The following is a 69,110-nucleotide window of genomic DNA, read 5'->3' on the forward strand; positions in this document are numbered from 1 at the left end:
GCGGGAGGGACACAGGCAGGACCATGTTTATCTGCAAGAACAAAGCTTGGATCCTTCAGAGGTTCATTCAGCTAATTGGCTAGGAAGGATGCTCCATCGCAAATTACGACAAACGTGTTTTGTTTCGTGCACTCCGTGGACTGCATCCAGCTTTGCAGGTCATCCTTCACACAGTGGAAGGGCGCTCATTTTTTAATTGAAATTCTGCAGATGAGGTTGACAGAAAACAAAAGGACTATGCTGCACTTCAAAATAATTAACACAGAATAAAGCTTCTTCCCACCACAACGAAGCATGTAAAGTTGAGCAGCTTTATGCGGCAAAAATGGTTTAATATACCAAGTAATTCGGAGTACGAGGAACTGCCTACAAGAAACATGGTAAACCTTTCGCCAGTTCGTACCTTTCGTGTCTTTCGTTACGTGTGTACTCTTCATGCAAGTACCAAGAATTTTATCACGGTAGTTGATAGGCACACTTAGCTGCCAATTGTTGCAGGGGTCCAAGCTGAACGGAGATGCATGCCTTCTGTGAACAAAAAGTTCGACATCCTTCTGAAGTGCAGCCGTACAGTAACAAAGGAAAACTGCACACCTTTGTGGGAAACTTGGAAGTAAGGAAATGAGAAAAATTTGTCCTTCGGAATTGTTGTCAAACATTTTCATCGCAGAAGCTTGCTCCGTCTTGGGTGTTACCCCGTTTGTCCTAGATGAGTTTTGTAGTAGAAATTGTACATTTTTGTCTAGTGGGTTTCACAAAGCAATCAGGGTGATAAGCAAAACCACATCAAGCACCTCAATAAGAAACGCTTCCCGTGGTCGTAATGGAACCAGCATCCCTTGCATTATGAAACCATTGTCCGTCAGACTGCGCCATTCTGACACGGTCGAAGCAGTTCAGATTTCGGACTTTGACTCAAGTTGCAAGAGTGAAAGCTTCGAGTTAAAGGAGGCACATCGGTCTTTGATCAAAAACATTATTTTTACAGGTATGACAATAAATTTTGGGGGACATGTAGTTTTTCATTCTGAATATAGCTATCAAATTTGTTTCTGTGTAATGCGATTATATTCAAATTTATTTGGATTTTTATGTTTGATTTTACGACAGCCTTTATAAAAAAAACTGCTGGAGGGACGCTGCTGAACAAAGTACCAGTGAACTGTGCACAAGTCAAGGAGTGCAATAATACTAACATTATCATTCTGTAGCAGGGGTTACAACCATTTGAAGTTTGGGCCTAGAAGGTGGGAACCAGAAAAACTGGTGTTGCCGTCCAGGCCCAAACTCCAAACAGCTGTTACTTCTGCTACAGACCATATATTATGATAATGTTAGTCTTAGGGCAGTCAGTCCTTGATTTGTGCACAGTTCACCGGTACATTGTTCAGCTGCATCCCTCCAGCAGTTTTTTTACACGCTCTCTCTTTACCTTCTCCTTTTTTTACTGCTTTTCATCTTTTTTCCCATTGTTCCCCTTCCCCACGTGTAGGAAAGCAAACTAGGCCACAGCCTGGTTGACATTCCTGCCTTTCCTTTACTTTTATTCCTTCCTTCCTTCCTTACAAAGGCTGTCAAAAAATCAAACATAAAAATCCAAATAAGTTCGAATATAGTTGTTTTACACAGAAAGAAATTTCATATCTACAGTTTCAATGAAAAATTACACCTATCCCCCGATTTTTATCGTCCTAACTTTAAAACCCATGTTTTTTTGGTTTAAGACCAGTGTGCCCCCTTAAAAAAAATAATTTGATTTTTGGTAGACAGCTCGGTAAAAGACCTCCTAAAAGCAAAGATTGAGGTGTGTTTCCACCATACTACTCTAGGGTGCTGGTGGCAACTGCCCGGGATGAACCTCTTTTAAACTTTATTTCAGAAAATGAGTGAAGGTCAATCCCCTTTTACGGTGGGGTGCTACATGAATGGTTCAGTGAGAAACTCTATGTTTTTAGCCACTAGATCCAAATGTCATGTCTTCATCTTCTCTTTAAGGGGTTTTGGCACCTCCCCTTAAGGGTGATTGACCTTGACTTGTGACAGCCACGCAGCACTTTTTCCATTTGTAACATCCTGCCGATTTGCAGCCCCACTTCCAGTTTGGTTCCTCCTACTGTGCACTGTGGAGTACAGACTACTGGGTGGTAGTAGTGTCGCCAGCAAGCAGTCCTCTAGCTCCCACGTTGCTGTTCATCTATTCCATCCAGCCACACGTCAAAGTACAGTGGCTACTAAGACTCCCAACCCTTAATTTCGTCCATTTGCCTTATTCTCCCTCCCTGTTCGGCTGTGTGGGAAGGTTCAGACGCAACTGCTGTGCTCCTCTACTGCTCCCTTTCCTGTCCAGACAGTGCCTCACCAGATTTCCTTCTCTGCAATAGGCATGTGCAAATCTGTGGCTGTTGTCAGTTTCATCATTGCTCCTTGCTCTCCGTTACTTGTTCTTTCATGTGTTCATTAATTGACATAATTACAAGTAAAAATACATGCACCCCTTTGTCTTACGACAACAATGGTTAACTCGGTTTTCTCGTGAGGGAATCCTTGCTTTATTGTCATCTGAGCTTAAACATTGACTCGTTGAGCTATCACTTTGACTTGCACGCAGTTTGGACTTTTGTTCGCAGTGGCTTTGAAACTTCGCCACTTGATTTTGCATGACGAAAGCTTCGCATTCAACTGCCGTCGTCGTTAGATTGCGAGGTGCACTATTTTTGTCTAATTTCAGGACCCTCACACCGCAGAAACGAATCAGGACCCTCACGAATCAGGACCCTCACACCGCGAGGGTCCTGATTCGTTTCTGACTACAAGAAGCGTTTTATTTTCTGCACTTCTTCACCCACGATCACTATCATTGTCAGAGAAAGTTGGCTTTTCTGCAATGCCTTTTTGGCATGGCATATTCCACTGGTGAGACATAAAAAGTTTTGCTTTAAAATCAGGGGTCTTCCAAGACTTTTGGTCCAGTGAGTAGCAATCTGCACCTATTTAGAGCCATACAATACTGAGCAAGCACCCTTTGGTCCTTCCTGTCTTGTGCTAGCAGTCTCGTCATCTAACACATAAAGGTGCTCTCGACTTTTGTCCACACTTTTCACTTATCCCACAAACTGACCCAAACTCTTTTGTTGATTTCCAGTTGTGCACGTCACATTTGCATTCAGGGTCACCTTGGGGCAAATAAGTGCCTGTTTGTATTTTTATCAAGTGGTATTAGCCACAAAGCATGCTTTGCACTCTTGCGTGAGCAGCGTTATGGGGCCTTGTTGCATGTCCAGCAAGTGATGTGATGCCATGTCAATAAACATTCTTCAGTGTTTGTGACGACTTTGGTGTTTTCTTGGCTTCACTTTCACATAGTAAGAGTTCCTATCCATCAAGAAGCATACACTTACAATTGCTAGGTATTCTTTTTTTTTTTCTTGGAAGTGACATTTACAGTTTCCTTGGCAACACAGCATAACATCAAAACAAACAAAACCAACTAAAATGGCAAATTTGGCGTATTTTTTAAAAATAATAAACAGTGCAAAAACAACAAAGCACGGGAGAGAGAGAGAGAGCACGAAAAGTGACAGCACTGCCTGGTTGTACTGTTTTGTTGTTTTCGTGCTAAAAATTTTCAAATAAATAAATATGCAAGTAATGCAGATAAAGAAGGGTAACTTTTTATTCGAGCTCGTTCCTTGGACATACAAGTACATTTCTTGAATCAATTGCTGGAATCCTGGATGCAATTTTCGATATTAGGCAAGCACTGGATTCTCGAAGGGACACAACAGTAAGTTGGTTCAATTCTTATTTGCAGTTGCATAGTGCAGTTTCACCCGTACAAAACATTTTGGCCAGTCCAAAGCATTGGTTTAGGTAGAACAAAAAAAATGCCTGTGTGCCAAGTTTTCGAAGCATGTCAAAAGATTCATAGGTGGCCTGACTTAACCTATAGCCCTCCACTGCAGTTACCCTTCATAGCTGGCCCAAGCTATGCCGAGCTTTGCCATGTGAAACCTAAAAAGTCGAATTTTGACGTTTCCAGCTATGCTGTGCAATGTATAAGCCAAGCATAATTTACTCTTCAGTATTTTGGCTCTATCCAGGTTTTCTGTTTATTACACCACAATCAAAGTGCGCAGTCAGTGTTGAATTGATGAGAGTCAACCCATTCAGGTTGAAAGCACGAAATGCTCTCCAACAGAAATGGCAGTCTTCACATGTGATCAAATACATAGTCCTTTAACACTAAACAAGGGCAATGCAGAATGCCAGGAGCGTAAAATATACTCGACGAGGTGCAGTTGGCCAGTGTGTAATTTAAGCAGCATTGTTTTAAGAGAAACGGGGATTGGTGAAACAGCCGCGAGCTTCTGACAGCAGCTATCATCGTGACTGGCCAATTCACCTGAGTGGGGATGTTATGGCTATGTGTTGCAGCTTGAGCGTGTGACCTAATGAATCGCCAAGAAATTTCAAACTCATAGTATCTCGGGTTGCTTGTACCTCTGGACGTTTTTTCAGTTTAAGGTCACAATGCGCTCCCTGGGTCCACCTTTAGTCAGCTAGAGCCACTGAGCTATAGTGGTGTCAAGGATGTAATGCTGGATTTGCACTAGGGACGTCCTGGGTTTGGTTCCCATGCGGTTTCAACTCTTCCCAAAGTTGTTTTGAACTCGATTCACTCTGCACTGCCGGCCAATTTAGGAGCTGTTGTGCTAGAACAGACAGTGGATAGTGGCTGCTTAGTCAATGGGCCACATATTGCTTTCGCGTTGATAAGGTAGCGTTTTCAAGATTATGTGTTATGGTCGGCTACAGTTGCTACATTTAGGGTGCTTAAATCCGACCATGTGCAAGTTGCAGGCCTGTGATAAATAGGTACAGGTGATTATCTAGATGCACAAAACTGCGCTTACTGTCAAGGCATGCCGTGAATTTGTTGGTGGAATGGACATTTACAAACGTGCATTGGCATGGTTTACACTGCAGCATAAAAATTGAGGCTCCCTATATGACGACACAAAAGGTGCATTGTACGATTGGACTACGGTAGCGTTGTCTATGGGTCAGCCACTAAAACATTCCTCAGAATGCTGGACCCTGTGCCTCATCTAGGGCTCCGTTTGGCGTGTGGTGCCTTCCGGACTAGTCCAGTTGAAAGCATGTATGTGGAGTGCAACAAATGGAACCTACAACGCCGGCGAGCATACACAGATCTCCTTTATGCTTTTAAAATTTCATCCATGCCTCGCCATCCTTTTAAATCAGTTTTTCATAACACATCGATGACTGAACTCCTTTAAAGTCAAACAACGTTCTCTGCGCCCTTCTCTTACAGAGTTAGAGAGGAAGCGTCAGAGCTTGCTGTCTCCTTTTTAGATACAATCCAAAGTTCTCTAACATATTTTATAGCACCATGGCATCTCCGCCCTGTATCATGCGACACATCTTTCACACACGTAGATAAAAACCGAGCTCCCACATGTGCAAATCTGCAGCACTTCTTGTATTTGCAGCAGAAGCATCAGTGTTCTGAATTTTATACGGATAACATGACAATTCCAACAGGGACAAGACCACTTTGTTTTGGGGAGCTTTACCCAAAAAGACCATGGCACTTGGCAACGAAAAGAGCCCCAGCAGAAAACAGAGCAAGGCCTCACGGCTTGTAGAGGATGCCCTCATGGTAGAATAAATGATCCAGCAGTAACTGCCTGACATCATGTGATTTCGATTGCTGAGGCGTCTTCGCCGCTGTGTTGGCATTGAAGGAAGGCGACAGGAAAGTGTCCACAAAGTCGTGCGCCAAGGCTACTATTCCTGTTGAAAATGTCCAGACAAAAGCCAAAATTACTACTAAACTAGTTTTCTGCACAACAAAGAGGTCACCACTTCTTGCTTTGCCAGAGTTAATAACTTGCCCTTAAATAATCCACGCACAACGTATCTTCATCACAGATGGGTTTGGGTGCATCAAATTATTTGTTATACAGAACCTTTTTTACTGCACTAAGCAGCGCGAACTCGCAGGAAGCAGTTTTATTTCGTGTAAAGTATTTCCAAGAGCAACGCAATCACTTTGTTCTCTGTCTACCTTACTCATACTATCAATTCTTAAATTTATACCAGCAAATAGATAACAAATAGAAGGAAGAACACAATTCTGCACACGAGATATCCCCAGCTGTTCATTGCTTTGATACTCGCAGAAAGAGTTGTAACGGTCAAGCTGGCATAGATCCGTAGATCGTTTGGTTTTGTTTTCACTGGCAGGCATTTCCAGTACACACGCTGCTGTCTTCATGGCTATCTACTGCCACGTTAGTGTAAACACTCGCTTTAAATGTACGCACAGCGTGAGAACGCAATGGTGGATCTAAAGTATACCATAAATTACAAGCCAGGCAAGTGCGGGAACCCGTTAGGTTGTGACAAGTGGCCTGCGAACATTAGTTCCCACTGGAATGGCAGGATGAGTGCTGCAGGCAGGCTAGGTGCACCGCGACTGCAGTCAAAAGATGCTGCAAGAGAAAGAAATGGAACATGAGGAATGAAACACCGTTGGTTACAACGCCCTCACGAACCACACGCACACACGAAAACCTTCCCAACAGCGTCCTGTCACGCTCCTACTGCAAGTTCATTTTCGTTACAACACGGTTAGCACAAGGCACATTGTCTAGAAAAAGCCTCGAGGCTAACAAGTGATTTTAATGACGCCACATTAAAGAAGAGACAAAGAAACGCCATGGGCGAGACGGGTTTGCATGCGAGCGAGTTTCCGCGCCGTGCAACAAACCGTCAACAGCTCGCGATCGCCGACAGAGGCGAACAGAGCAGCATAAACAGTGACAATGACGCAAGACGGTGAGAACGCGACGTTAAGAATTTCGTAAACGTCGCTAATATAACTGCAGCGAGCAGAAAGCAATTGAGCTTTTCAGTAGGTGATATGCGAACTGATTGCAAACCCGCCAAAAAGGAGCGCTCACCTGAGTCGGCCGATGGTGGACAGTTGAACGCCCACGGCTGATTGCACAGCCGTAGAGCCAGAAGACGCTGGAGCTGTTGAACGACGATTGACAGGGCGACAACCATTCACACTTGCGTTGACAGCGAAAGTCCAACGCGGCTACTTGAGTCTCTACGGCGCGCACGCCGTGTAGGCAGCACTCGGAAAAATGTAAACATACCGCGCGGGAGCGCTGGGCACAAACGTGACGTCACTTCCGCCTAGCGCTCATCCTCACCCGCCGAAACGGTCGGTTAATTCCTCCCCTGAAGGGCAGGTCACATGCGGTTGTTTGGACTGGCTTCGTAACAAACACTTGAATGGCTTGGCTTGACTTGTTCATAAAAGAGTACCTAGAAAATGTCTAGAAAAGCCCGAAGGAGGCGTAAATAAACTCTATGGTAAATACCAGGTAAATACAGCGTAAATGCATTTAAACAAGTGAATTGGTTTCTAAAACTACTGCGACGTCGTAAAAATACAAATAAAAGTATTTTCTTCAGAATAATCACTATCTAGACTAAATTTTGAGGAAACATTATGTCAAAACGCCTCCGTAACGACGTTCAAACATTGCTATTAGGTTGGGTAGAGTATTTCTTTGCGTTAGTTTTAAATTTTTTTTATTTTTAATTGCACGCTTTCTCATTAATTTTCTTGGCAAAACAAAAATTTCGCCTAAAGTGGAAACATTTTATATGGCTGTCAGCAACACTGTAAGCCGGCTTTGCGTTTGCTTGGTTTTTTAGGGGTAAACGCTTGCCCCCTCCAATAGTGCGCCTCGCAAAATATCACCCACAACCACCGTACACGTGAAGAACAACTCTTCAGTCACGATTCAAGTGCCAACATGTAAACCCTTCATGTGTTCCGCTTGGTTAAGACGCGCCGCGCCCGAGCGGGTGCTGACTGTTGTGACCTCGGACTCGCACCAAGTCGTATGTGAACTTACATAAACAGTCTTCTAGCTCGCCTTAAATCTGCCTGCCTTTCGCGTCTTATTGGAACACGTCAGGTGTAAATGTTTCGGGAGTCGGGAGGCAGGGAATATCTGCCGAACGGATGATTATAGCCCGGCATGGTCCGCGCTAACGGCAAGCGAGATGTCCGTATCCTGCTCGTCGGCGAAGGTGAGAGGTGACCGTTTATTCGTCCTTTTCGCAATCGCAGCTTTTAAAATGCCCCGTTTTAGCCGCACATTCGATGTAAAAAACTGTGCCACGAAACATGAATTCGTATGAACCGCTTCAACAAACCGTTATGACCGCTTTCGCGTTGTGCAGATAACGATCGAGCACGATGCCCTACGTCCGTGAGCCAGTTTTTTCCTACGTGAATGTAGCAACCCTTCCATGCGCTTTTATTATCTCCGCCTAATGACATCGCTGATTGTGAGTGTAAATTCGTTTGGGATAACGAGCATGTAACTGCTTGGGCTGAAGCGGTCCGTTTGCTTGGAGCGGTTTGGAAAATTACAAAAAGTAATTCAGTTTCTTAGATTTCTTTTCCACTAGGCTGACCCTCTTGAAAGCCCAATTCAAAATGCGATTCTGCTCAGTGCTGGTTTTGCCGGTGCATGATGGGCTATGCGAGCGGTCTGCGGCGAGTTGCGTAATATGTGCGGCAATAAAAGAAAATGTGGTTCCGTCCCGCGTCGGTATGCCATGGCGCACATGCGTCTACCTGGCCTGAGGCCAAATGGGCCTTGAGAGCCCATTAAAAAAAAAAAAAAAAGGCGGTGTCTGCGAGAGGTAACTTTGCCTTCGCTGTTTGTTTACGCAGCCAGCTTTGTTTGTTTGTTTGCTTTCTCTTTTGTTTTTGTTGTGCTTTTTTGCCTACTACTACAACGAGCTGCTTTGCTGGAACAGAACAAAAAAGGCGTTTGCTGCCTGTGTGTATTTGAAATGCTGGCGGACTATTAGCATTTCTGATAAGGCAAGGAATAGAGCTCTATCCAGGCGTAGCTATAACGGCCACTGCCCTTCAGTCTAGATGGAATGGAGTAGAAAGTTCTGAAGTTCTGTCCAGACAGCATCAAGTGAAGAACCACTGGCAACCCCTCCAGACAAATGTCCACATTGCACTGTTGGTTAAACACCCTCCGTCACAGCTTGTCTGTGAAGCTCGATTCTCCCCCTTCCATTTTTTTTTTCTCTCATTTTTGAAGCCTTCGTTATTTGGGAAAAGTTTTCAAGCTTTGTGCTTTTGTCGGCATATGGTTCATTCTTACTAATAACATTTAGTAACAGTGTCACACTATACAATGTTGGGTGAGTTGTGTTGGAAAATTTTATGGTGCAACAGTGCCAACCAACAGGTCAGAGAGGAAAAGGCGATGAATGCTGTCCGACAATTGTGTTTTCATTGAGGAGTGGAAAATGTAGTTACAATTTATTAACATACCCACATTTGCCAAACGACATCGTTGTAGGGGGTGCTATACATGAAATAAACACAAAGAATCACAAGCACAGCATAATGATAACAAGGAAAGAAAATGCAGCCTTTAGCGTGTTTTTGGGAGCATACGCAAATTACAGTATTAAGAAGCATGTGCGGACTAAACACTGGGCTTGCTTCAAATAAAAGGCATGCACTCAAAACTACATCACGCACTTTCTGTACAGCATTAAAGGAGTGCTGACACGAAATTTCAAAGCTCGGATAACTATGCAAAAAGCTTCCTTTGTACATGGAGATATCTCCCAGCAAGTTTCAACTGTAAGCGTTCAGTACAACATATTTTCAGCAGTGCAGTAGTGACCCCGGATCCCAACCATGAGGCAGAAATAACTAGATGGGTAAAAATGACGTTGAGTGCATTCGGCAGGCATGCTCAGAGAGTGAATGGCGGTCTACCATTGTCGCGGAATTGAGAGACGAGCTAGTTGGTGAACATCCATCACTGAAACTTAAGCGCAAACTGACACAGGGACGAGAAAGGGAAGAGGAAAGGGAAGAAGGTGTGTGACAGCTGCATCCTACTGGTACTCACATGTGGGGCAGAAACTTGGAGGCTGACTAAGAGGGTTCAACGTAAATTGAGGACGACTCAGCGAGCAGTGGAATGGACGGTGACAGGTGTAACATTAAGGGACAAGAAGAGAGCGGAGTTGGTCATGGCACAAACCCGTGTTATTAAGGACATAGTAGAAATTAAGAAGAAGAAATGGACGTGGGCAGGGCATGTAATGCGAAGCAAGATAACCGTTGGTCATTAAGGGTAACAGAGTGGATCCCTAGAGAAGGCAAGCATGGCAGGGGGTGACAGAGAGTTAGATGGGCAGATGAGATCAAGAAGTTTGCGGGGACAAATCGGTCGCAGTTAGTGCACGACCGGGATATTTTGAGATTAATGGGAGAGGCCTTTGCCCTGCAGTGGACGTAGACAGGCTGAGGATGATAACATATTTTAAATCCACTGTAATCTTTGGATGCCACAGAAAGCTCAGAACGGATACCCTTCTGAAACTGGTATCAGCATGACGCCATCTACCTCTCACCCCAAACTGCCGACGACAGGGCTCCTGTGACGTAACCAAAGCACTGGCTGCTGTTGGCGCATGCTGTTTCACCTTGTGCAGACATCACAGTTTTAGGAATTATGTCATGCTACCCGAGCGCTGCGGCCATGGCCGTCTGGGCGCACGCACACCGAGACCTGTTGTGGTGCGACAGGAACAGTGACGTCAAGTGCGCCCTCTTGTCATGGCAGCCCCCTCGGAGATTGTATCATCAATACTGAAACTTACACGATTATTTATGCTACGATCGGCCATGATTAGTGCGCTGGTTGGCACCCTCAGCAGCGAAAAAAATGTAACATGAAAATGATCTCAAACCTCTAGCAAACTTTTAACACTGAACGGAGGAGGAAAAGATGAAACACACGCCGTGGTTCGTATTTTTCTTCTTCATCCAGTGTTAAAGTTCACTGGAAGTTTGAGTTCATTAGTCTGTAACCAACTCATGCAGCCGTGCGCTTTAATAACACGAACATTTTGTCAGTACTCCTTTAACCATTTGCTGTCTGTTGTCGGACCCTGCCCGACATAGGAGATCAAGGTTAAATTTCGCGTTTTTTCTCACTGCGATGTGACCGCATTCTATGTATAGGTTTTCGCCATTTCTTGAGGGATAAGGGAACTTTGTTGAGATTAAAATTTTTTTTACAAGGATGCAGCACAATGTTCAGCGTGGGATTTCTAGATTCCAGAGCGTTTTCACGTGCATGCTGTTCACTGAGAAGCATGACTGCTTTCTTATCGCATGCCAGGGTTCGCACAGGTCCTTGAAAACCCTTGATTTTTCCGGAGAGAATGAATGGCCCTGTCTTTTCACAAGAATTTTAAGTGTTTGTCGTGGATTTTAGGCGCTAACAAATGTAAAGAAACATTTTAACAATTAAGTTTCAGTGTATTGCGTGAAATTACAAGTTTGGTGGATTTTCATTATTACACGGCAACATTGGGAGCTGGCACTTGTCAATCCAATCCATGTCGTGATACAATCCAGTGAAAGCCAGCTTCTGTTCTCTATCTTGCATCTTCCATCTAGGCTGTGAGCGCTCGCTCCTTGCATGTTTGCTGTGCCTCATACGCTCCATCGGCGTTTGCTTTTACGTGCAAATGGTGGACGTGTGCATTGTCCATCCTGCTTTGCAGCAATACTTGATTTAATTTCAGTTGATACTCTTGCTGATAAAGCAGGAGATGCAGGCAACATTAACGAAGTTTTGAAATCAAACAGCGTCACCTAACACAAAGGAAAAAGAAAAACCTCTAAATACCAGCCATGAAATAAAAAATAAATCTGGGGGAGCATTTACGAACCCGTTAGCACCTATCTAAATGTGTACTAATGTGCTTAGGTATTGTGCAATAAAAAGCTTTTGCATTGCGTAGGAAAAGTTATAAATAATCCCAGATAAAACATTAGATGGGGACCTTGAAAATGTGTTTACTGGTCCTTGAAAGTCCTTGAAAACCCTTGAATTTTTGCTTTTCAATCCTGTACGAACCCTGCATGCACTATACAAATAGTGCACTTAGCGAAAACGATGATGACTTCAGTGAGAAAGAGAACAACTGCGTGCCTTCATCAGTTGGTGATGACAGTGATTCGACAGAAGCGAGTGACTGAGACCACGATGGCGGTGGAGGCAGCACCGTGTGTATCATTACCTTGTGAGCAACGCATTTTGTTGAAAGACAATGAAATAGTGGGAAAACTTTTTTTTTTCCGGAATCTAGAGGTTTCCATTGTCAATAGTTTTATTTGGAGGCAGACGCAGCTGCTAAATCGTGCCGAGAAAGAGCAGGGAAACCTGCGGTACCACCTCAACCTCGTCCAACAGCTGGTGGGGAATCTGAGGGCTTGAGCCAGAAAGCGGGGCCCATATGCATGCATGGAGTGCGGGTAAAGGCCAGATGGGACAAGCCATTTCAGCTACGAGGTCCCAGGCTGAAACAACAAGGACTGTGATGTTTTTAGTGACAAAAAAAAAAAACAAAGGGAGGCAGGAGGGAAGCTGTGTTTTTCTGCAAAATCCTGACCTGCACCCAGGAGAATACATCAAGCAGTTTCACACGCTGCCCAAATATTGGTGAAGCAGTTGCAAGCAGAATCCAAAAGAAAAAACAAATATCCTGTAAGCTTTTTTTTTTTTTTTTTTGCACAGTTCACGTTTTTCTTCGCGGCACCAGAAACAGGCAAAGTATCTGTGGACCGGAATGGCTGGAAATTGGGTAAACATTCCGGACTGCAAAAGTTTATCATGATACCACAATGGGCACAGTTCAGCCCTGTGGGCTTGCCAGAGTTCTGTCGTAGCCAACTTCGGGAACTAGACGGGGAGCATCTTGTGAGGGAAATGGCAATTTTGAGTTTGCTTTTGCCTTCAAAAAAATGTGTGTGAAATGGGTAGTAAAGCTTTTAATTTGGCCTATGCACTCCAGGCTCTAGTGTGGCAAGGTTGTTCAGGAAATGCTTGCACCTTACAGTTTTTACACTTCACGTTTTCCAGTGCTCCTTGAAGTCACTTTTTATGTCTCAGTTGGCCAGACAGTTGTACAGGGAGATATTTTTATACTTTACAGAAACATTCGATACAATGAGCAGTTGTCGTTAAAGGTAATGTAAACTTAAAGGAGCACTGACACAAAAATTTTGTTAGACTTTTATTGCTTTTATCGACGCTTAATGGCCTGGCGAACCTGAAACAGCACTTCAAATACTTCAGCGCGCGATAGTTAATTACATTGAATGGCCTGAAAATCGTTTGTTTCAAATTCCCGCGCTTTCATCCCGAACAGCGCATATGACAGAATCCCTGTGACCTCACCGCTTTGTGCGGACGTCACCGGCGCCCGCTTGAGAGGGTGTTGTGCCGCTCACCGCTCGTGGGGCCACGCGCATGAAGTGACGTCACGAGTTTTTGGCGAGCGCTGCTGCGTCACTTCTTTTGGCTTTCACTGGATGATGTCAATCTGATGTCCATTTGCTGAGTGCCGCTCCGCACGCTGCTCCGTCAGCGCGATAAATGAGATCCAATCAAACTAGGTTCTTCGCGTCGCAGGCCGCTCATATTTCAGCCACAGTATTCTGTTGAGTGAAGGAAGCGAACTGTGCAATAATATTAACGCCGAAAATTGGTGTCAGTGCTCCTTTAAGGCCTGTAAATTAGCTTTGCACCACTCGGAAGGTGTGGCAGCTGTAACGGAATGCTGCAAGCCTTGTGTACGCACGTACAGATGCCAGCTGTGTGGAGTCTCCACACCTCTCCACATAATTTGCGGTTTGGAGTGCCCTTTGGAGTATGTCGGTTCTAGCTGTAGATTTTATGGACGACTTTGTGCTGACAGTGAAACTGGCATGCGTTTGTGTATGCCCGTTGTGCAGCAAAAATAGGATGGTGCTGAGCCACAAGTGGAACGTTCCTGATGTACTGTGCATACAGTCGGCTCGAAAAGTATGTGGAATGTGTGATCATCACTAGGGCTCAAAATTCAGCGGAGGGGGATTAAAGCTGTAACTGATGGGAGCCTGTCACTTGGCAGTGGTCCAGCTATAAGCAGGAACATGCCCGCTACACGGTGTGTACAGTTGGCTCGAAAAGTAAATGGAACGCATGGTTATCAACAATGCTTAAATTCAGTGGAGTGGGATTGAAGCTGTAACTGAAGGGAGCCTGTCATACGGCTAAGTTCCACCTATAAGCAGGAACTTTCCCGGCGCAAAGTGTGTACAGTTGGCTCGAAAAGTAAATGGAACGCATGGTTATCAACAATGCTTAAATTCAGCGGAGTGGGATTAAAGCTGTAACTGAAGGGAACCTGTCATACGGCTAAGTTCCACCTATAAGCAGGAACTTTCCCGGCGCAAAGTGTGTACAGTTGGCTCGAAAAGTGAATGGAACGCCTGGTTATCAACAATGCTTAAAATTCAGTGGAGTGGGATTGAAGCTGTAACTGAAGGGAGCTTGTCACACTGCATTGTTCCAGCTACAAGCAGGAACGTTCCTGGTGCACAGTGCGTACAGTCGGCTCGAAAATTAAATGGAACGGATGACTATCAAGAATGCTTAAATTCAGCGGAGCTTGCGGAAAACTGGCTACAAATACCTGGAACGTGTCACGTTGCTGTGTTAAATCTGTGACGACTGCTTCTACTGGAACTAATGTCTTCCCTCCCCCCTCTGCGCACTCCTGGGGTAAACAAAAAATTCCGACGCAGCTGGTGTGGGGAAGACGTCGCTCATCCTGTCGCTGGTGAGCGAGCAGTTCCCCGAGGATGTGCCCCCGAGGGCCGAGGAGATCACCATCCCGGCCGACGTCACGCCGGAGAAAGTGCCGACCCGTATCGTCGACTTCTCGAGTGAGTCTTTAGTGCTTGTGCAGTTTATAGTTTCTCTGCTTGGAAGCGTTGATGAAAAGGGAATTTCCACATCCTGTTGTGTTAATGCTTGCAGGGCTTTAGACTAAAATTGGGTGCCCTTTCCCTTTGAATGATTGTTCGTATTACTCGTTTCATTCCATGCACTAGTAAGAAAAAAAATAGGATGAAATGTTTGTGTATCCTTAAGAGTGACATCATGATCTTGAGGTATTATAGATTTGAGTTGATTTGGTGGTTATCTTCTTTAAAGGGACCCTGCAACACTCTTCGTGCAGTGCAAGTAAACCTGCGCGACGTTTAGATTACACTGCCAGGAACACCCGAGCCAAATATTGCACGTGCACGTGAAGCGGTAAGCGCACAAATTGCCGTGAAAGACGCAGAAAAACCAACCACGCTCTCTTCAATTCTCCTCATTATGCACCCCTGGCATGGCCTCTGCGACGTCAATCGGGCCATGGCTGTCCTGGCTGTCCTATTGGCTGTCGAGGTCAACTTTGCGGCTAAATTCTGGCATTTCCTGTGATGATCCGCCATCGTCGGCGCTGTGTATCAACCTCTTCTATGTCTGAACCTGTCCGCATGCTTTTGGTGTTTCTTTTGTTTTGAGTGTGCGCGGACTTTGAGTGACGAACTAAATATTCCACTTTCAACGAGCCCACTCGACAACAAACGTTTATTGCTTCAAAAACGCCCTACCAGCCTGAGCGCTTGCTTGCGAGCAGGCCGCCATGCCTGCTTTTTTGTGGCACCAGACCGGAAATAGACCCGTCCACGTTGCGGGGAAAAGGGCAAAACTCTCCGGCCTGTGACATATCGAAGGCCGCCGAACAGAACGCCGCGCGCCGCCCCCCTCTCCGGGAGAGGGCGCGCAGCTTTCATCGCGTTGTTCGCGGTTGAGTTGAGAGGGAACATTTATGCGTGATTTTTCATCGCACGTAGTTTCGTTGAAAGTGAACGGATTTTCATAATTCTTGCGGGAGGAGATTGCTGGGACAATAGACTTTACCTCAAAATGCATTCCGAGTAGTCGATGGTAAGTGTTGCAGGGTCCCTTTAACGGTTATTTTCACTTGGCAATGTTCGTGGTTCTTACAAAAGGGCAGGGCTTCAATGAAAAATAATCTCTGGGAATGTTGCCCTGTTGAAAGATATATATTGTATACCATGCCAGTGTATACCAAATCACCCGTATTGTTATTGAAAGTCCTTTGAAAGAGGTATTAAAGCTTCCTTTGTTGCCTCCAGCACAAGAACAGAGCCAGGAGAACCTAGCCGAGGAAATCGGAAAGGTGAGCTCTTCTCCCTTTGCTGGGTGGTGTTGTGTAGGGGAGTTGTTTTTTCTAGTTCAGTAAGGGCAACATAAAAGCTGACGCATATCAATACGCTGATTATGACTATTGCATAATTGCTTAAGCTTCAAGTTGAAAAACGTGTTTGGGATTCACAGACACTGTGCTCATTTGGGCTTTCGCTGTCCTTATCAATTTTTTGATGCCACGGCTTTCTGCGTGGGACTGTGAAAGAAAGCTTCCTTTTACTGCTTTCAGAAGTGTGAATTCGTCAGTATGGTCTTCTTTTATTTTTCTGCCACTTTTCTTGTTGAATTCTTGCTTGGTATTGTGATGTGTGGTGGTATTATAATCCTATGCTGTGTTCCGTGCAGGCCAACGTGGTTTGCGTCGTGTATGCCGTAGATGACGACGACACTATCGACAAGGTAAGTAGACGGACCAACTGCTAAAGTGGCTGCCTTGGCCAAAAGGTGCGGTAGCAGCATAATCATGTGGAGCTGAATATGGGGCTATTGTTCTTATTGATAGAATAGACTGGCCAGGCTACATCTAGAGCCACTAAATAAGCCCTTATTTAGTTACACTAGTTACATCTCTAGGGGTATTGCAGAAAAATGTAGGATCTGAACGAATTTTGGCTCAACAGCTGCAAAAATGCTTCCTAGTAATCATCTGTACAGGTTTTTCTGTATTGTTTCTTTTTGCTGAACATTGAATTTATGGTAGTACCTTGTTGGCAGTCATGACAGTTTACAGTCTTGATTGGCAACTAGGTACTAGATGCTAGGCACTAATCACCTAGTTACCTAGGTGGTACTAGGTAAGTTAGTACCAACTGAGTAACTATGTACTACAGGGTTCGTAGCGGTCCTTGAAACCCTTGAAAACCCTGGAATTTGAAAATAGCATTTTCAAGGCCTTGAAAACCCTTGAATTTTTTTAGGTCCTTAAATTTCCTTGAATTTTGTCAATTGGCTTCTGTTCAGCCAGTTTTCAGCGGATGCCTCTTGAGATGGATGATGATGAGAGATGGATGAGAGCCTGAAGGGGAAGCTTCTGGAACTTAAAGCCTGAAGGGAAGCTTCAGGAACTTAAAATCTTGAGTCCACTGTTTGAAAATAGACCCCTTTTGTGCGTGTGTGTGTGTGTGCAATACGTCTAGATTGCGAGGTGAATCAGCAAAAGGGATGTTGAAATCAGCCGAAAACAGTACAATGAAACCAGCATTAAATGAAAAATGTGCTTGCATTTTCTACCTTGCAGTAAAATATGTGCTTCCATGCTGTGAAAGATGGTGTTGTGTTTTTCTACGATCTCAAAAAAATGTTATCTTAAGTCCTTGAAAATCCGTAGTTGGGGCCTTGAAAGTCCTTAAAAACCCTTGAATTTTTTTCTTCATGGTCGCTATGAACCCTGGTACTAACTAGGTACTAACTAACCTAGTTGATTAGTTACCTAGTAACAACTAGGTAACTATGTAAGTAACTAGGTATTAATGTGGTAGTAACTAGTTAGTACCTAGTTGGTACTAAGTACCAACTAGGTACCAAGGTACTAGGTTACGAGCTTCTGAGAAATCATGAAACAGGTGGCTGAAAGATCTCAACACCAGTGGGAAAGGCGTAGCAAAGGTGTCACCATGATATATTCATAGTGTTCAGTGGGCTTTTTGCTGCATGTGCTCTTTCTGCCCTTCCCTTTTGCTTTTATCTAGTTCAGTTTTTACTGAGGAGCATTTGTTGCATCAGCAAAAAAAAAAAAAAAAACATTTCAATGACGGCATCCTTGGGAATAAGTCTTCCTTGTCAGGAATGTTTGTACTTCTGAAACAGGCAGGATCCCTGAGAAATGTCTGTGGCAGCATAGATTCCAACCGTCCTCAGCTTTTTATTATGATCCTTTGGGTCACGGAGAGTAGATTGATGGCTGAAAGAACCCGTTACCTACAGATGTACGTCATGGAAAGATCCGTAAGACATTATTTGTTCAAAAAGAAAAAGCGTTAAAAATGGACTTAACGGAGGAAAAAGGCACACAGGTCACATTGTGCACGAACTAGTCTGCCTTACTTTTCCCACTCACTACGTCACTGCACCATATTCAGAGCGAGCAGTGGAACGGAAGGTGATAGGTGTAACATTAAAGGGGTCCTGAAAGGCATTTTGAGCATACTAAATGAACTAGCGCAATCGTTAGATTGGGTCGTCAACGTCAGTTGTGCCAAGTATTACTCTTTTACGCGCAGCGGAAAGCTCACACTTTTGTTGCAAAGTTTGTCGTTTTTTTTTCACCCTTCCCTTCGTGTTTTTGAACGCCGCCATCTTCACATGTCTACATCATCGATTCCCATATGTTCGTCATGATCTAGACATCCTGCTATTGGGCGGCTTTTTACACACTTCCGGCAAAGAGATGAGTCGTCTGCTCAGCGTCGGCTCGCCGGCTGATCTGCCTGCGGAGTGGAGTGCTTGGACATTTTACGACAAACGAAACAAGTGTAAACAAACGCTTAACCGTTCGTATTGAATGCAACACGGCCATAACACGACATGGATATTTCTCTTACCTGAGTACGTTCCATAATGAAAGCGTTGAAGCCCCGTGGCACTTCTTTCGTGCAATCGCAGAGAACGCCCTGAGCCGAATGCCCGGGTTTGACGGATACATTTTATTCAACTTCAAAACAAACCAGAGATGCGTTTCGAATGAACACAACGTCACAACATGCGTTGCAAGTCTGAACCGCGATTGACAGACGATCGGTTGCTTCCTCCTGCCCGTCGTAAATTCGGCACTCACCTCGCGCCTTATTTGCGGGGACGAACAGCAAGTCACTGAACTCTGGCACGCAAGCGAGAAGGCTTTTAGCCAGGCACACTACACATACCCCATGCGAGGTTGAGTCGTTCGTCGTTCGAGAAAGATAATCCAGACCATGGGAAGCACTATCCACCCGCAGAAGTACAACGTCGCATTTCATCGCGAAACGAACGCTACACACAGGAGGCGATGCACACACACACACAGCTTCGGTCGCTGCATTGGCTTAGCTGCAAGCTTCGTTCGGACAGTCAGCGATGCTACGACGATACAGAGCTGCGTGAGGGCGACGTGCTAACCACTTCACGTATTTAAAAACACAGGGGCAAAGAACTTGGTTCATCGGAAGCAAAAGATCTTTCCTCCATTATTGTGCCTGAAATATACTGGCTAGTGTTGCTAGTGTGCCGAGGGCGGGCCCCAGGCGGGCGCCGGGAGCGATGTACGCGGCCGGCTGCCGCTTGGGGCGCTGCCGTGCGGGAGTGTGCGCGTTCGTCCGGCCCGAGCAGATCGCGCGGTTGCCTCTGCGCTGCGTAGCAGACGGCAGGGGAAGAACTTTCCAATCCCGCTTGCGACGAAAGCGAGCGAAAGCGACGGGAATTCTGCCGCGCGACGAAAATTTATCCCGACAATTCGACAAACACGATCGTCGCGCGACAAAGCGACGAAATTCCCATCGCTTTCGCTCGCTTTCGTCGCAAGTGCGAACGGGCCTTTATGCGCAATCTTCGTCCAACATAAAATAAGCTCTTGCTTGTCGCCTGAGCATACGGTTGATATGTGACTACGTTACACTGTGCTTGCGAGTGTATTTAAACGATGTCACTAGGTTTGAAACGTAAGCGCTCGGCGTGCAGCTTTGTAAACGCAAGCAGCCTCACGTACGCATGCTATTTTGCTGCTAATAGAGAGTTTTAGTACAGCGTTTGTGCCTTTGCATACGCTAAACGCTAAATTTTTGCGTCCCGCTACGTAAACATCGCGAGGGGAGTTTTAGTAGAACGTCTCATCAGTTTTGCGTTGCGACATGCTAATGCATACGGCGCCATCTGTTAAATGTTTTCCGAAATGACTCGGCGGCTGATCTGCTAGCGGAGTGCCGGAGTGCCTGAACATTTTACGACTATCAAAACAAGTTCAAACAACGCTTTCCCATCAGTATTGAATGCAACACACGGGTGCAGCTTGGCAGAACACGGATGCTCGCTTCTCGAGTGCGGCGTTGATTTGCTCTGCGCCTTCCCGTTCATCGCCACTGATAAAGCAATCCGATCCGGCGCGTTTTGTGCACGGGTTCTGTGTCGGTTTAAAATGTATTTTTTTCACATGCCGCCGGTAGTAGGAATTACAACCGCCGCAAAATAAGACCCCGCACCAGCGGGTCCACATCTGAGACCGCGCTTTTTGGATAAACAGTGCGCGGTGCACCAAAGGGAACGAGTGCACGATTCTCCCTGCGCGGCTGCGAGTTCGCCGCCTATACCAACTGCAGCTACGTACACCGCGAAAGGGCAAGGCCAGGCCGCACACATGCGGCCAGGTCTTTCGATCGCTTTTCCAGCATTTAGAGGAGTGTCCATGGTGTCAACAAAGATGAAAACGCCGAAAGAGCTGGCCCGTAGCAGACGGCAGTCTGTGGGAGCGCAATAGCGGAAGTACGTCACCGCTGAGGAGCGAAGCATCATGGGAGGGGAGGCCAACAGAGAAGAAACAGTTGAAAGGAGGAGGAAATACGGCGCGACGATATTGCGCGGTTTTCGATTTACGATTTCTCAGCTAATACTCATCGCTTTAACAAAATTCTTGCAGGAGGAGATTGCTAATACATTGCTTTATTTGGTTACATGTACATCCATGCATCGCCGGAAGGCATTTCAGGACCCCTTTAAGGGACAAGAAGAGAGCGGAGTGGGTCAGGGAGCAAACTGGTGTTAAAGACATATTAGTAGAAATTAAGAAGAAGAAATGGACGTGGGCAGGGCATGTAATGCGAAGGCAAGATAACCGTTGGTCATTAAGGGTAACCGAGTGGATCCCTAGAGAAGGCAAGCGTGGCAGGGGGCGGCAGAAAGTTAGATGGGCAGATGAGATCAAGAAGTTTGCGGGGACAAATTGGTTGCAGTTAGCACAGGACCGGGATAATTGGAGATCCATGGGAGAGGCCTTTGCCCTGAAGTGGGTGTAGATAGGCTGGTGATGAGGATGATCATTCAGAGGTCAACACGGGCATCCTCCCCCTGCGGTCTTCCAGATCACCGACTACTGGCTGCCCCTCATCCGGGAGCAGCTGGGGGACGAGCACGGCACGCCCGTCGTCCTCGTGGGCAACAAGGCGGATCTGGTGGAGTACAGCTCGCTCGAGGTGCGTGATGACCAGTCACTGCTTCGCTCGGTGGAAACCACCTTGCCCCCTGCACTTGGTGTTTTTTAGGGGAGTTTATTTAAGGGAGGACTCTGGTCTTGAAGGAGGACTCTGGTCTTGAAGACATTTTTGTTATTTTTTAACCTACCGTAAGGTTCCAAAAAATTGATTTGATTGATTATAGGGTTTAACGCGCTGGCACAAAGCAGGCGATAAGGCGCGCCGTAGTGGAGGGTTCTGGATAAATTTTGACCACCTGGGGATCTTTAACGTGCACCGAAATCTCGTGCACATGGGGGTTTTCGCTTTTCGCCTCCATCAGAAAGCAGCTGCTGCGGCTGGGAATCGAACCCGCGTCCTTGTGCTCAGCAGCACAACGTCTTAGCCACTGAGCCACCGCGGCGGGTAAAGTTCCGAAAGGACAGCCATCCAAAGTACAGAGATATCAAGTTAAAAATATGGTATGGGCGATCTTTCGGGTCAGGTGCGAAAAACTAGTAAAACGTGGCCGCACCGCCAACAAAAACTGCGGAGATATCAAGAAAATATACCAGATGGGGGAAATTTTGGCTAAAGTGCGGAACGGATGAATAAGTGACCGCATCAATGCAGGAAAAGATGGCTCGCGTTTATTTTGTGCACTCGTATAGTGGGGTATCAGTGGGGCGGGGTATAGTTAGGGTCTTTTAGTAAATTGAATAACTCACCCCTAAGGGGGGTGGGCGTTCGCTTGGAACTTTCGGCAGTCAGTTTTCATATGTGTGGTCTAAGCTCAGAGTTGTGCGACATGTTATGCTGTTTCGCTTCGGGCAATTTTTTCATTATCTACCTATGAAATACCGACATAATTTTTATATTCTTTTCTGCTCTAGAAGGACCAGGGAGCGCAACTATGTCACTGCAGTAATTTTAGCATTGTTTCTGAAAGCGCCGTGATCTTATTAAATGTCAGGTCACCAATTACCAATGTTTTTATAGAACTAACTGCATAACATTTTGCGCTAGCAAAAGGAAATTCCATATTTTTGTGGTTTTATTGCACTGTTCGGTTCATAAGCTTTCAAATGCAGCAAAAATGATACAAATCTAGCCAGTACATCCCAAGATACTGTACCCGACTGTTGACCTAGGAAAAAATTTGTTCTGAGAAAACGGGGCACCAAGTTTGGAAACGTAGGCAAAAATGGTCATTTAGGCAACTTCAAAGGGTGTCAGTGTTCTACATTCTTATCGTAAAGCTAAAATATTTTGCAGGTACATTCTTTTGAATTTGTAGGCGGCAAATAAAATTAATACAGAAATTGATTTTTTGGCAAATTTTTGGTCCTCAAGACCAGTGTTCCCTCTTAACAAAAGGTGGCTGCTGTATTGATGTGGTTTCATGGCTGCTGTTCATTTTGTTTCGTAGGGAGCAGCCAGTTTGGTAGAGTAGAGTCAGAGTTGTGTTGCTGCTGCTCGCAGTGTGTAGAGTTGTCCCTACCCTGCCTTCTTCCTGTCTCCTCCTCCTTCCCGCACACACTTGCAGATGGTGGTGCCAATCATGAGTCAGTACCAGGAGGTGGAGACCTGCGTCGAGGCAAGTAGTTGTTCGACTCTGCTGTCGGCATCTCCCAGCAGACGCATTCTCTACGATTTCCATTGTTTTTCTCTTGGCACAGTGCTCGGCCAAGACGTTCAAGAACATCTCGGAGCTGTTCTACTACGCACAGAAGGCGGTGCTGCACCCGACGGGCCCCCTCTACGTGCCGCAGGAGCGAGATGTGAGTGGGTTGCGGCACACGGTAGTTGTAGGGATGACGAAGATGAAATACAAGTTCGGTATTTTAAAAACACTGCCTTGTCCCGATAGCAGCGTTGCAAATTTTACCACGAGCTTCAGACAAGTAATGGAGATGTTAAGGAAAGTGTATGAAGCAGTGGCGACTCCCCAGCCCATTTCGGGAGGCAGCTCTATGATGTCACGTAGTCTTGTTTGTGCGACTGATGGCTGCTGACCTATGCCACCACCAAGAAACAAGAATAGGAAACTGTAGAATGGGCCTCTGGTTCTGTTTCATGGTATCACTTGAATGCTAACATGCTCTAACGCACTGATGACTATGTTGTTAGGGTTTCCCTCTATATTGCATCGCTGCCGCCCATGTTATTTCACTGTGGGAAATTTCAATGCTTCTGGAGTTTTCTTTTTTTTGGTTAAAAAAAAAACGTCTTTTGTTGCTTGAATGCAGCAGCTGAGTGTGAGCCACCAAAGTCCAGTTCTTTCAAAGTAAACACAGTTGTAACTTCTCTTCGTGGCCCCTGTCACGATTTAGCCCCGCGTTCGTGAACCTGGGAGCATAGGTCGGCAAAACAGAAAGAACTCACTCAAACTCAATCACAATTTTTTTCATTCACGCTGTACTCAATCAAACTCAGACTCAAAAAGTTCGTCTGTTCACAAAATCACTTGTACTCACTCATCAAATACTCATGTGTAATCGTACTCACTTGTACTCAAACTCATTTGTCCTCACGAGTATTCATACTCAATCTGTACTCATGAGTACTGAATCTGTACTCATGAGTACTCAATCTGTACTCATGAGTACTACTCATTTTTCACTCATGAGTACTACTCATTCTGCACTCATGAGTACTACTCATTCTGCACTCATGAGTACTCAATCTGTACTCATGAGTACTCAATTTGTATTACTCACTAATAATCAACTTATCTGCACTATTAGCTAGGTCGTAGCTCGAATGAAAGACTAAGTAGAAAAAATAAATTGTTTAAGTGATTAGAAAAACACAGGTTACATATAAATCAGGACAGAGGAAGAAAACGTCTGACGCGGTGCACTGTTGTTGGGCGACTTACTGCAAGGCAAGTACATGTGACAAAGCAAAACGGAACGTAAGCACTCGCGTTGCGTCTGGTGTCTCCTCTTGTTCTCAGGCCGGGCCGGGCTCAGGGGAGCTCGGGGGTTGTCGGTGCAGCCGTGGCCGTAGACTGCGTTTTTCTGCGTGTCTTCGGGTGGCAGCTTTTGTCGTCTGTTTTCTTGTTTGCACTACTGTTTGCACTACTGTACTCAGGAGTGCATATACTCAAGAGTGCAAGCACTCGCAAAAACAGTATTCATGAGTATTGTACTCATGAGTGATGTGTACTCATGAGTGATGTGTACTCATGAGTGCTGTGTACTCATTGAGTGCTGTGTACTCATGAGTACTCACTCATTAGTGCTCAAACTCATGAGTACTCATACTCATGAATACTGTACTCATGAGTACTCATACTCATGAGTAGTGTACTCATGAGTACTGTACTCACGAGTAGTGGACTTACCCCTATACTCACTCGTCATCGTACTCACTATTTTTTTCTGGGTGTGTGATCACTCATCATCGTACTCACTCGTGAGTTTGAGTACAAATGAGTGTACTCACGAGTGAGTACGCCGACCTATGCCTGGGAGGGTAGGGGTACCCTCCAGCCGAGAGACGACATGCAGCGTGCTGGTGGTGGTGACGGTGACTGACCCAGAGCTGCTGTGCTCGTCGGTGTTTATTCCCCGGCCACCCACAATGTTGCCCACCGAGCCTGGTGGGGCCACTGAACTTAGCGGTCAACGAATATCAGGTTTTGGGAGCGCCACACACTTGTCATAGCATGCCTGCAGCTACAAGATGCAGTGCAAGCATTAACACCAGTGCACGTATTTCTATAAGGACGCTGTTCGGACACTACAGTTGCATGACACTTCTGAGACCATGGAATTCCAAGCTACCGCATTTATTTGATTATAAGGCGGTCACGATTATAAGGCGACAGTGCTGTTTCGACAGTCAAAAAAGAAAGAGAAGAAAAAGAGTATAGTATTTCTCAGCTTCGAATATATGGCGGGGTGTGACATTGAGACTATGGATTTTAGAAGAAAAAAAAAACTCGCCTTATATTCAAATGAATACGGTACTTATTTTACAATAGTTCCAAGTTAGAAATTGAAGTTTTTCCCTTCGGTGCAGCTAATTTAGTAAGCTCGTTCACCCCGAGTTTTTGCGATGCTCTCAGGATGGAAGCGTTTCTGCCGCATTGTGTGTCTTTATCGTAACCGTGGCAGCCCTGATATTCCCATTCTATGTTTTGAGTTCTGCAATGTATTATCTCAAAGAAAAAAAGAACGTTGAAGTTTGTGTGCTCACATGTCCGCTGTGGCTACCTTCCGCAGCTGACGGAACGCTGCAAGGCGGCGCTGACGAGGGTCTTCCGGATTTGTGATGTAGACAACGATGGTGTGCTCAGTGATAGGGAGCTGAATATCTTTCAGGTAAGAAAGCTTCCCTTCGTTTTTATGTCATGCGTGCAAAATTGCATATTGTTGCAGGGTAAGACGTGTTTACAAATTCGTGTGCAAGAAGTTGACATACTGCAAAGGGGTTACTTCTGTTGCAGTATTTTATCTGCTCTACGTTTTGTGCAGCTTACAGGCTTGTTTCACTCGTTATTTCTTTTCCCTTGTGGACAAGGGAATAGATGAGTGGCCTGAACCGTGATGTTCTGGGGCACAGCTTAGATTCGCAACCGACTGCCAAGTGACTTGGCAGCTGTTGTGATTGCCGCTAGAGTAAAGCCTCATTACAAGAGACTCTGTTACAAGAGACGTTTCAATGAAAATGGTTTGGCCGGTTTTCCTATGTTTGCAACGCTGAATAGAGCAGACCTTGGTTCAAGAGACATGTTTCCCAGGCCCTTTGAGTGTCTTCTGTTATGAGTTTTTACTCTACCGCGACTTGTGCAGTGTTTAAAAGCTATTTTGGCAATCGGCGTTCTCTTAGAAACTCGAAGGTGCAGTTTTGTGTGTGTGATGTTTGCATGCTGCGGTCACATAGAGAAGAATTTGGGGCTATTTAAAGTATCGGAAAACTACAAGTCAAGGGGGACGGTGTTTTCCATGATTCGTGATTAAAGGCGATGGTTTATCAGGGTTAGCCAGGTATCCTTGCTACAGAAATTCTAACCCTTTTCTGCAGAGAAACATCGATGCAGGTCAAGAGGAAAAGTTGCGCGTGCAAGAAAAGAAAATGTTCATTTAAACTTGCAGTGACTTGTGTCAAGCTATTTGTAAAATTCGAATCCCGTTGCGAGGGGATTTGGAGCATTTGTAAAAAAAGTCTCAAGCATGACATGAATGTAAGAAAAAGTGGCTTTTTGTAGTTTTGTTCAGAGGCGTTTCATGAAGTACCGCCTCTGCAGTATTTTCGCACACACTGATGTTATAGTAGTTTTGTGACTCCACCCTCACAAGGATGGCTTGGTGGGCTAGTTGGTGGGGCATCATGAAGGCCTTAACAGTGCACTAAGGCGACGACACACAAGAGAAAGAAGGGAGGAGAAGTGCCGAACTACAACTGATTTTTATTCCGCTAAGAAAGTCACAAACCAAGACATCCACTAAGAAGGCCCAACAAAATGTGACTTAAACACTCGTCTTGCGCCCTGCCTTCTACACTCGTTGCTTCAGATACTGTTTGTCTTTTTCTGAGAGCACAACAATGGCCTGCTGATGCAGTTTTTATCAAGACGATCAATCTCGAGCGCCTCGATAACCTCCCGCGTCTGCTTATTCTTTTCTTTAGAAACCAGTGAGCACTCTTCAAACAGCAGAATGCTGGCACAAACAACAGTCTTTCCTACGGGGTTCTTCTGCTCCCTCAGCCTATCGTTGAGTCAAGGTTCTTATGCTCCCTCAATGATAGGTGGAATAAAAATCAGTTGTAGTTCAGCGCTTGCCCTACCTTCTCTTCCTTGTGTGTTGTCGCCTTAGTGGGCTGCTATTCCCTTCGTAAAGTCTGCCCTCACTTTCATGTCTGTTCGTTGCCTTTGCCCATGGCTCCTTTCTTTTTGATGTGTGGACTTTGTTTCCTGTCTCGTGAACAGAGGAAGTGCTTCAACACACCCCTAGAACCCAAGGCCCTGCACGACCTCAAGACCATTGTGGCCAAGAACCTGGATGGGGGCGTCGAGAACAACGGGCTCACGCTATCAGGTGCGTGCCTGTAGGTGGGCGGAAGGTCGTACGCAATGTCAATTTGCAACCCAAATGGATTCAGGGCACTCTCTCCTGTTCAAGACAGACTTGGTGTGTTTATTTGAAGTTGTTTGAAAGTGGAGCAGGCCACTCAGGATGCTCTATGTATGAAAGCTGTTACATAAATAGGGATAAATGGCAGGTTGTAAGTTTTAGTGTAGCAGCTAAAAAGTGCCAACGTTCTGCTATTACCATCTCCCTTCCTCTGAAATTTTCCTCCAATCCTGTGCATCATAAACCTTACATTAACTATGCTAAGGAGAATTCATAGCGATGTGTTTGCTGAAGAACTAACTGCATACCTCACAAGTGGAGTTATCACTTTTGAACAGAGTTTTCGGACATTCATCTTGTTAAGTGTTCAGCCGCTCAGTTCTTTCTTCGTCACGTGTTGTCTCATTGATGAACAGTCCTCACAAGCTTAATATTGTTTTTAACCAAGTTTTCGGACTCTCATCTTGTCACGTGTGTGTCCAGCCACTGAGCGCTCTTCTTTCGTGGTCGCGTTTTGTCGTCCTCCCACCAGGCTTCCTGTTCCTGCACCAGGTGTTCATCCAGCGGGGTCGTCACGAGACGACGTGGACGGTACTGCGCCGGTTTGGCTACGACGACCACCTTGTTCTGCCCCGGGAGTACCTCTGTCCACCGTGAGTGCTGCTGGTCACTCACCAAGCATTCGTCCACTGCTGTACAAGCTAACAAAATCATCAGTACAGTTTTTGTACGGAGGGCTTTGATCTTTATTGTAACTGTTTATTGTATATTTATTGTTTATTGTATAAATGGAAAACTTAAAGACAGATTACCGTATTTTCGCGCATATAACCCGCACCAAAAATGCAAAAATTTCAGTGGCAGAGTAGGGGTGTGAATAATACGCGGGGTTCCTCCTTTAGTGCAGCTTCACGGCAATGCACGTTTTGCAGTGCAGCTCCTACGCAGTAACACTGACCAAGCCTTCCATGGCAGCGATTGCGCAAAACATGCAAGGACAAGGAAGATAAAACGACGATGAGCGCACTCCAACAATTGAATTTCATTAGTGAGTTGTGACTTCTGCCTTGCAGTCAGTGTACTCTACTTGCTAAATATGTGATTTTTCTGTCTACATAGTACGTGATGTGTTGCTTGAGCAGTAGCTTTGGTGCAGCCTTTCTTGTATCAAGCGTGCGGGTAATACGTACGCGAGGAGGTGTTTTTCTTTTCCGGCGTACTGAAAGTAGGGGCACATATTATATGCAGGGGTGGGTTATACGCGCGAAAATACAGTATTCGTCTTTGATTCCCTGAGCAGTAACCTTAAAGAGACACTAAATTGGGTAAGTTCACTTTTCCAGCCCTGCTATTTTTATTTCATGCAAAAGAATGTTTTCTATACGCTTTCCTAAAATTTAGGGTCCCATAAGCCCACAAACAGAAAATAGAGCTGGAAGTGCAAATATTGACAGATTTACTAATGAGGCAAATAATTAGGGCACCTGGCAATTAAAAAATTTTATGTTGAGCAGATACATCACTTTTGTATATTTTCCTGAACCCTATGACAAACAAAAAATGGGATTTGTATTACGCGTATTTGTAGATTTACAAGCTTGACACAGACTGCCATTTTTTTAAGCCTCAGTGACATAATTTTGGCTTCACCGGAACTTCTTCTTTGTGGCTTCCAGCTTCACTAAAATGCAACAACAGTGATATCTATTGCAGTAGGCATCATTGGAGAACAATTCCCCAGAAAACTAGCAGTTTTGGTTTTGTTCTCAGAGGAACTTTTAGGTGATGGTGTCAATTGACACCACCAGGGCCGAAAGGTTTAAGCTTCCGTTTTTGCTTGCATTACGTAGGCTGGCTCAAATAAACTCTTCCTCGTCTATCCGGTCGATAATGCGATATCTAGGTAATATAAAGTCTGAAAGAAGAAAAACTACCATGCGTGTTAAAATGCTGTATCCACCGCGCACCATTGAGCGCTGGATTCAGGTTTTAACACGTACATTTGTTGCAATTAAATAAATTTTCCCCTTTCCTAATTTTTCAGAATTCGAGTACCTCCGGGCAGCAGCACAGAACTGAGTGCCAAGGGCCTCGCCTTTGTCACGTCTTTATTCGAAAAACATGACAAGGTAAGACAAGCTCTGTGTCTTGGTGTCACAATTGCTGTGTTTGTATTACCAGTTCAGTTTGTTCAGACTGTAATAATTGAAGTGGAACATGTCGAACTTGTGCCAAAAATTAGAAGTGCTTGTGATCTCACTCAACTATGACATAGCTAGACGAGCTGCATCAGTGCTAAAAAAAGCGTCCACAGTACCCCAAAGGTTCTGAAGATATCTAGGAGTGTCTAGGTTGTTTGCACGGGTCAAAAAAAAAAAAAGAATAATAATAGTAATACAGTTAAACCTCGATATAACGAAGTCGTACTTGGGGCCGCAAATTTCGTTAAATCGAGAATTTCGTAAAATCGAGGTTTTGATTTTACAGTTCATTTAACCAGTTATTGGGGTTTTAACACTTTGGCCCTCGCCAGGCAACAACTGCTATGTAGTTACCTCTCCAATTAAAGCGAAATTTGTACTAAAACTGGCCGCGAAAATTGTGTGAACTAAGAGTTTCAACACTTGGGCAATGGAATTCGGATAGCCGACGGTAGTTCATGTGTCATCGTAAAACCGGTGCTTTTTTCGCAACGCCTTATTAAATATGATAGCAGACTAGGTTTCCACTGTTTCTTTTTTTGTTTCTTTTTTCATTTCGGTCACTACTAAATGCCGCTGTTAGTCAATTGAATCCGCGTCCATGTCCCGTGAACTTCACCCCGCCAAGGTGCTCGTTCGAAGTTACGCCTCTTTTCGTCCATTCAGTGGTAGGCTTAGGCGCGGCGGGCCAACAGCGGAAGGCTGCTGTGAAGCTTTCGAAAGACTTTTTTAATGTACAAAGGCTCTGCAGTATGGGCGCGTGATGCAACCACAACACTCGAGATAAAGCCATGATTGCGAGTTGAGCGGAGTACACGCGGACCGCTTCACTGTGTGGAGCAGGGCTTACGTGCTCCGGAAAGCAGAAAGCTTACATTAAAAATCTTCCGGCCAAATTCGATTAAGCAATTACTTTTATGCCCACTGAGCCCTTACGAAACTGATTTCTCCGCACCGCAGCTGTCTAATGAACGCTGGTGAAACGAAGATGACCACGTTCAAAGAGAGCAATTTATTGCCACCAGCACTCGATGTTCAAGCCGTAATGAAGAAGTCCGTAAGCAGTGCTTGGCGTTTCTTGACCATGGCGGGCTTTACGTGACGCTCGTATGCTGACAGCGCTAACAAGGTCTTAAATATTCGTGTGCACCTGCGTGCCTCCGCAGAACATCGATGGCATCCATCACACTTCGGTGACTCAGTTTCACCGAACTTCCTCAGGCTCTTGTTCGGAACACTTTTCTTTCTCTTGGAGTGCTCATGCTGCTTACAAGACTCACCTAACGATGCACGAACAAAATATTAATTTGGTTATCAGCGAGCACAACCTAGCGCAGCAGCACCGTGAGCAATGACGCGTAGAAAAAAAAAAAACTTGAAGTAGGCTTCGGTAGCCTAAGCATAGAGGGCGCTGGCGTAGGCAACGATGGAGACGTCAAAATAGTGGCCGCACTATTAAGCCGTCTATGACCGCTAGCGGTTTGTGCAGCTTCGTTCTTCGCTTTTAATTGTTGTTAACCGTAGATTTCACCGCTTTTCTTTCATTTTAGCCTTCGAGAGTCAATTTGAGTACTGAATTTTTTCAATCTAGGGCCTGAGAGGCAAAATAAAACGTGCCTCGACCGGAATTTCGTTCTTCCTTTCTTGCCGTGACTTCGTTAAATCGAAAGCGCCGCACAAAATTACTTCGTAAAATCGAGACAAAAATACATGCATTTAGCAAAATTTTGTTAGAAAACTTGAAAAAATTCGTTATATCGCGAATTTCGTTAAATCGAGGTTCGTTATATCGAGGTTCAACTGTAATAATAATGAAAAAAGAAGAAGAAAAAGAAAACCTCTCCTTGTGGCATCGTACAGAGCTGTGTGTAGCTTACAACTTCTGCCAAGCATGCTTCACAGCTGAGAACAGTTGTGGCGGGTGCTATTAAGGCGAAAGCCTTTGGTGCCCATTCCGCAAAAAGGTTCCATTGTTGTTGTTGTTGTTGTCCAGTAAAAAAATGGCTGTCGTTGTCAAGGGTAAATAAAAAAAAACACGTATGATCCAGTAGGCTTTGAACCTGGGTCTGCATAGTCACAACCGAACGCTCTACCAACTGTGCTATCCCTGCACATTGCGAATGGCAAAAGTTGCTGTCATCGTTGTGGTTCCTTTTTTCATAGCACATGCCGGCTTGGGGGATTGACCTAGAATCGGCAGCTTTGGGGGTGTAATACGCCTCCTCCACAAAATTAACAAGTCTGTGCATTGGAAATTTAAAAGTTAAAGTATAGGGCCTGCTGTGTGACACCGGAATGTGATAGCAGGAGTAGGACAGGTGCACAGCAGCCCTGCATAACCCTGATTCTAGAGAGGCAGAGGCGTATGCCACTCTGCTTGCTGACGTAATTAGCGTAGTGGGAAGAGGAAACAGAAGCAAAGAAAGAGACGCAAATATGATTCAGCAATAAAAAAAATAGTGTGTCGCTAAACTTTCACCTTCAAAGCACATCAGCAGATTTAATTAAGTGCCCGGAGGAGTTTTTGGAGCGCAGCTCTTAAGGGGGGACGCGGCTTTCAACTTCGGAAAAATGACCAAAACATCGTTTTTTTGAAACCCGCATATTCGGCTTCTATGTTTCCTATTCTGTGCGTCTGCAAAGTTTTTACGCTGAAAAGCGTCGCAAAGTGGCATAAAAAAATACTTTTGTCAGGCGCGGTGACAAACTATCAGCGCAAAAGGGCGAAAAAACGGCAATTTTCGGAGCGCTCTATCTCCGCAAAAGTGCCACCGGGCGCGGCCATTTTGATATGGTTAGATCGGCCGAGCGATCGTTTTTCCGGTTCCGCTCGTCTCTTTTATCGTCGTTCATTCACAAACGCACAAACGGCAGAAAAGAAACGACGCACAAACGAAGCTAGAAATAAATGCTGAAGCGCTATTGGTCCTCCGGTCGGGGCGCAGAACGTCGACCCTCCTGATTGGATGTCGCGGGCGCAACGCAAGATGGCGGCCGCCTGAGCTGCGTAGCGAGCGGATTGAGTTCATTTTCGCCGCTTCGCTCGGCTGAGTTTCTGTTCAATCTGTGGTATTCAACACGGACGTTATCGCGATGGGAATGCCAGAGATAACGAGCCAGATTACGGGAAGTTGTGTGGCTCGAAAGGTGGAGGTCATCGAACGCTTCGTGGTGCGCGTGACTCTACCGTCGCCAGACCCCGGAGGGTGACGCGGTGTGCCCGCTTGCGATAGCGGTTCGTGAAGTGAACTTTTAGTCGGATTTGCGATGTTTACACGCTTAGTTAGTGCTGTGTTTTGACTGTGGGCTCGCTAGCCTTGAGGAAGAAACGGTCGACGCGTCAAACGCTGCGGCGCTCACGGCATAGCCGACGCGCATTGGAGCATCACATGACTGGGCAACCGGTTACGATTGAACGCCAGTAGTTGTAATTAATGCCTGCGACGTTAGTTTTAATCTTAAAAGCGACCTGACCAGCCATATCAGGTATAATCAAAGCTCGATATGTCGCGGTAAGCGTGCGCTGCGATGCGCGCGAGCCATATCGCCTTTCTTGCGCAATGTTTCCCGTGCACTTGTAATTTTCATGCAAACAGGTTTGAGTTAGTAATATAGGAATAAAAAATGCTCTCTGCGTTAAAAATGTACGTTACTGTGGCAGCATTTAACAGTGATTTTATTAGGGAAATTATTGATACCATTGCTCAGGGCATACTGGCTGTGCTGCGAGGAATATTGGATGCCTTGAATGTCAAAAGTAGTAAAAAAAAATATGCTCTTGCATTGAAGTTGGGAGTTATGCAGAATACTCTACCAAGCTTCAAAGTAGCTCATTTTCAACCTTGTGGTATGCAAACTTTTGGCAATGAACACCTGCACTATGAGTACTAAGTTGCTGTGCCAGGCAAGATAAAACATGAAAAAAAAGCCAAAAATGTTCAAATTTAAGTTAAAAAAATGCTTAACTTGTTGCCATGGTAACAACACTGCAAAAGGAGGTTGTCCAGTGCGATACAGCCAACCAACTAACCTACTTTGCATTGAAAGCCCATTGAAACCCATCTCCCCTCCGTTTGGTTTGCAAAGGGGGGTATGTACTCTTCACGGAGGAGCTGAAAATGATGTTTTCTGGAAAGAGAAAGGCTGAAAAGGCACTCCAATTTCAAGGCAAGGCCTTCCAGAAGCCCCATGTTCAAAAGGACATGAAAGGCTACAACCGTGACGACTTTTGATATGTGAAACCTATGTTGCAACTTCGGAAGCCGTTTTCTCAAAACATTTTTTTTTGCCACCTGTGTCGCTTGTCCCAGGGATTTCTTCGTGACTGCTGGGTCTATTTTGATTCCGTTTCTTGCATTACATTCCTTGATGAACTGTTCAGGTCGTGACACTTTTAGTTTTCCAGATTTGTTTTTTGTGATTTTTTAATTCAAATAATCGTTCACAGTTGACATGCCTGTTGCACATTAACCTCTAAAAAAATGAAAACGAAAAAACATTGTGTTGTAAAAAAAAAATTCTAAAACTGTCACGACCTCGTCCATTCATTTGAGAATGCAAAGCACTTCGAACAAGTTTTCTATCGTGTGTTATAAGCCGCTCAAGCTCGGTACAAGCGGAACAGAAAGAAAATTTCATACATAAAAAAGTTATCAAAATATTAACTTCAAATTTTTATGGTGTTATCACAGAAGCATTTCCAGTTGCTGTGCCAATTTTCATCAAAATCCACAAAGAAATAAAAAAGTTGATTTTGAAAGCCACGTCCCCCCTTAAGCGCCCACCCCTGTGGTCTCGCGTTGCCGTCGGCGTCGTCGTAACCATGAACGAAGAGGGCACCGAAGATAAACAGGATAGAGGGAGCAGGAAAGTATGGCGAAAATGTGAGAGTCCTTGGTGGCAACTCGCTGCAAGATAACGCCAGAGTAGCCTGTACCGTCGTGTATGTGCTGATCATACGCTCACTTCTCGAGATGCAGCAGCTATGCGACGTCACCGAGAAGACTGCAGTTCGCACTGTGCTCAGATTTCACTCTAGAAAGTATCATAATTGTCAGCCAGTTTTTTTTTTCTTTCTTGATAAGTCTGGATCTCGCTTTGAGTACATCTAATGGTGTGAGACTTTGTAATCGCTGAAGTTACATGTCCCTTGCTGATGCCTTTCGCGGTGTTTTCAGGATGTGGATGGCTGCTTGTCGCCGTCGGAGCTGGCCAGTCTGTTTGCCGTGTGCCCAACGCAGCCGTGGGGCACCGACCTGGTGGGCACCGTGGCTACTAACGAGGCCGGCTGGCTCACGCTACGTGGCTACCTGGCGCACTGGGCGTGAGTACCTCGTCTTGTGCCTCGCGCTCAAAAGAGTGCTACAGAATGCGAATACAAAGGTTGGAATTGTGGGTTTTATGAGCCCGATGTGCTGGATCTAGCCCTTCGATAAATTAACAGCCAGAATTACTAAGTCCCTGCGTCGTGTTTTTCTAATGACAGCAGAAATGAAGCCTGAGTAATAAGGCATGCTTAATGCGCGGTTGCGCGTGCAGGTTGACGACGGCATTGGACGTGCACAAGACGTTAGAGTGCCTCGCGTATCTCGGCTACATTGGGGCCAGTGATGAGAACCAGTTGTCCGCTGTCCAAGGTGAGTGGGATGTTATCCCTTTCAAAGGTGTGAGTTATTGCACCTGATTGATCCTAGATTGCTTCCTCATAGCATGATGGCTTTATCTGTGGGAACAGCGTAAGGTATATGACTTTAAGTTTACACCATGCTGTCAGAAGGATTTGCTCCATTTTATTCTGACGCACAGTTTTCGCCCTCAAAAAAATTCCCCACGTATCTGCTCACTTTATTGCAAATGTCGTCACAAGATGACATTCCTTTGCCATTCCTGCCACATAAATGCCTCTGTCGTCTCCCGTCCACCTCTTGCACTCTTCTCCTCCTGTCTCACTCCTTCCACAATAAACACGGTGGATGTCGGACAATCCTAAACTACGCCGATTGCAGAGTAAACATTGGTGTAGGCTAAGTCTGTTGTCATGCACTGCCAGCATGCCGAACAATCCTAAACTGCTGCAATGAGTAAATGTTGGTGCATGCCAAGTTATTGTACGCTGCTGTCACCGCCTGATGAGTTGATGACCGCCCCTCCCGTTCCCCCCAGTGACGAGCGAGAAGCAGCTGGAGTCGCAGCAGCAGCGGCAGAGCACGCGGCAGGTGCTCCACTGCCGAGTGCTGGGGCCCCAGGACGCGGGCAAGACGTGCTTCTTACGCGGCCTCCTGGGCTGCAGCCTGGAGCAGAGCCCGCCCCCGGGCCACCCTGGCTCCAAGTACGCCGTGGACCAGATCGTCGTCTACGGCCAGGACAAGTACCTGCTGGTGAGAGGAGGAGGGAAGGGAGAGGGGAGAGTGGGGGGAACATCACGCAGTCTGTGCTCTGTCGCTGGATCGAGAGGAGGAGGTTACGAGGAGGGGGGAACATTGCATGCGTCAAAGTCGTGGTGTCTGCGTGTGCAGTCTTGGTCAAAAGTTCCCAGGCCATAGCAACCATGCTCGGAGAAATTGCAGACCACCGTCCATCAACTGCACTTCGCTTTGTTGCTGTTGCCCACTCAAAAACAGTATTTCTCCTCACCCTCATTTATCCCCGCAACTGGCTAGTGTCTGCGAAGCTGTTAGTGCAGCTGCAGCCGATACTGGGCTGCAGCTGCCCTGGCTCAGTCGCTGCGGCCTGGGAACTTTTGACCGGTACTGTACTATTGAGCCCACTCACAATCAACTTTATCACGGGGGGCACGTTACGGAGTAGAAGTCTACAATATCTTTGCATCTGCAGTTGAGCCCACTTGTATCGGACTTGATCGCCATGCTGAATTCATTTGTTATAACCGCAGTTCTTAAATCCACCAAGCTATGCCGTGGATCTGTACGGTTAGTTACATTCCCACAGAATCGGCCAGTGCACTAAAAGGCGATGCATTTTACAGAGCCGTCGAAGTGTGAGTGATCTATCAGATCACATAAAGGCGACAGATAAATGTTCCCGATTTCAGTGTAAATTGTCACTTCCCTGTTTGGTTCTCCAAAAACCTCATTGTCTGAGGGGTAGGAAACTTTATTCTTTTTCATTGATCCGTGGAAGTTGTTTCAGTTGCAGTGTTAACTGTGTGTTCTCCTCTGTTCATGGAAATGATGGCGGAACATCCTTGTGCTCTGCGCAGCTCCACGAGGTGGACCTCTTTGGGCAGCACGACACGGCGGTGGCCCCCGAGCTGAGCTGCGATGCGGTGTGCCTTCTGTTCGACGCCAGCAATCCGCGCTCCTTTGAGCACGTCGCCAGGGCCTACCTGGTGAGAGCCCCCGCTGCTCGGCAACCTCTTCCGCATCCTTTTAAGTGCAGAGCATCCTTAACCGCATCCTTTTAAGTGTCGTCGTAGCTCGCTGTAAAGTGTAACTTTCTAAGATGTCAAGTGACTGCCGTAATCGGGCAGCACAGCGAGGTAACGGACCCAAGTAGAGCCTGGCATATTGTCGTAGCGGCGTCCCACAGAGGCTTCGACGGCAAAACAATGTCTGTAGTCATAACCGTTCCGAACTTGTGAACTGCCTGCGCTTCTCATACAAATTCCTGTTGTTTAGCTCAAAGAAAACTGCAGGTACGTTTGAGGTTTGAGGCAAAATATACGTATTTGACCGGCAGCGCCCGCGCTTATTAAGTTAGGAACGCTCGTTAGGTTGGTTTTTACTAAGCGAAAACGAGTGGCAGTGCAAGAAAAAAATAGCACGTTCCAAACTGCGCAGTTAGGCGCGCATGCGCGGGATGAAAAGCAAGCACAAAAAGTACAGAACTCCCGGTGTCACAGTTTCAGGCAGGGGCCGTGCGAGCACTGCGAAGGCGGGAAATTTGAATTGCATTGGACAAACCTCTGTTCCATTCATCAAAAGAGGAGCGAGACAGGGCGGCGAAGAGATTGATGTGTGGTAGTGTGTGGATAATGGCGCTACAGCCTATTATGGTGAATCACTGCTCTGCACTGCCAACAGCTTTCACATTGAGTGGAACGGCTTTAATTTTTGAGGTCCCTTCCAATGCCCGAATGCTCGGCAAAGGCCTGCACTTACTCTCAGTGCAAGCCTGTGCACAGCCAGGCCGTTTGTGGGTACTCCCAACCACTCTTCATCTTTAGGTTCTCCGGTGTAGTTTCTTTGCAGTACCCCACTGAAAAACGGTGAGAGTTTAACCGTGGCACCTTATATCTGCAAAATAGATGCATAATGGTGCAAGTGCAGATGATTCATGCCAAAAGTATCGTTAACTCTCTCGTTACAGCAGGAAAATGGCCGATTTTTGGTGCTTCCGCAAAATCCGTTTTTTCTCTTGAGCAACTGGACGCATTTAGCATTGTTATACAAGGAATTGTAGCTAATAGTTTCTAAGAAACCCTTTCAAATGCATAACAGCAGGTTTGTAAGAAGTGCAATTATTCAGAATTTAGTTGTCAAATGAACAGAAAAAAATGTGCGAAACTTTCTTTGAATTTTTTTTATGTTACTTGTGAATAAACCACGCGTATCTAATAACACAAACGATTTTTTTGTCACTTTATGGTCACCCTAAAAAAATTACAAGACTTTTTTCTCGAAATACATTCGTCCGAAGAATTTATATCAGCAATAGAAAAAATCTACCATGAGGGTCGGAATTAGGAAAAAAAAATTTGACCCTGAAAGGGTCAACCATGTCCCAAGACGGTTTCCAATAGTGACTGAGCGCCACCTCCTTTTTTGAAAAATGGTCGTTGTAGAAGTCCTCTCGCGTACCCTTGCTCCTCGTGCAGAAGCACCTTGCGGGAAGCTCGGTGCCAGTCCTGGTGGTGGCGTCCAAGAGTGACCGGCCGAGTGTGCGGCAGGACTACCCCGTGCAGCCAGCCGAGTTCTGCCGGCGGCACGACCTGCCCGCTCCGCAGACATTCTCCTGCCTTGTGGCGCCACCCAGGGATGTCTACGTCAAGCTCGCCACCATGGCCGCCTACCCGTGAGTGGCCCTCTTACGCACCTCTGCTTGTCACATTTGCTTTTGGGGGTTTAAAGGCCAACTGCACTCAAATTTCACCGTGGCTAAATGCCTTCGAAATGTGTAGTAGGTACCATGAGAACTCAGGGGTGGAACTGCTGCGCCAATTGCGCCATTGTGCGCCGATTTGCCTTGCTGCACCAAGCTGCGCATAAACGGCAATTTGCGCGATTATTGTCAATTGAGAGCATACAACGCCAAATTTAGCCGAGTCTTGTCATCGTCTGGGCAACACTGAGCGCTGGCTTTCCGGAGCGCTGGATTTCCCGTCGATCACCCGTTTAAAAGGGAACGGCAACAGTATATCATATCTATCTATCTATCATAATAGACGCAGCCGCATCCATAGCCCCGGCAGTTCAGTTGGTTCAGTGCAGTCGTGGTTCCCTTGTGGAGTTTATCGCAACGTTGTTATCGCCGCGGCTTTCCCGGAAGGCTGTCACCAGCATGAGTAAAAAATGTTATCTAGTGTTATAACTTGAGGCATGGCCTCTGGAATTTGCAGCTGCTCGAAGTAAGACGAACGACCCCTTCGCACATCCTTCGCATCAGTAGTTTTTGGTGATTGAAGTCTAATTTTTCGGGACTTGCACGAACCGAGAACTGCGAAGCCGCTGCGCGCGTGGGCTATTGTACGATACTGAGCGCATGCGCACGACGACGCGAGCTTCCGTGCGAAGGGCTCTTATACGACACTGTGCGCATGCGCACGCTCCTCTAGTGTTGTGGCGGCCGCTATCACTTTCCTTTCCGCTGTCGAGTCAGGTCGAGAGCTGCGGGACACGTGCGCGTTAGCGTTCCTCGGTTGGAGTTTTCTGCGCAGTTTTCGGAGTTTTCGGCGCGCACGGCCAGTAACCACAGCTCCGCTGTTAATAACGGCCCTTTTGCATCAGAAGTTCATTTGAAGCCGAATTTTTAGCGCTGCTTTAATGAAAGAAGTGGTGTGGAGCTAAAACAGTTGCGTGCAGCGCGCCACACAGCCGCCGTATACTCGTTCGCGCGCCGACGAGGCCCGACTCGACCGCAAAAGCGGGCGTCTTGATGGGATGCCGTGCCCGCTTTCGCCTTCGCGTCTACCACGAAATGAGGCGTCGTGAAATTGCCGTCTTCGTTCGCTGCCTGCCTTTGCCTGCCTATGATGCCTGCCTTCTCGGTCGACGCGGCGGCGGCAGCTTGCTGCGAATACGGCATCATATTGTACGGCGCCCGTCTTCGTGTTGGGGCCTATCGATGAGAGACGATGCGCGCTCGGCGAGTGCCGCGCAGGTAGGGCACGTTCGCGACGCCTGATTTCGCGGTTGCGGCGACGGCGGCAGCGGGGCGGCGCACTGCACGCGATTGTTTTAGCTCGAAACTACTTTACCAAAAAATTTTAAAAAGCAGCCACCGTTTGTAACATAGTGTTGATGATTATACAAATTAAAGCCAAAAAGTCGCTACATTTAAAGGAATTGGCAAAAAGCAGGTTTCAGTCCCGAGTAAAGGTGCCAGCTCCTATTTGATTTATTGCGCTCCTGCTAAATAATTCTGGCCAATTCTATTTTTCATGCAGTTTTTGAATTAGTTGCTCTTAAAAGTGCACTCAGCCGCATTATTTAAAGCCGTCAGTGTGCTCCAAAAGTGCTCCGAAATATCCCCTAAACTGCTCCAAACCTGCTCCAAAATGGGATTCTTGCTGCTCCAAAGCTGCTCCAAAGTAAGACTTTTGCTGCTCCCGTGCCTGCTCCAAAAAGCTAGACCCTGCTTCCACCCCTGGAACTACTGCGACGCGACTGGTAGCTCTGTGCAATGCGTGGTTATTCAGTTTCAGGCACTCAAAAGAACGCCCTTGCAGACGACAAAGCACCTGCTGGCGTGTCGCGCAAACAGCCATTTAGCGGAAGTGACATGCCAGCCGTCCAGGCCGATCGGCCTGCCTCGCAGCGGGAGAATCCTGGAAACTCGTATTTCGCGCCAGCACGCCTAGCTCTCATGGCTCCGAAGAGGCTTCGTTAACCGTACGGTTCTCTTCTTTTCGTGTGTCGTCGCGACATCATGCCTACGTGGTGTGGTGCTGTCGGAGCGCACGAATAGTGTCGTGCTTGCGGGACAAGCGCTCGCTTTTCCCCGCGCCTCCCACACCCTTGCACGCGTGCACTCACACTCTCCTGGCAGAGCCGGCCGCGTTGGCCCGTCCGCACAGCTCAAGCCATCAAGCCAGGCAACCTTTCTTACCTCCATGGGCCAGGCCGTCTGGCCGCTCGCGCCGACGGCTGATACGTCACTTCCGCCTGCCCGCAATGGCCACGTTTTGCCCAGTTTCATTTTCAAAGTCGTGGGTTTTTGCTGGTCGCTTGCGGCGTAATTACGCACATTTTAGGCGTCATACTTCGTACATCGCGGTCTTTTTAGTCATACTATGCAGGAACAGTGATTCCGCGCCGTCGAAATTTTGAGTGCAGTTGGCCTTAAAGGGAAACATGGCTCTTAAAACAGCTCTTCCTAATTTTTGAGTAAACTCTGTGAAACTTGCCAGCCTTGCTTCTTTTTTCCACTGATTTCAAGTATGCCATTACTTTTTGAGTAAGTCAATTAGTTCCCAAGATAAATAGAGGTAATCAGCCATATATGGACGAGCAATGGGCAAAACAGTGTTAGTCATAAAACTGCAATTTTTATCGTTTCCAATACCATGAATCCCGGTGAATGCAATAAATGGAGCCGTTTCTTGATGGACTGCGTGCAACTAATTTTACAGCTCATTCAACTTTGCCGGCACCAGTGGCAAGGAACCATTTCACATGCCCATTTCAAACACCAAAGTTTAATGAGCTGTAAAATTATTTCCAAGCGATTCATCATTAAACCAATTTCCTTATTGCATTCATAGTATTGATAGTATTGAGAAATATTAAGATTACAGCTCAATGATTAACACTGTTTTGTCTATTGGTCCTCCAAAAATGGCTGATTATCTCTAATTATCCTGGGAACTAATTAACTGACTCAAACATAGTAGCATATTTGAAATCGATGGGAAAAAAGGAGCAAGTCTGACAAGTTGCACAGAGTTTAGGAAGCGGTTTTAAGAGTAGTGTCTGCCCTTAAAGCAAAATTTTCCAGTCAAAAGAGCGTTTTGTACAACGGGATGTACCGTATTTATTCGAAAATAGGTCGAGCACGAATATAGGTCGACCCCCTAAAAATTGAAGTCGCCGAAAAAAAAATAATATACAGTCTACGCCCGTTACAACGGACCCTCTGAATCCGGAACAAAACGTCCGCTGTAGCCGAAGTATGCACTATCCGACAAGGGGGGGAAGGGGGGGCTATGAGCCCTACAGTGGGTACTTTGACCGATATTGCATGCATAGTACATACACTTTGTTCTTTCTATACGCCTGCAGCACCTCTGCACAGTGTTCGCGCGAGGGCAAAGAATCGCGTAAACACCGTTTCCAAAACTTAGCACCGGCACTTCGAAAAGGCCTAGCGCATGTGGTCAAGCGTGTAAAGACGCAAGATGAGCTGAGCAAATAATGCAAGAATATATCCAGGCGCAATTATAAACCAGCTATAAAACATCAGTCGTGCCTATCAGCATTAGCTAGGCTCTTTTAAATCCCCTCACGACGAGGCAGGTTTTCCCGAAACCGTTCGTCAAACAAATCGGATCGCTGCCTGACGTTCCCTCAAGGCAGATTCCACATTTTTAGCGATTTTATTCTGGTCATTGAAACAGATGTAATAAAATAATCTCATGACGGTCAGCTGTAAAATCGAAAGTTAGACCAGTTGGACTGCGCACGGCTAACAGCAGATTACACACAATGGATGGGGAACAACCCCTACTTGAAGCATTTCTTACCTTTTTCACCGAACGGAACGGGAACGACGCATGCGTAGGAATAATAAAAGCCGAACTTCACTTAACCCGAGTTTTTTATTACATAAAAAAACTGACGAGGGCAGACTCGCCTCCGAGTGCACCACTTCGAGTATTCGATTGCCCTGTTTTCAATCTCACCGGAGTCGCGTTTATCGGCAGCGGCCTTGTTCTTGACGGTACAGCGGACACTGTGCTTAGACAGGCCTGTACTTCTGGCGATGTCAGCCTGTTTTTTCTTGTGTTCAACAGCGTTAATTACGCTTAATTTATCCGAAAGTGAAATCAGCTACCCTGCCGCTCATGCCGCTCATGCCGCTGGTCGCACAAAAAAAAAGCCACTGCTTGGCTTGGCTGCGCCAACGACCCGGCTGTCAGCAATGTTGCCAGACATAATAGTTTTCTTGCCAAAATAAACGAAAAAGCACACCGGGCGCCGGCCCCGCGGAAGTCCACTGTAAACGTTCAGTCGAAACAATTTTCGCCTAAAATTTAGTCTGTTGTAGCCGATAGTCTGCTCTAGCCGGGTCCGTTGTGAGCGGAGTGGACTGCATTTAAAATGCATGGGTACCAGACAAACCAACAGAAATGGTCTGTTGTAACCGAAAGTCCGTTGTTGCCGGATCCGCTGTAACGAGCGTAGACTGTATTCGATTATAGGTCGACCCATTTTTTTTTTAAAAAAACTTGAGGAAACTTTTTAAAACTCCCATTTATTTACAACGCGGTCACCTCACTGGTCGGAGCCACACACTGCGCCGTCGTCGGAACTTGCGCCGCATGCGCCGCAGTTCATTACCCACCCCCGCCCCCGACTGGCTTTGAAGGCTGAACGGCCAATCCCGCCTCGCAGCGCTAACTGTTGAGCTTTGGTCTGAATATCTTCGCAGGACACTCGGTGTCCTTTCGCACGCTCCTCTTCCACGTGCAGCCGGAGTTTTTTCTCGAGAGCATCGTGCCTCCCACCACGAAACGCACGACGCAGTCCCCTACAAGCAAAAAGTTCGTCCCGCTGTTTCCGCCATCCCCTGATCTGCTTTTCATTAACGACTAACTCTCGCTGAGCGGCGCAGTTGTTCAAGTTCTCAGCAAACAGGATCACCCGGCGCTTAAAGTCTGACGTGACATCGCGAAATGCGTACGAGAAAAACATTGTGTGCGGAAATCACAACGAAGCAAACACAAAGAAAGCGCATCGCATGAAACGGAGAACCGGAGATAGTAGAGACAGCGAGCGAAGCAGGCAACGCCGTTCCGTTCACGAGGTGGCTACGCTAGGTGGCGAAAGTCACCTTTACCCCCACCTCGCGCTAGCCGCTACCGCGGCTCCGAAGTCACCAAGCCAAGCCAATCTGGCTCTCTAGCCAGTACGTAAGCTCACTCGTGCGGTTCGGCCACAGGTAATGCGCGATAGCCGGCAGTGACTGTGGGTGGTTTTCTTACGCTGATTGTTTTGTTATTTTTGCCTTTATTTTCTTGCCTGTCTTTGTTCTAGATGCTCCGCGCAGCCGCCTCAAATTGAGGAGCGCCGGGCGCGACGGAGAAACGGATCGCTCGGTGCGCTCGCCATTTTTGATCACGACTATAGGTCGAGGTTCTTCGGTCACGATTATAGGTCGACCCTCAATTTTTAAGCACATTTTCGGAAAAAAAAGGTCGACCTATATTCGAATAAATACGGTATATTGGTGCTGCATGTGCATTCTTGGGCCGCTGTGGACAGTTTGAGTTTCCTAGGGCTTCTACAGGAACTACATTGTCTCGAAAATCGGCTTTTGTTCATGCTGTCTGACTTTTAAGACAGGTTAGTAAATGTGCGGAGCTTAGTTTCGATCACCACTTTAGTTCATTATAAATCACAATTTGGAGACTGCTAATGCAACGCTGCCCCTCCCATAGCTGCTAGGCTACAGGAAAAGTGACAGGGGAAGTGGCTTGAATTTCCAGAAACATATTACAGCACGAGTGGCCACTACACTGAAAAGATAACCCTAGCAAGTTTTATTGTACCGATAAGTGAAGTGCATTCAAGTAAATAACAGAAATGGGCAACTTGAACTGGCTGTGAATACGAAGATCACCTTTTTCAATTTGAAAGAGCCAGCCTTTGGCAACCCACTCTGCCCTGTTCCAGCTACCAAAGATGTTCTTTTAACCAAAAAACAAAAAGATGCTAGAAACTGTGAGGAACTTTCAAAGTACCTGCTACACGATATTAGCAGTGACGCAATGGAGGGAACAATAAAAACACAGTTATCGGTGTTTTAATAAAACCGCATGGTGGCTTTCAAATGGTGCGATCAAACGGGACTAAAGGCGACACTGCAGTCGCAGAGTCGTGTTTCTTGGCGGCAGCTTCGGTCCACGGCCTTCACTTGCACAAACAATGTCCTGCGAAGTCGTAGAGAAATTGCCGAAAAGGGGCTTGAAGAGTCGCTGCTAGAGCACTGCACAGTGCCGGGCTGACCCAAAAGCCGGGCTGTGCTCGGGCCTGAATTCATGGCCCTGGCCATTAATATTTACAACGTGAAGCGTTGAAAAGAGCATTAAGTGGAATGTTCCAAGTTCATTTCCGCGTGCTTCTTGATGTTGTACGCATTTTTCTAAAAACGTGTTCGGGTAGGTCTGATAGTCGCTGTATCCTTATCCTAATGGAATTTCATGTACTGCATCAGGAGGATCTATATTTTGGGATATAACATACCAAAGGTATGATTACAAAGCATGCTGTAGCGGGGAAGAGATTCATTCAGATAGCCTGGCACTCTGCACCTATGCCTATGTACACGTGCGTTTTACATGTTGCACCCATCGAAGTGCAGCTGCTGCGGCTGGAAATCGAACTCGCATGCTAGAGAAACAGCACCGCTGAGCAATCACTGCAGGTAAAACACTATGCATATACATACTCGTTGATTGAATTGCGGCATCAAAAATTTCAGCATACCGACTTGTGGCCGAGACAATAACGTGACCATGCCAATAATCTGGTCATCAAAGGTCATGGTGTCTGATGTAAGAATACGAGCTATTGTTACGCCGATCTGATGCGAGCTGAAGATGGTGGAAGCTTAAGTACGTGCACTACTTAACCCTAAATTTTTTCATTTCTATTCAGCATGTGCTGTACAGACTAGATGCTCTGTCTGATTGCCCGCTACGAAGACACTCGGCCAAATGTAGTAAACAAATTTCCTTCAGCATCTAAACCTGGGCCTGGTCATTTTTAAACCTCCCTAGGTTTAAAAATAAATGACCGGGCCCGGGCCAGGCTCACTTATGGATGCCTGAGCACGGGCCAGGCCTGGGCTAGGTGTTGCGGGCCCAGTTCAGGCTTAGTCTTCATAAGGCGGGCTCAGGCCGGGCCCGGGCCTTCAAATCAGGCTCGTACAGTGGACTAGACCCCCCTGCTTCATCTATATGAGACCGCAGATCAAATGGCCACTGCTGCTGCACCTGCAAGTACAGTTGAACCTCGTTATAAGAGACACTGATGTAAGAGACAAATGGGTATAAGAGACACTATTCACCCACATGGTTGGCTGCCCTATCTCTCCCATTAAATCGACCTCTTTTATAACAGACATCGGATGTAGAAGATTGGTTATAAGGGACAAGTCATCCTTGAAGTTTAATCAATAAGCTCGCTTGTAACAGACATTTTAACTTCAGACGCAGTGCCATCAGTCACTAATTGCAGTTGCTTCCATCCTGGAAGCACAGGTGGACGACAGACACCTGCAGTCGCTATTTATTATAACTTCAGCAAACACAAAGTGGTTCAGTCAGCTATGAAATGACAATGAGAAGCCCTGCCAATGAAAATGCAACTTACAGAAGTGGTTGAAGCTTACTGCCGTCCATTGAATGGAGCGCGATCGCACATGCGGGCTCTCCCACTCGCGTAGCTCCCAATCAAGAAGCACTGCAGATGTTGAGTCCTGCAAGCGTAATGAATAGCCTGAACACACAGCGGAAGAAGCTGTGCGCTCTGGCTATTGATCAGGCTTGTGAACTCAACATCTACGATTCATCTTCCACAAATAAGGAAAGGAAAAAAAGCTTGTAGAATTGGTTGTAAAAAACAGTGTAAATACAGTCATGAAGCAAACAAAGTTTCATAAATGCTTGGGCCAAACATTAATTAGAATGAACCTTTTTCAACATGCTGTAGCGTTCTTTTGAGCTTATTTTGGTCATACGGTGCCCACATTGAACTATGGGTTGATCAGTTGGTAAAAACATGGCACCCTGCTTATAAGAGACATCTTATATAAGAGACAGAAACTGCTCCCCGGTACGTGTCTCTTATAAAGGGGTTCAACTGTACAGTTGACATAAGAACAGTGCCTTGCACTGACCTCAAGTCACACATCAGACAACACTGTCGCAAATCATTGCAAGCACACTGGAGTGAACAGAGAGACAACAAACCGCACACAATAAAGCCACTCTTGGGAGCATACACCACTGACACACACAGCAGACACACTGACGTTACCTTAGCTAGATTACGGATAGGCCACACACATGCAACATACTCCCACCTGCCCACGAGATCTCCCAGACCCCTGTGTAGCAGCAGGTGTGGAGAGGGCATGTTTGTGCTTCACGTACTACTTCAATGCAAAGCAGTTGGCACAACACGACTCAAACACTTCGCCCAACTTTACGGACAACACATCCCACTACACCCAGTGTTTTTCCCGCCTGATGATCCCATGTTTTCTATCAAGCGTGTTTGTAAATATTTAACTAAAGTGAAACTCTTAGACCTAATTTTATACCATGCATAATCACAACCTGGCTTTATACACCAGCCATCCTCATTGTCTTTGACTGATTTAACTTTTGTTCTTGTTGTGCAATTTTATTTAGTCTTCATCTCCCATATCTACCCACTGTTTTGGCACTCTTTGCCCCAGTTGGCCTTGCACCATAAAATCCAACGATCGTCATCATCGTGATTATCATGTCTCTTAAAGGAGAACTGACACCAAATTTTGACGCCTAAAAAATGATATAATTGGCTTCAGTAGTTTGTACAGGTGCCTCACAGAACTTTTTGCAGCGATCCGAGGCCGGAATCATATCTAAAATCGATTTTGATTGTCCAGGCCGCGAGCTTCCACAAATTGGCAGCACTAGTGAAATTGCTTTCGGCGTGACGAAACATCGGCTGCGTGTCTGGCCGGTTCAGGGTGACGTCATATAGTCGTTTTCGGAACCGGAAACGATATCCTGCGCTGCTGTTGTCGGTGGTATTCGTTTGGGCAGGAGACGTGGGCGTAGCTGTGTGAGCAATGCTTGTAAACTTTGCGTGTTCGACGTCTGTGCTCTTGAGTTTGTGGCCGGCGCATGGTGTTCCCTTGCACTGGTGCCGAAAACTGCGCGGTGCGCGATGTCGACGGGCACCGCGTCCACGCGGCGGTGCGCGTCGCCGAGCTCGCCCAAGTTGTGCTATGGCAAGCTCGCGGAATGCGAAGTACTGCTCGTGGAAGCCTGTCCGAGCAAATCGACGACGACGCCAAGATGCATTATTTTCCACGCGACGACATGCAGCGCTAAACGTGGACTGAGTTCGTGCGCGGCAGCGGCCGCAAGAACTGTCGCCCAAGCCAGTGGGCTCCTGGTTGCTTGGGTCACCTTGGGTGTTGGGAACTTTAGGTTTAGTATCGTGGCGACTACTTGATCGCTGGTATCTGTACAACTGCAAATGACCATCCCTTACACAACTTTTCACCTCACTATCATCCCCTTTTTCGCATATGGAGCTTTATTTTGGCGATAATTTCCGTTTCAGCGATCGGTGACCAAGACATCTGCCGCGGCCTGTTTTGATTCTAGCGTGCAGGTGGCGCCATCTTTAGGCCGCTCGCCGCACCGCGGTGCCAGCAGTGCTGGGTCGGAGCGCCGAACCTCCGCTGCCGGTCAGCGTAGGCTTACCATCGCGACAAATATCTGAACGCCACTTTTAAATTCAGCGCTGATAACAACCCCTAGCACAATTTTTCACCACACTAACATCTACTTTCTCGCATGTGGAACTTCTTTCTCGCGATCCGATTGATTATAAGAGTGGCGACAAGCTGTTGCTATTACGGTCTGCTCCGGTTCGAGCGGCAGTGATATTAAAAAACGGATGACGGCGAAGACATCGCCGGCCTAATCGCTTGGCCAAATAAAGTTGTTCTGTCTGTCGGGTGGCAGCGACTCATCCGAGTCTAACGATTCAGACGACATGTCGACTGTGCGGGCGAGTGCAGACCATGTGCAATCGTAGCAGACGATGCAGCGAACATCCCTGACGTCACGGGTGAGACCGTGACGTAAGGCTGGCCGTTTGCAGACTGGCCTTCGAACGGCCATTTTCCCGCGCGGCAACCAAATTTGAAACTGGTTTCAATAAACGTGCTACAGTTAAACCTCGATGTAACGAAGTCGGTAAAATTCGTAATTTACTTCGTTACATTGAAATTTCGCTACATTGAAATTCGCAGTTTTAATGAAGTGTTCATCCCGTGAAGCATTTCCTGCAAAAGAAAACGTGGCACGCGTACACGGCTGGCGCACTCTTTCAGTTTCTATCGGAGCTTAATCGTCTACGCGGGCATCAGAGTGAACTGCATGGAGCGTTTTCTCCCCGCAAAAGCGCGCCCCGCAAGCCACAGGCGCGCTGACGCAGCCGCGGAGACAACCTGCGCGATGTGAGTAACTCCAGCGACGGCTTCTGCTCGCTGAAACGCAACTCGAGGGGCAAACGAGAAGGGCATGAGCGAAAAAAAGTGGATAACGTGGGCTGTAAAGCGTCATACACGCCGCTTACGAAAGCGCCCATCAAATATCCTCGGCATGCCCGAGCGCTTCGAAGCTCCCGCCATAGCGTGCGCGGCTCCCCATTGGCGAAACTGGTCAGGCTCCTCCCACTGCCGCATGCAGCGCGAGTCACTTCCTGGAGAAGCTGCTGCCGGCGCGCAATTGCGGACGCAGGTGTGTAAAAAATGCGCGCTCAAGGCTCATAAAGCTTCACAAATGATTGCTGGAACGATGAAACCCAACAAACATGAGCGAACGAAGGGCAAAACGGCGACATGCGGCGGCCCCACAAGAGGCGATTAAGCTTACCACCGCGGAGGATGTTTGATGGGTGCTTTCGTAAGTGGCGCGCATGACGTTTTACTGTGAAAATTTCATCAACGTTATCCGCTTTTTTTTTTCTCGCGTGCCCCTCTCGTTTGACCCTCGAGTTGCGTTTCAGCGAGCGGTTGGAAGCGGTCGCTGGAGCTACCCATGTAGCGCGGATGGTCTCCGCGGCTGCGTCAGCGCACCTGTGGCTTGCGGGGCGCGTTTTGAGTTTTTGCGGGGAGAAAACGCTCCATGCGGTTCACGCTGATGCCCGCGGAGACGATTAAACTCCGTCAGAAACAGAAACAGTGCGCCAGCCGTGTATGCACACCACGCAGTTTGTAGGCAAGGTGCTCACTCACAGACCCGTGGCTTGCTGCATCCGTGGCATTGGGCGGCCCATGTTGCCGTTCGCGTTTTATTGAGACACCATTTCGGCGCTTGCGTCTCCCAAAATATACCTCTACAACTTAATTTTCGTGCCTAGTTCTCCATGAAACTTCGTTACATTGAAATTCCCGCAAACGGGACTTCGTTACACAGAGGGTGAAAATACATGGTGTGCATACACTTGAAGTTACGAAAAATTCCGTGGTTCGTTACATTGAAGTTTGTTACATCGAGGTTTAACTGTATAATTAATTCTGTGTTGGCGGCTGACGGCCTTCGGTTCGATTTTCGTAATTACTGGACCAATAGGTATTCTTTACAGCATAAAAACTGAAAGCGAGAAATTTCGTGTCAGTACTCCTTTAATAGTACTTAGATTATGTTTTGGAATTTGGGATGAAAGTGGCATCGCTGTTATCAGTACAAAGCGGTCATTTTAATGAACCAAACCTGTGTTTTGTCGTAATAACCCGTTTGAAGAGCGTTCAGGGGCAGTGTTAGCGTGCCAAGTTAGTAGACGTGCCTCTCCCCTGACCGTGTTCTTCACGTAGTAGCGTGACCCCATGCAGGAGCCTCCGGCGGTTGGTGCATGTCCTGCTGGTGCGGCCGATGGCACCGTGGCTATCACGGTACACCAGGTGGGTGGACCGTCTTTGTAAACGTCTAGCGACACGCCTTTCAAGTGTTTGGCGGGGGCATGGCATTCTTTGGAGCTCATCTCCTAATGTGTCACGTGGAAGAACTAGAAGCGCGGTGTATTAAGTCAGATCAAATCAAATCAAATCTTCATTGTTTTCTTCTAAAAGAGAGAGGGAAAAAACGGGGGGAAAAGCTGCACATTTGTGGCTTGATGAGCCCAAGGACTCCCCTCATTTATAATTTGTTCGGCTGGAAGCCCCAGAACTGTCACCGTTTAATTTTTTCGGCTTAATGAAGCCATTTGTTCGTCTTGATGAAGCCCACAATCTTCCCCCCGTTTAATTTGTTTGCTTGATGAATCCTTACAATTTCTCCCGTATTTAATTTTTCACCTTTGTGAAGTCCAAGAACTCCCCTCCATTTAATTTGTTTGGCTTGATGAAGCCCAAGATCTTCCCCCATTTAATTTGTTCGGCACGTTTCTCAAATTATTAAGCTATTTTTCACGCAGCTTTCGGAGTACACAGATTTATACAAACAAGTATTTGCGATCTTCCAAAAAAAAAGGATGTGTGAGTTACTGTAGCGTAAAAACAGCATATGAACAAGAGCATAAGTAACCGGTTCTCAAAATACAATATATACATACACATATACACATACATGTACATAGAATGGCATACGTTTACACATACGCACCCATCTATTCACTAGAGCGTGCGTTTTTTTTTTTTCTGTCCTCTTATGTGTGTGCTTAAAAAAGGGGAAAGAAAGGCATAATTTGTGTTCATATAGCATCGCTTGCAATGACTGCCAATGCATGCGTGTTATTGTTACCAAAGAGCGTAATTTGTGTCCATATAGCATTGTTCGCAGTGTCTTACAAAGTGTATGTATATTTGAGACTTCAAATACTTGACCAATACCTGACAATTTGCTGCACACTCCTACCATGCAAAGCAGATAGCCTTGTTCTGCTGCTACATCTGTGACGCTCAAAAGTGATGTTGTAATCGATAGAAGCTAGTGAAACCTTTGGCTCGGAAAAGCAGTCTTCCATGATGGTGCTAGGGCTTAGCTAGTAAGGATAAGGAGACCTATCGCTGGCCTGGGGCTCTGTTTATATTTTGTATTCCTTGTTTATTTGGGTGGTTATGTCTCTTTTTTTGTATTGAAGTAAGCTACATTGTGGTCTTTTTAGAGGGGGCTTTTGTTTCATCGAGGACAGCTCTGTACAAAGGACAACCTCAATGGAAGCCAGCACTTTGGAACCAATTCTTCCTACATTATCTGCAGCTTGCACGAGTTGTTGAGGCATGGTCCCTGCTTATGATAGATTTATCTGTGGATTTATCTGCGGCCAAACCACATGGACGCTAAAGTATAGTGGACGCCCATTAAGATCAACTCGAAGAGGCTGTGAAAATTTGTCCGTATTATCAGAAATTCGTTTTAAGCTGACGTTTTTTGCATTGTGGACGTTACGAGAGAGCAAGGGTGTTGTTCGTCTTCACCATAGAGTTGGTCTTGACCGAGTTGCTCTTAATCGCAGTCTACCTTTCTGGCATCCTTCAGCGTGTGGCATTTGGTCTGGGATTTTGTCCAGACAACTGTGGCGCGTTTTTAACCCCCGCCTTCCCTGCTGGTGCTGTCCTACTTTCGTCCCGCAGTCGTCTGGCGTCGGCTGAGCCTTCGGCTTGGGTTGGTGCCGGTGTTGGAGCGGCCGCGGCGGCACTCATTGGGGTGCTCGTAATTCGTCTTTTGAGATCATCAAGAGACAGGTGGGCACCGTGATTGCACTGCCTTTTTTGTACGTTCGTTGTAATCTTTCGTACCGTTGTCGTCATTGCGCCTGTAGAAGCAGAAAAAAATCAGAAACCCTTCTCAATCCTCTTCTCAGGAGAACAAAGTGATGGTGACATTAGTTGGGGATTACAATAGTCACTGCCTTTTATCAAGGGATGCCCAGCATGAAGGTGTGATCATTCGATAGCAGATTTGTGGGCAGTTTTGACATATATATACGTGTGGTGCATGTACAGGTGCCATCAAAAGTAAATTGGAACACGGTCTTATAACTTTACAGGAATTTCTTCTTTGGAAACTGTCTGGCTCCACTGGTGTGCATTTATAAGAGTCCTCTATAATAGAAAACACTTCCTGTAAACTGGTGATGGCTGTCATAAAGGCAGTAAGGCAAATATTTTGTGATGTTTACAAATTCTTGTTCCAATTACTTACGATGCCACCTGTACTTTTTAAGCGCGTACAATGTAGACCATTTATTGTGTAACCACTTATAATGTGGGACCGTATGTAACGCGGGGTTTTGTGACCACTGGTTTGCATCCCATGAGCTCAATGCGTAAGCGTACCACTCACGATGCGGTTGGCTGAAGCACAATACCGTTTGTAGTGCGAGTTTTTTGGCATGTCCACTGATTGACCAACGCAGCTGGTACATCGTTTTAGGGTCGTGAGAAAGAAAAAAAACCAACAGAATCATCCCTCTGACGCAGTGCGCGCTTCCTGCTCTCTAACTTCAACACAAAAGAAAAAAATAGGCGCCCTTTGGTTCGCGTGTTCTTTTCGCACTCATGTGATGATGACAACTGCACTTGCTTAACGCACCGCAGAAGATAGCGAGCCTCCCCCCCGTGTGCGGTAAGTTGTTTCTATTAGAATGTGGTGCAGATAAGCAGCCACCTTCTCACTTTTCCATACCTGCCAGGTTTCCCGAATTTTCATGGTTTCGTACGATTGTACGACCGAAACAAAAATCTCCCGAAAACGCACGCGTCTTCGGCTCAATCCTTTTCCCAGTATGGCCACAACGCGTCGGAGGTATACCTGACAATCCAACCTGACACCAGTTCGCATCATTATCAGTGAAGGGTGCTTAAAAAGCGTACTCGGCCATGCGCAGACGGTGAACCTGTTCGTCCCATTGTTAGTTTAGTGTTTAGTGTTTATAGAAACGCAGCGCCGCCGCCGCTTTCATTTACGCACGAGCATGGCCGTTCTGGAGATTTAGCAAGTCTCCAGTGGTGTAGTTTGTTGTTAGTTTAGACGAAACAACAAAACAGTTCAGTTCCTGCTGTTTTGTATTGCGCTTGCACTTCTATTTCCAGGACTTTCTGAAAAGGGCGGCGTTAGCAACGTCAAACGTTGTAATGGTGTAGCTTGTTTGTAGTGTGGGCAAAGAAACAGTTCATCTCCTGCTATCTTGTGAGTAAATAAAAAAAATGTGTGGAAAGTTACGCATTCTGTTGTTGCTACTATCCTCCCCCCCTAATGCCATCCCGGCAAACCTGGCAGGTATACTTTTGAAACATCTGGGGATAGTGAGCTGTGATGCCAGATGTTTCCCCTACCTCTATGTTGTGCTGATAAGCAACTGCCTTTGGCATCACGAATGCAAGTTCGGGCGAAAAAAAAAAAATTCTGCTTGCATTCTTATCACGTTGTCCCGCAGCGTTCGTTCATAGACACTTAGAAACGCAGCTGTGCTCCCTTAAAATGCAGCACAAGACAATGAAAGCCGTCCTCGTGGTTTGTAAGACCCTGCAGCAACGGCTGATGCGAAAAAAAAAAAAAGAAAGACAAGGCAAAATAAAGACCGTGCCTCTGCTTTTAAAGAGGCCTTCGTTTGAGTGATCATAAATAAAGTATGATTGGAAGGTAGGTTACGGTGTGGTGGATTTGTGCATGTTTTATTTATAGTGCAGTACCGCTTATAGTGCAGATTTTCTTGGCTCCCGAAACATGTTATAAGCGCTCTACACTGCTTGGCACTTTTAGGCACTTTTGCCCTTTCGATATGTGTGCACCCTGGTAGGTGCATTGCTGCTTGTGGAGCACTCCTTTGTGATAACTGTGTGCTGTAATATCGGCCTTTATCAGGGGTATGCTCTGCACGTAGCTCACAGTACCTGACCGGTCTGGCTGATGAGACGGTCAGGATCATGAGCTCTACTTTGAACTTTGGTTGTCAGGGTTTAAAACAAACAAAATGAATGCTGTAAGGTGTGTTCTAGGTGAGGTTTCTAACTTTCCTCATACATGGCTGCCCATAGGTACAAAATACTGACCTTGGGATTTAAGGTACGGTACCTTAAATCACAATGTCAGGAAAAGGGGTACCGTACCCCTTTTCCTGCTTTACACACAACAATATGGAATTCATGTCACCCTGATAGTTTTGGGGGGCGGTGAGTTTAAGCATCATTCATTTATAAATAAGCGGACTGTAAATTTTCTACAATTGCTTAATAATAAAACATTTTGGTGGATGTAGCTCTGCATTCAGTGCTAAAAATTTGGTTGAATGTGAGAGCTCTTTGATACGAACTGTGGCAACTTATTTTTTGGTTTGTGAAGCAGTTTAAGTAGTAGGTTGCAATATTGTGCCACATTGTATGTTCAGTATGGCACCGGAATGGGGTTCCATTTAAAGCAGCCCAGAGGTTGCGTGAAATACGCAGAGGTTAACCAATCAGTGGTTTGGAAATTAAAGTCGCCAAAATCGTAGCAAAATGTGCCTCATGAGATGAAAACTTTACCATTCACGTAACCAATTGCTAACCAAGGCAGACATGTCATTAAAGGCCAACTGCACTGAAAGTTTTGACCTCTTGAAAACTCCATTCTTGCATAGTCTGCCTGAAAAGACTGCAAGATACAAAATATGACGGCTGAAATACGTGCGTGCAAGGCGCAAATGACAAGCAAAAATTGGCGATTTTGAAACTGAAATCGAGAACAGTGCGGCCATTACGGCCAGGCTGAAGTGACATTGCAGCTGGCAAGCAAGCGGCCGGCTGGCTGGAGCAAACCTGCGCGCATTGGCTATGACAGCCAAAGGACCAAGCACCTGGCCAGCTGGCATGTCGCTTCCGCTTCATGGCTCTTTGCGCAATCTGCCGGCAGGTGCAGCATCACCTTTGACAGAGCTATTTTAAAGGGGCCATGAAGACAAAATACAAATTTGGTTCCTTAGAAAGGCTGCTTTGTCCTGATAAAAATGATACCGATTTCATCGCAAACTTCGAAAAAATAACGGCGATATTAAAGAAAACGTGTGGAGCTGTGGCGACTCGCTAGCCAGTTGGCCGCAACTTTTCTATGTCACAAAGTCTTGTTTGGGCGATTGACGGCGGCCGAACTAATCAATCACCAGGACACATGACTGGACGATTGTAGTGGGGCCGCTAGTTCCGTTTGACCGAATCAATTGAATGCTAACGTGCGCTCAACACACTGACAATTATGTTTTTAGTGCTGCCCCATATGACGTCACTCGCGTCGATAACACGTCACTGTGGCATGAAATTTGAAAGTTCTCAAGTATTTCTTGCTTTTTTACTAGTTAAAAATTACTAGTTAAAAATGTCTTTCGTGGCCAGAATGGAGCTGAGTGAGGTACTGAAGCCTAACTGTTTAAAGTTAAACAAAGTTGGTTTTTCTCTTCATGCACCCTTTAACCATTTCTAACTGATTAACAATGCATTTGTTCAGGCTACCAGTGATGTCCGAGTCGGTTCGGTGGTATGTACCGTACATTCAAAATAAATTTCGCCAAGGTGAAATTTGAGTGCAGTTGGCCTTTAAATTTCCAGGCTGCCACTCAATAGTTTAATATATGTGAAAAGTTGTTCCCATTCTTTTTAACTTTGGAGTGGTAAAAAGGAGTGCAATAAGGTTGCCTCCCAACTTCGGTGGCTTCAACAGTGCAGTAATGTGGTTCCAACCCCTTTGCAGGTAGCAGCAGCAGCTTCAAGTCGCACCACTGCCATTCTCGTCAGCCTCTGTCGGAGTCAAGAGCAGCTTCAGTGTTGTCTCTATCTCTCTCTCTACTCCTCTTTCTTTTTTTGTTTTGTTTTTGTAGGCTTTGAGTAATTTTCTGGCCTGAGCTAGGACCCGAAGCTTGGACCATGTTGCATACATATAAAGAAGGAGTTTCTAGGCAGTTTCTTTTGGTGTTGTCTTCTCATTTCAACTAGTCACTTCCGGAAGGAGTTGTACTTTCAAAGTACCGACTCTGGGTTGCAGTGTTTGTGTTGACAGAGGTAAAGCCGGTTTGCTGGTCACATGTTGAGACCTTCAGTGCAGAATTCTTGCTACAGGATCTGCTTTGCAAATTTTCTAGTGCTTCAAAATGCTCCCAAGCCGTGTTTCAGTATCCGTTGCATGATCTGCAAGTCTTAGTCATACTGTACAGCTAGCAAAAAAATATGTTTTCCTTGTTCTAGTAGCCTCGTATCGATACCAAGCATGGGTTTGTGTGAGCCATGGATTTTCATACTAACATATACTAGAGGGAATTCTGGCACTAGTTTTTAGATGAGCTGTGCTTCAGCGATCGGGCTGTCACATACCTCTGGGAAACGTTCCATCATTAGTTGGCTCGACTCACCAACAAGCTCAAAAGTTGCCTGTAGCTGCGAAAACCATAATTATTGTTTATTGAAGACTATTTTAAGATTCTTTAATCAACAGAAAAGTGTTGCTTTCAAGCAACTTCTTTGTCAGAAAAAGTATAGTACAAAAAAGGGAGCTGGAGGCACCCGAGCCACAGCCAGCGGAAACGAAAGGTACAGAGAGAAGAGATTGTGGCGGGAGATAAAAGAAGGGAGGGAGAAAGAACTGTTGTCGAGAGGGCGAAACGAAAGCTTCATGCAACCTGAACAAGAAAAAAAGAATCCTTGCCCTGTTGTGTTTGTCGTAAGGGGTTACAAGAAGGCAGCGTTGCAATCCAGGCCAAGTAGGAGAGGAGCGAGATTGCGTTTATTTGTGGGTACAAGCCAGGCATTTCCTGCGCGCACCCAGCGCAATGTACTGCTTCTCCTAGAGCAGTAGATAGCTTTCCATTCTTTAATGTAACTGCTGAAAGGGCTCGGCAGTTCTGCCTCGGTAACCTAGGGGGGCTAGGATCGTGGGTTTTTAATGGACGCCTCAAGTTTGAGCCCCAGCCATGTGAATATTTCTTTCCAAGACCCGCGATTTTTTTATTGTAAAATCTTCTCTTAGCTATGTTCTGTACATTCTTTTTGTAAATAAAAGTGTTTGGTATCCTATAGGTCGATTAGAGGTGGTGCACAGCAAATGAACACGTTTAATTAACATTTTACATCACTTCGGAAATGCGTAGCTTGTACAGTAGTCCCCAGGCTTAGCTGGAGTAGCAGATTTGACTTTAGTGTTGCATAGCTTGAAAATTTCAGAGAAACACTGTTCAAACAAATGTTTAGGACTTAATTTAGCCCTTAAACTTGAGAGCAATGCAGTAGTGGTGGCTAATTTCTCTTGTATCAAGGCAGGAGCATTGCTCCAGCTAATACAGTGAACGACTGTATTTAGGTATCTTGGAATGGAATATTACAAGAGAGTAACACTTCCAGCAGCTGTGACGGCACACAATTGCTGTGACAGATTTCCCTCTAGTGTATGTTGGTATGAAACTCTCATGTTCTCAGCCAGACCAATGGGAAGGACAGCTGTGCCCATGTGTATGCAATCACACAGGGGGGTGAGGCAGTAGCTGCCACAGAGCAGGCATTGGTTACATGGACAAGTAAAATGCAAACCGACACTGCAGACTCAGCTTAGTTCTAGAGATGGGCGAATATTCGGTATTGTCGAATATTCGATCGAATAGCTCTCTATTCGTTATTCGCTTCGATCCGAATGCAGGTATTCGATATTTTCGAATTATTCGATGCTCCCGAATAGGCAGCTAAAAGCCAAGCCTTTCGGTCAAGCTTTCCGAGAGTTACCCCAGGCTTGGCTCAAGACCCACCAACGCGGACATTTCTGTTATCAGTGCCGGCACTGCCGAGTTGCTGCCTTGCCTAGAGGTTCGACGAAGCCCTCGGCCGCCAGCACACTTTAGGTTAAAAAAAAAAGGCGGCACTGAAACGACACCGCTCTGAACATAGCGGCACTAAGCCAGCAGACTTGTACAGGCCGCCATTTTGAATAGGCATGCCGCCATTTTGAATAGGCTCGCTCAGTGCGGCAGTACGCCGCACTAAGCGAGCCTATTCAAAATGGCGGCCAGCCACCGCGGGTCTATTAGTTTCACCTGCACCACGTGAACCAGTTCAGGCGGTGCGGCACTTCGCCGTTCGTTTCAGTGGTGCAGCTCGCGGCACCTGAACCGCGCCGTTCGATTCACCGGTGGTGCCGACGGGTGCAGGACGAGTTCATGGCTTCGCCTGCACTTCCTGCCGAGGAGGTGCAGAAGCAGACGAAAAAAGTGCAGGGCTGGTTCCGCCGATGGCGGAACCCACTTTGCACCGCTGTGAGCTGGTTCAAGAGGTGCAGGCTGAATCGAATAGACCCGCGCTTTGCTTGGCTACGGCCGAGGATACTAGTGGCTACAATACTTCTTTTTTTAGCGGAGCTTCTAGGCGGCGCTTAACTCTGCGAGTTTCTAGGCGGTGCTCAAACTTGTGAATGAGCAGCCGGCGGAAACTGCTGCACCTAGAGCATTTGGCGCAACAGGCATTTCTTCATGAAAACTTGTGAATACAGCAAAGGAAAGCTGTGTGTAAGATTTTGCAATAAATGTTCAACTGGTAATAGTTTTACACAATGCTGTTGTGCCTACGTGAGTTCTAATTATTAGAAAAAATTGTGTACATTAGTCAGGTTTGCAATGTGTACTATTCGAACTATTCGATTCGAAATTATTCGACCAAATCACTATTCGCTTCGAATTCGCTTCGAACCTCAAAATCTATATTCGCCCATCCCTACTTAGTTCATGGGGCAAATTTCAGCTCCTGCCCAGACTGACATTGGGTGGTTTGGAGGAAGCAGCTATATGGCATAAACTGAGCTGTGATGAAAAGAGGCTTAATTCAACTGCTAAATGGGTGGCATTGGCTCATCTGATACAAGCCAGATGAGCATTTTGGACACACCTCTGCCACGTATGATGAACACTCGTCTGCGTACAGGCTAATTCACTAGGTAAGTTGGTGTAGCTTTGTTTGCTTGTATTGAGGGTGACGGGAATGCTGCAGCAATTGGGAAAACAAAGATGCTCGGAATGTTCAAGCATCTGGAAAAACGTGACAGGTTCACCGAATGCCGCATAGCTTCCGTGGGGAGTGCCACAGGTAAGTACAAAGAAAGCTGACCTGATCAACACGGCTGGAAAGATGGAATAGCAGCTCAAAATCTGGCGACTGTGTTGCGGTTGTCCCTGAATTCACACGGTTGCTTTCCTGTTTCTTTTGAAGTTTTATTTGGCCCGTGAAGATGAAGTTTTGAACAAGTTTTGCGCCGGCCTCGCATCATGCAGCTTTATACTGCTAATGTGTTGTATTGGCTGCACAAATTAGGCCAGTAATAGCAAAGGGCTTTTTGCTATGCCGTCCAACAAATGTGACTCGAGAACAGTTCGGATAATTGAAACAGGCAGGCTGGTTTGAGGGCGCTGCCATTGGCATGTGATATTTTGTTTCAATATGGGTAGAAGGCTGGCACTTATGGTGCAATGCAGAATAGTAATTCAACGTGCTGACACGCCACACCCTGCCCCTACAATAACTTGTAAGGGACCAAACCACCCTTCCAAAAGAAGTGCCTCGAATTAAGATTACATTCAGTAGAACGGACAAATGGGCTAGTTGGTAGCTGTTCATCTTGAAGGTTGAAGCGCTCACAAAACAGGGACGAAAGTAGAAAGAACAGGTTAGCGTCGTGTCGTCTTTGTTCTTTCTACTTTCGTCCCTGTTTTGTGGGCGCTTGAAGACAAGATTACATTCTACTGTGGAAAAATCGCATCTTAGAATATTACCCCCATTCCTGGGGTCCGAATTCCGAAGCTCTCTGTGGCTGAATCGTGTGGTGAGAACATACATCCTTAGTGCCAAGAGTAACCGTTATTTAATTGCCCGTTTGCCTGGTTTCATTTCTTATTTCTGACACATTACTGTCATCGCAGTTTGGCTATAATCTCGTTCATGATGTTGGTTGTGGAAACCACATAAGAGAGGAGTTTGCCAGAGCTGTGAGTTTAACTCCGAGTTTCCTTTGTTTGCACACAGGCAATAAAGCACCTTGAAGTACCCGCATTATGCATCCACTTGTCCTAAGACTAAAAAAGCAGTCATTTGTTTTCGTATGAGGCTTATAAAAAATGGTCATTTACACTACCCATTTTCGAAGTTACTGCATCTTTTTGTCTGCAAATATAATGGGAGATTGCAGATACAACCGGATAATGCTTATGTGATGCTTCTTGGCCATGATGACCTGGGAAAAAAGGATCACCAGCAGCAATTGTCTTGCAGGCCCCCCTCTTATTTTTCAAAACTGAAGAAGCCATTAATAAGACAGAAAAGTGCAGCAACGTGTGCTCCTGCACTCTCAGGAGACGGTCCTGTAAATTACCACAATACTGCAGATTCAAGTAATGCCATGGACACGTGAGCAACCAGCTGCTGATTGGGGATTTGTGGTAGAAAACGCCAGGAACGAGCTGAAGACTGGCATAAGCATGTGTTAGGCATACTCCGGAGGCTAGTCCGCAGCCTGTGTTGGCAAGCTAAACTTCAGCAATACTTTTTTTCCGTGACGACACATAAACGACCAGCAAAAGCATGAGTTATGCGTTCCGCGGAGGCTGGTGCGCAACCCGCGTTCGCGAGCTGAAACTTCCGCAATACTCTTTTCTGTGACGACACAAACGATCGGGAGAAGCATGGGTTAAGCGTACCCCGGAGGTTTGGGCACAATCTGCGTTCGCGAGCTCAAACTTAAGCCATATTTTTTCCCGTAATGACACATAAATGACCGCGAAAACCATTGGTTAGGTGTTCCCCAGAGGCTGGTGTGCAACCCTCGTTCGCGAGCTGAAACTTCAGCAATATTTTTTTCCGTGACGACACAAACGACCGGCAAAAGCCTTGGTTAGGCGTACCGCGGAGGCTGCGAGCTCACACTTAAGCAAGTTCTTTTTATGTGATTACACAAACGACCGGCAAAAGCATGGGTTAGGCGTACCGCGGAGGCTGCGAGCTCACACTTAAGCAAGTTCTTTTTATGTGATTACACAAACGACCGGCAAAAGCCTTGGTTAGGCGTACCGCGGAGGCTGCGAGCTCACACTTAAGCAAGTTCTTTTTATGTGATTACACAAACGACCGGCAAAAGCATGGGTTAGGCGTACCGCGGAGGCTGCGAGCTCACACTTAAGCAAGTTCTTTTTATGTGATTACACAAACGACCGGCAAAAGCCTTGGTTAGGCGTACCGCGGAGGCTGCGAGCTCACACTTAAGCAAGTTCTTTTTATGTGATTACACAAACGACCGGCAAAAGCATGGGTTAGGCGTACCGCGGAGGCTGCGAGCTCACACTTAAGCAAGTTCTTTTTATGTGATTACACAAACGACCGGCAAAAGCCTTGGTTAGGCGTACCGCGGAGGCTGCGAGCTCACACTTAAGCAAGTTCTTTTTATGTGATTACACAAACGACCGGCAAAAGCCTTGGTTAGGCGTACCGCGGAGGCTGCGAGCTCACACTTAAGCAAGTTCTTTTTATGTGATTACACAAACGACCGGCAAAAGCCTTGGTTAGGCGTACCGCGGAGGCTGCGAGCTCACACTTAAGCAAGTTCTTTTTATGTGATTACACAAACGACCGGCAAAAGCCTTGGTTAGGCGTACCGCGGAGGCTGCGAGCTCACACTTAAGCAAGTTCTTTTTATGTGATTACACAAACGACCGGCAAAAGCCTTGGTTAGGCGTACCGCGGAGGCTGCGAGCTCACACTTAAGCAAGTTCTTTTTATGTGATTACACAAACGACCGGCAAAAGCATGGGTTAGGCGTACCGCGGAGGCTGCGAGCTCACACTTAAGCAAGTTCTTTTTATGTGATTACACAAACGACCGGCAAAAGCCTTGGTTAGGCGTACCGCGGAGGCTGCGAGCTCACACTTAAGCAAGTTCTTTTTATGTGATTACACAAACGACCGGCAAAAGCCTTGGTTAGGCGTACCGCGGAGGCTGCGAGCTCACACTTAAGCAAGTTCTTTTTATGTGATTACACAAACGACCGGCAAAAGCCTTGGTTAGGCGTACCGCGGAGGCTGCGAGCTCACACTTAAGCAAGTTCTTTTTATGTGATTACACAAACGACCGGCAAAAGCCTTGGTTAGGCGTACCGCGGAGGCTGCGAGCTCACACTTAAGCAAGTTCTTTTTATGTGATTACACAAACGACCGGCAAAAGCCTTGGTTAGGCGTACCGCGGAGGCTGCGAGCTCACACTTAAGCAAGTTCTTTTTATGTGATTACACAAACGACCGGCAAAAGCCTTGGTTAGGCGTACCGCGGAGGCTGCGAGCTCACACTTAAGCAAGTTCTTTTTATGTGATTACACAAACGACCGGCAAAAGCCTTGGTTAGGCGTACCGCGGAGGCTGCGAGCTCACACTTAAGCAAGTTCTTTTTATGTGATTACACAAACGACCGGCAAAAGCATGGGTTAGGCGTACCGCGGAGGCTGCGAGCTCACACTTAAGCAAGTTCTTTTTATGTGATTACACAAACGACCGGCAAAAGCCTTGGTTAGGCGTACCGCGGAGGCTGCGAGCTCACACTTAAGCAAGTTCTTTTTATGTGATTACACAAACGACCGGCAAAAGCATGGGTTAGGCGTACCGCGGAGGCTGCGAGCTCACACTTAAGCAAGTTCTTTTTATGTGATTACACAAACGACCGGCAAAAGCCTTGGTTAGGCGTACCGCGGAGGCTGCGAGCTCACACTTAAGCAAGTTCTTTTTATGTGATTACACAAACGACCGGCAAAAGCCTTGGTTAGGCGTACCGCGGAGGCTGCGAGCTCACACTTAAGCAAGTTCTTTTTATGTGATTACACAAACGACCGGCAAAAGCCTTGGTTAGGCGTACCGCGGAGGCTGCGAGCTCACACTTAAGCAAGTTCTTTTTATGTGATTACACAAACGACCGGCAAAAGCCTTGGTTAGGCGTACCGCGGAGGCTGCGAGCTCACACTTAAGCAAGTTCTTTTTATGTGATTACACAAACGACCGGCAAAAGCCTTGGTTAGGCGTACCGCGGAGGCTGCGAGCTCACACTTAAGCAAGTTCTTTTTATGTGATTACACAAACGACCGGCAAAAGCCTTGGTTAGGCGTACCGCGGAGGCTGCGAGCTCACACTTAAGCAAGTTCTTTTTATGTGATTACACAAACGACCGGCAAAAGCCTTGGTTAGGCGTACCGCGGAGGCTGCGAGCTCACACTTAAGCAAGTTCTTTTTATGTGATTACACAAACGACCGGCAAAAGCCTTGGTTAGGCGTACCGCGGAGGCTGCGAGCTCACACTTAAGCAAGTTCTTTTTATGTGATTACACAAACGACCGGCAAAAGCCTTGGTTAGGCGTACCGCGGAGGCTGCGAGCTCACACTTAAGCAAGTTCTTTTTATGTGATTACACAAACGACCGGCAAAAGCCTTGGTTAGGCGTACCGCGGAGGCTGCGAGCTCACACTTAAGCAAGTTCTTTTTATGTGATTACACAAACGACCGGCAAAAGCCTTGGTTAGGCGTACCGCGGAGGCTGCGAGCTCACACTTAAGCAAGTTCTTTTTATGTGATTACACAAACGACCGGCAAAAGCCTTGGTTAGGCGTACCGCGGAGGCTGCGAGCTCACACTTAAGCAAGTTCTTTTTATGTGATTACACAAACGACCGGCAAAAGCCTTGGTTAGGCGTACCGCGGAGGCTGCGAGCTCACACTTAAGCAAGTTCTTTTTATGTGATTACACAAACGACCGGCAAAAGCCTTGGTTAGGCGTACCGCGGAGGCTGCGAGCTCACACTTAAGCAAGTTCTTTTTATGTGATTACACAAACGACCGGCAAAAGCCTTGGTTAGGCGTACCGCGGAGGCTGCGAGCTCACACTTAAGCAAGTTCTTTTTATGTGATTACACAAACGACCGGCAAAAGCATGGGTTAGGCGTACCGCGGAGGCTGCGAGCTCACACTTAAGCAAGTTCTTTTTATGTGATTACACAAACGACCGGCAAAAGCCTTGGTTAGGCGTACCGCGGAGGCTGCGAGCTCACACTTAAGCAAGTTCTTTTTATGTGATTACACAAACGACCGGCAAAAGCATGGGTTAGGCGTACCGCGGAGGCTGCGAGCTCACACTTAAGCAAGTTCTTTTTATGTGATTACACAAACGACCGGCAAAAGCCTTGGTTAGGCGTACCGCGGAGGCTGCGAGCTCACACTTAAGCAAGTTCTTTTTATGTGATTACACAAACGACCGGCAAAAGCCTTGGTTAGGCGTACCGCGGAGGCTGCGAGCTCACACTTAAGCAAGTTCTTTTTATGTGATTACACAAACGACCGGCAAAAGCCTTGGTTAGGCGTACCGCGGAGGCTGCGAGCTCACACTTAAGCAAGTTCTTTTTATGTGATTACACAAACGACCGGCAAAAGCCTTGGTTAGGCGTACCGCGGAGGCTGCGAGCTCACACTTAAGCAAGTTCTTTTTATGTGATTACACAAACGACCGGCAAAAGCCTTGGTTAGGCGTACCGCGGAGGCTGCGAGCTCACACTTAAGCAAGTTCTTTTTATGTGATTACACAAACGACCGGCAAAAGCATGGGTTAGGCGTACCGCGGAGGCTGCGAGCTCACACTTAAGCAAGTTCTTTTTATGTGATTACACAAACGACCGGCAAAAGCCTTGGTTAGGCGTACCGCGGAGGCTGCGAGCTCACACTTAAGCAAGTTCTTTTTATGTGATTACACAAACGACCGGCAAAAGCCTTGGTTAGGCGTACCGCGGAGGCTGCGAGCTCACACTTAAGCAAGTTCTTTTTATGTGATTACACAAACGACCGGCAAAAGCCTTGGTTAGGCGTACCGCGGAGGCTGCGAGCTCACACTTAAGCAAGTTCTTTTTATGTGATTACACAAACGACCGGCAAAAGCCTTGGTTAGGCGTACCGCGGAGGCTGCGAGCTCACACTTAAGCAAGTTCTTTTTATGTGATTACACAAACGACCGGCAAAAGCATGGGTTAGGCGTACCGCGGAGGCTGCGAGCTCACACTTAAGCAAGTTCTTTTTATGTGATTACACAAACGACCGGCAAAAGCCTTGGTTAGGCGTACCGCGGAGGCTGCGAGCTCACACTTAAGCAAGTTCTTTTTATGTGATTACACAAACGACCGGCAAAAGCATGGGTTAGGCGTACCGCGGAGGCTGCGAGCTCACACTTAAGCAAGTTCTTTTTATGTGATTACACAAACGACCGGCAAAAGCCTTGGTTAGGCGTACCGCGGAGGCTGCGAGCTCACACTTAAGCAAGTTCTTTTTATGTGATTACACAAACGACCGGCAAAAGCCTTGGTTAGGCGTACCGCGGAGGCTGCGAGCTCACACTTAAGCAAGTTCTTTTTATGTGATTACACAAACGACCGGCAAAAGCATGGGTTAGGCGTACCGCGGAGGCTGCGAGCTCACACTTAAGCAAGTTCTTTTTATGTGATTACACAAACGACCGGCAAAAGCCTTGGTTAGGCGTACCGCGGAGGCTGCGAGCTCACACTTAAGCAAGTTCTTTTTATGTGATTACACAAACGACCGGCAAAAGCATGGGTTAGGCGTACCGCGGAGGCTGCGAGCTCACACTTAAGCAAGTTCTTTTTATGTGATTACACAAACGACCGGCAAAAGCCTTGGTTAGGCGTACCGCGGAGGCTGCGAGCTCACACTTAAGCAAGTTCTTTTTATGTGATTACACAAACGACCGGCAAAAGCATGGGTTAGGCGTACCGCGGAGGCTGCGAGCTCACACTTAAGCAAGTTCTTTTTATGTGATTACACAAACGACCGGCAAAAGCCTTGGTTAGGCGTACCGCGGAGGCTGCGAGCTCACACTTAAGCAAGTTCTTTTTATGTGATTACACAAACGACCGGCAAAAGCATGGGTTAGGCGTACCGCGGAGGCTGCGAGCTCACACTTAAGCAAGTTCTTTTTATGTGATTACACAAACGACCGGCAAAAGCCTTGGTTAGGCGTACCGCGGAGGCTGCGAGCTCACACTTAAGCAAGTTCTTTTTATGTGATTACACAAACGACCGGCAAAAGCATGGGTTAGGCGTACCGCGGAGGCTGCGAGCTCACACTTAAGCAAGTTCTTTTTATGTGATTACACAAACGACCGGCAAAAGCCTTGGTTAGGCGTACCGCGGAGGCTGCGAGCTCACACTTAAGCAAGTTCTTTTTATGTGATTACACAAACGACCGGCAAAAGCATGGGTTAGGCGTACTGCGGAGGCTGGTGCGCAACCAGCGTTCCCGAGCTCAAACTTCAGCAATATTCCTTTCCGTGACGACACATATACATTACACGACCGTCAAAAGCAAGGGTTAGGCGTACCCCGTAAGCTGTTGCGCAACCCGTGTTCACGAGCTCAAACCTAAGCAAGTGTATTTCCGTGACGACACAAACGACCGGCAAAAGCATGGAGGCGTACCGCGGACTGGTGCGCTACCCGCGTTTGCTAGTTCAAACTTCAGCAATATTCTTTTCCGTGACGACACATACACGACCGGCAAAAGCATGGGTTGGGCGCACGGAGCAAGATATAAAGTGGTTGGGCGTACCGCGGAGGCTGGTGCGCTACCCGCGCGTTCGCGAGTTCAAACTTAAGCAGTATTATTTTCCGTGACGACACATACGCGACCGGCAAAAGCATTGGTTAGGCGTACTCCGTAAGCTGGTGTGCAACCCGTGGTCGCGAGCTTAAACTTAAGCAAGTCTTTTTCCGTGACGACACAAATGACCGGCAAAAGCATGGGTTAGGCGTACCGTGGAGGCTGGTGCGCTACCCGCGTTCGCGAGTTCAAGCTTCAGCAATATTCTTTTCCGTGACAACACATACACGACGACCGGCAAAACATGGGTTAGGCGTACCGCTGAAGCTGGTGCGCTACCCGCGTTCGCGAGTTCAAACTTCAGCAATTTTGGGCCTCCTCGATTATCAGTCCCGGATCGTCCGCGGGCTGCCCGAGACGCGATCCGCCGCTCAATTTTTAGGGGCGAAGCTCCTAAAGCCATGGGTCTGTCCATCCCTTGTGTCTCGTGGTACGTGACCGCCGCATGCTTTCGGAGATGTCGCAAAGTGGGCCGCGTTGCACGCGCAAGAACCGGCTGCAACTGGCAGCGCAAACTCGGCACCGGGAGCGCGAGCTTGTCTGTGTTCGCCAACGGAGGCGCGAGCGCACGTGCACTGCGAGGGGGAGATCACGCAAGAGATCACGCCACGAACGCAGGCAGTCGTTCTCGGAGATCGAACGAGACGCAAGGACCTTGCTCGTTTCCTCTCGTCTTGTTCGGGCACAAGTTCGCCCTAAATTAAAGTTCTTTCTTTACCGTTGTGTCCCATATCCTACGTGACAAATTGTGGTAGGTGCGGGGTAGTCCTCGATGGCGCGGGGTCTTTCACCAGGTCTGGGCCTGGGAGCATTGACTCCGAAAATAAAAGTTGATTTGTACAATGTACGCACACAGTCTTAGGTCTTTCTGAATGATGTAATGGGCGAACTTTCACGGGAGAGTTACGGTTACCGATGATCTCCCCCTCTCGAGCTTCGCCCCACTTATCATCATTCATTCCGTGGATATGGCGTTATTTTTTCATGTATTCTTATGGGACTTCCGGTCTGAAGGCAGTCCTGGGACTGCCCGTGGATCGTCCAGGAATAATAAATCGAGGATCCCCATTCTTTTCCGTGACGACACATACACGACCGGAAAAAGCATGCTAGGCGTACCCCGTAAGCTGGTGCGCAACCCAGGGTCGCGAACTTAAACGTAAGCAAGTCTTTTTCCGTGATGACACAAATGACCGGCAAAAGCATGGGTTAAAGGGACCCAGAAAAGCCTTCTGTAAAAGTTACAGAAGGCCTGTATTGTCACGTAGCACCAATATAGCGATGCAATGCCGTTGGAATTATTGATCTACATTCAGTATTAGCTGCGCCAGAAGCAATTAAATGCACCTCTCCCCACTTGCCGATCGACTCCTCCTCCCTCTCTGCCTCCTTCAAAGCAGCTAGCTACATTCCTGCGCCTAGGCTCACGTCAATCACTGCGGACCCGCCTTTGCCGCCTTTGCCTTGGGATCGCGCAGGAAGGAGGAAGAGCAGCCGGAAGCCAATGACAGTGACGCCGCCGGCGGCCGACCTTGCCGGCGATTGGGCGAATCAAGGGGCGCCTTCGCCGTTGCGTCAGCAGCGATCGCCGTTGCGTCACCCGCGGTCGGCTCGCTGCGGTGTCGCGCTCATCGGCTGAGAAAGCGATCTTCAAA

General features: G+C 46.7%; 1 protein-coding gene across 3 annotated transcripts; it reads left to right on the forward strand.

The window, feature by feature from the left end:
- Positions 1–7,707: 7,707 nt before the first annotated feature.
- Miro (mitochondrial Rho GTPase) lies at positions 7,708–56,707 on the forward strand. 3 transcript variants are annotated; one of them, XM_077670044.1, is made up of 19 exons: positions 7,708–8,139; positions 14,744–14,884; positions 16,154–16,197; positions 16,572–16,625; positions 21,272–21,382; positions 22,908–22,958; positions 23,041–23,142; positions 25,594–25,692; positions 27,303–27,411; positions 27,980–28,100; positions 29,492–29,576; positions 34,826–34,971; positions 35,187–35,284; positions 35,811–36,025; positions 36,868–36,996; positions 38,485–38,681; positions 50,652–50,738; positions 52,410–52,520; positions 56,500–56,707. In XM_077670044.1, the coding sequence occupies exons 1-19, from the start codon at positions 8,088–8,090 to the stop codon at positions 56,501–56,503; spliced, it is 1,956 nt and encodes a 651-aa protein (XP_077526170.1). In that variant the 5' UTR covers positions 7,708–8,087; the 3' UTR covers positions 56,504–56,707. The 3 variants fall into 3 exon arrangements, with proteins under 3 accessions (XP_077526170.1, XP_077526171.1, XP_077526172.1); XM_077670045.1 differs by having other exon boundaries at positions 50,655–50,738; XM_077670046.1 differs by having other exon boundaries at positions 7,709–8,139; positions 50,670–50,738.
- Positions 56,708–69,110: the final 12,403 nt, after the last annotated feature.

Source organism: Haemaphysalis longicornis, unplaced genomic scaffold, assembly GCF_048455015.1.
Source record: "Haemaphysalis longicornis isolate Haplotype H1 unplaced genomic scaffold, Haemaphysalis longicornis Haplotype H1 scaffold_5, whole genome shotgun sequence".
Classification (NCBI taxonomy): Eukaryota; Metazoa; Arthropoda; class Arachnida; order Ixodida; family Ixodidae; genus Haemaphysalis; species Haemaphysalis longicornis.

Bases quoted from the DNA above. Each gene is read 5' to 3' on its own strand.
- Miro (XM_077670044.1), top strand. From the start codon at position 8,088: ATGGTCCGCGCTAACGGCAAGCGAGATGTCCGTATCCTGCTCGTCGGC. The intron at 28,101-29,491 runs GTGAGTGCTGCT...CTAATTTTTCAG, and splicing joins CGGGAGTACCTCTGTCCACC to AATTCGAGTACCTCCGGGCA. The intron at 36,026-36,867 runs GTGAGAGGAGGA...TGCTCTGCGCAG, and splicing joins GCCAGGACAAGTACCTGCTG to CTCCACGAGGTGGACCTCTT.